General features: G+C 43.9%; 1 protein-coding gene across 3 annotated transcripts; it reads right to left on the bottom strand.

The window, feature by feature from the left end:
• Window positions 1-4,966: 4,966 nt before the first annotated feature.
• NFYC (nuclear transcription factor Y subunit gamma) lies at window positions 4,967-60,078 on the bottom strand. 3 transcript variants are annotated; one of them, XM_081200066.1, is made up of 11 exons: window positions 59,927-60,076; window positions 58,415-58,480; window positions 28,150-28,262; window positions 22,734-22,805; window positions 21,351-21,464; window positions 19,788-19,883; window positions 12,474-12,647; window positions 11,257-11,415; window positions 8,302-8,409; window positions 6,786-6,845; window positions 4,967-5,951 (listed from the first exon to the last, which is right to left on the bottom strand). In XM_081200066.1, exons 2-11 carry the CDS (start codon window positions 58,425-58,427, stop codon window positions 5,835-5,837), a joined length of 1,026 nt encoding a protein of 341 aa, XP_081056192.1. In that variant the 5' UTR covers window positions 58,428-58,480; window positions 59,927-60,076; the 3' UTR covers window positions 4,967-5,834. The 3 variants fall into 3 exon arrangements, with proteins under 3 accessions (XP_081056192.1, XP_081056193.1, XP_081056194.1); XM_081200067.1 differs by lacking the exon at window positions 58,415-58,480 and having other exon boundaries at window positions 59,927-60,078; XM_081200068.1 differs by lacking the exons at window positions 58,415-58,480; window positions 59,927-60,076 and adding an exon at window positions 47,352-47,594.
• Between the last annotated feature and the right edge of the window lie 426 nt (window positions 60,079-60,504).

The raw sequence follows: 60,504 nt of genomic DNA, 5'->3' as shown, positions 1-60,504 counted from the left end.
ATGAAACTGTGGGTTTAAAGGAGAGATTTGAAGGGAAAGGAAGACCTGAGGGAGTTCTGTGCAGGGCAGCCAGAGAGAATTGGCAGAGTTGCATCAGAAAGCAGTGAGGCCTCTGAGCAGTGATGGTGGTAGCGTTATTTGTTTGTTATTTGAATTTATATACCCCCCTATACCTGGAGGTCTCTGTGTTGGAGTAGCAAATGCCACAAGCAGGTTTTCCTGTCTGAAAAATGGATTGAGTACAGCACAGCCACTGAGGGATGGCACCCAGGTGACCTCCCACAGTAACAGTATCCCAAGTTTTCTGCTGAGTGGAGACACTCGCTTCCTTTTAGCAGAGCTTAAAAAATCCTGCCCTTGCGTGCGTCAGAACGTCCCCTTGATCTCAGCTGAGAAGCGGAGACACCTCCGTCCCCGTACAACTGAAACATCATTCCACTTGGCAACATCTTCCGTCATCTTGCTTCCGCCAAACTCGTCCTTTCGATAGGATATAATTTCACATGGCAAGGGAGGCACATTCAGCAAGGGGTGCTCTAGGAGACGGCCTGCCGCTTGGGCATCTTAGCAGAGGGCCCTTGATTTATCGTTTGGAGCTGTGACATCCACAGGGCTGCCCATTCCCACGGTGGGCTTGGTCCGTCTTCCCTCAGAGGTTGTCGCTCCTGAGTCCAGACTATTTTTAGCAGCCTCTGCTTCCTGGCAATATAAATACACCCGGCATCACTTTACCTTTGTGCTGGTTCCCAAATTTACCTCCCCCCCCCCGCCCTCTCATGGGCAAAGGAAAAACATAAACATGAACAAAATGGAATTTCTTTATTGCCTTTGGCTGTCAGCTGACCAGGGGAAAAGGATTATTTTATTTTAGCCAGGACCAGAATTATAAGCAGCAAGACTGTACACTCATCTTCCCCATCCTCTGTCTTTTGCTTTGTTTCTAGACATCCACCTTATTTGACAAAATACTCCAAAGTCTCTTGAGTAATCTTAGCAGTCATGGAGTAAGAGGAGAGGTCCTCTTGTGGATCAGTAACTGGTTAAGTAACAGGAAGCATTGGTTAGGAATAGTGAATAGTTTTCACGATGGAGGGAGGTAGAAAGTAAAATCCCACAAGGATAGTTACTGGAACTTAAGATTTTAAACTTATTCATAAGCAAGTTAGGGAGGGGCAGTGAGGTGGCCAAGTTTGCAGATGACACTAAGTTGTTAGGGTTATTTTTTAAAAAAACAAAAAAACAAGGATTCTGAAGATCTCCAGAAGGGACCTTTCCAACCTGAGGGAATGGGCCCTAAGATGGCAAACACAATTCTACATAAACAAGTATATAGAGTGATAAACATGAGGGCAAAATAATATTTATTTCACATGTATACTTGTGGGGTCTGAACTGGCGGTGACTAACCAGGAAGGAGACCTTGGGGTTTTTAGTGGATAGCTTGATCAACCCAATTTTTGACAGTTGTGAGGGGGTGGGGGTGGGAAGGCAAATTCTATGCTGTAGATAGTATGGAAAGGAACTGAAAATAAAAGTACCAATCTCGTAATAATACAAATATGCAGTGTGAATCTTGTGTACAGTTCTGGTTGCCCTTACCTCAAAAAGGATATTCTAGAGTTGGAAAAGGCGAACCAAAATGATCCAGGGGGTGGAGCAACTCCTGTCTGAGGAAAGGTTGCAGGGCTTGGGCCTTTTTAGTTTAGAGAAAAGGAGAGTAAAACATGCTGGAAGTTTATTAAACGATGCATGGCATGGAGAAAGTGGATAGAGAACAGTTTTCTCCCTCATAACTCCAGAATTTGGGAACATCCAATGAAGCTGAATGAGGATTCAAGACAGACAGAAGGGTAAAATCTTCCACCCATTCAGATTGAATGAAGATACAGCTGTCCCCTGCATGTTTATCTGACAGAGCTCAGACATATAACTATGTACTGCAATGTTTAACCAGCCATCTTTAAAGTGGGCAATTCAACGCTACTGTCTCCAGATGAATAAAAAAATTAAAATGAGTCCTGTGCCCTCTAGTGACCAGAAGAGGGATAAAATTTGTACATTCTGGGGTCGACCAGCTGCTACAATTGCAAAAGACAGAGGCCTCCACTTTCATCTTTTCAGTTCTCAAGCAGGTCTTGCCAGTATAGCAATGCCCCTGCGAGATCTCAGAAACCAGAGTGGGGTTGGGGATGAGACTCTGGTGCTCCAGTAGAACTTGAGACTGACAGAACAGAAGTCTTTAACTACACATTAAGGGTGCAAACTTAAATTTTAAAGAGACAAAAGGTGCTCCCTAACCAATCAGGTTATGTATGTTATTGTTAAAGCTTTTTTAGGTTCAAAGGACTTCTGAAAGTTGCAGATAGCACTTCAGACATTGTCTCAGAGCCAGGCATTCTCCCATCACTCTCCTAAGTTGATGCTGTGATGTGCATGTGTTTTGAAGCACCTTCAAAGCACCTCAATTTAGTCCGCAGCAAACTTAGGGAGGTTTAATTTAGAAGACCTTATTTTATTAGATGGTATAAGACATGGATGGCTCAGGGGCTGAATGAAGCCCCCCAGGTCTCTCCGTCTGGCCTTTGGGGAATTTCACCAGTCATCAGCTGTGCTTCACACTCTTCCGGGTGTAATGGGACTTTGTATTCCATTCTTGATCACTTGGGCAGTGTGTGAGAGTGTGTAGAAACTAGCCAAGTGGTACAAAGGCAACATTTTCATTCATTACTCTGCCTGGTTTTGCCTCAGGCCCTGCCCACCACTGATATTCCCCCCCCCCAAAAAAAAAAGATTGCCCAGAGGGGAATTTGGCCCTTGTTGTACAGTTCCCCACATTTGGCTTCAAACTTTATTCACTGGATGGAAGACATATTGGTCATGGAATGATTGGCAGTGGTGTCCAAACTTTTTTCAAAGAGGGCCAGATTTGAAGTGGTTAAGCTTTTTTGATTATTTTTTTAAGGATTCACCCGGATTAGGCCCCCAAAATGGACTTTGGACATGCCTGGATTAAAGGAAATGTATCCTGCCCAATTGCATGTTGTTAGGTCTGAGGGCGCATTTTCCTTTTTTGGGAGAAGCAGCGAGAGCTAAATTTTCAGCACCTGCAGCAACATGTCCCAGACTGTGTGGTGTGTGAGTGTGCCAGGGGTAAAACTGCTACAGTATGCTGAGAAAGCAAGCAATTAAATAATGACTGCCTCCTGTAAATCCAGCATATGCACCCACTGGAGAGGCTGCCTGCTGTGTCTCTGCTTGATTTGTTGCTCTGGTCCTGCTTCCATCAATTCAGCTTGCTTGGCAGGGATGGGAAGCTTAACGTTGCGTTCCTGCCCAGGTCACTCTTCCTTCCAATTAGGAAGCAACCATCGTTCTCACTGGAGCACAAAGACAGGGACTCCACTGAAGCGGGGTGAGTGGGTTATTTTAAATCTTTACACAGGCTAGCACATAACCTTTTTTAGGCGTAAGAGCCAACTGAGCTCCCAAAGACTGGGACACCCAATCGTAATGAGCACGCAGGTCAGAAAGGTGCTCCTTCAGATAACTGTAGGATTTCTGATGGTATTTTCACTGCTTCTTCTATGTCTTGAATTTTATTGTATTACAGTTTGGAATTCAGAGAATTGTAAGTGGCATTGCTTAGACATGCCATGGACCACCTGAAAGAATCCCTCAGGCCACTGGTGGTCCGCAGAGCACAGTTTGAGAACACTTGCTGCAGGGTAGCTTTAGCTGCTGCATTTTACACTCCAGACCAGCTGTAAGGGCAGCCTCCCGAAGAACACATTACAGTAGTCCAATCTTCAGATCCAGAGCATCAGCATCTTAGCCATACTAGATTTAGCAGAGAAAATCTTCCTTTTCACTCTATAAATATCCAGGGATTTGGAAAGTGTGAATTTAAAGACCGTAACAAATTAATTCTTTGGGCAGCTTTCAAGACTATTCAAGTGCACAAACTGACCACTAAGCAGACATTTTCTCTCTTTCTGGAACTGGCTCCCTCTGGACTAGCCAGATGCCCACAAAGGCAATGTTAATCGTGAAAGACTTTGCTTTCTTGACTTGTGTCCCCCCCCCCCAAAAAAACCTGGAGACTGTGAGGGGGAAACCGCCACTGTCATCTTAACTTTGGAGTAGCACCATCTCAGAGATGCTTTGAGGTGTGGTTTCAATTTTGAAATGAAAAGTGAAGGTTTTCACACCTAGGCCATGCAGAGGGGGGAGACATTTCATCCAGAATGTTACAACCAAGGAAGATCTAAGTTCAGCTCTCTGCTAAACCGTAATCCCAGCTGTGTGATCATGGCACAATCACCAACACCCAGCCTAAACCAGCCTTCCCTGCTGCTCTCTCAGTGTTTTGAACTATAACTCCCATGCCCGACATTGGCAATGCTGGCAATCATAATCCAGAACATCTGGAGGGCAGTAGGTTGGGGAGTGATGACCCAACCAATTCCAGAATGAAGTCTGCTATATACAGCTCAGTTTCTCCCGGGAGGAAAGCCTGGATACAAATGTGTTAATAGCCACAAACAATGTCTGCCTGTAGTGACAAAACCAACTCCAGCCTACTTTGCACTCTTGAGAAATGCCATCAAGTCTACCAATTTTGAATTCCTTTCCTAATAATACTGAACTTGGGTGCTGAATTGTACCAGTCAGGTAGGTAATCTCAGCATTCTTGGGGGAAGGGGAACCATGAAGTTTGTGGGGAAGAGGAACACTATGGCAGATATCAGCCTTCCTTTTAGGGCAAGGCCAAGCCTTCCAGTGTTGTAGGACAGGGCAGCAACCTTGCCTCAAGCAGTGGATTCTAGGGCAGCCTTGAAATTTGTCACTTTACCACCACAGGGGAAGATGCCAGTTATATCTTCTGCCACTGGGCCCAAGTTGTCTTGGACCATCCAGTGGGGGCTGTTGGGCTGCTGATTTGAGAGAAGACACACGGCTCTTGAACTATCATAGAAAACAAGTTTATTGCATTTCATGCAGCTTTATTTTACACATGCATTGACTGAGACTTCATACAGTTAACCAATAACTCATTATCTGTGCATCCAAACCGAAAGTATTTCAAAAAATAGTTCAAGGCCAATATTAAAGCCTATGGGGCAACGTGATTCCCCACCCGCAATGGCCTATCAGCCCCAGCCAGTTGTAGTCCAGAACGTCTGGAGGGTGCCACACGTTGGGGAAAGCTGCCTTCAAAAACAGGTTTAATACAGAATTGCTGGGGCTGGTTTACTCCCCTCCCTGCCCCCTCCCTCAGAAGCTGAAGTTAACAATACTTAGATTTGGGACATTAAAAAAAAGAGAAACCTCTCACACACATACACCTACACGCAGGCTCGCACACTTCCTGACTGAAATATGAAGATGGGGATATGTCCACCTTATGCAGCCAACGCAGGGTTGTTGCAGGATGAAAGTCCTGGAAGATGAAGTTTACTGGACGGGGGAAGTGGGAGGGACAAGGATGCTGCACCAATGAAGAAACAGGGAAACAGATACACTGCTTTTGACAGAGCCCTATAAAAATTTATCAGTTATATACAAAGCAGAATTGCTGAGCAATGTAGAATTTGCCATTTTCTTTTAAAAAAAGAAAAGAAAAATATTGCAACATTTTCAGTTTGTGGGGTTTCCTTGTCTGCCACCAGATTGAAGCAGTTCATAGAATACAACGTAGATTGCTGCCCTTGGCAGGTTTATATCAAATGCAGATATACATTGGGGAAGGGATGGAGGAGAAGAGCTGGTTGGCAGTACAGCAATCAAGATGGTGTATCTTCCATAACATCCCACAGCCCTCTGGCTGGACCAACTCAGTCTCCTGTAACTTGTGGGGCCTGTCCATCTGTTGTCTGATTGGTGGACTGGATGAACATGGGCTGGGTGATGTCCTGGCCGGCAGGCATGGTCACTTGCTGGATCTGGTAGAGCTGTTGGAAGAGAACAAGCAAGGAGACCCACTGAGGTTCCCTCTTCAATGGATACATTCAAATACAGAATCGCAGCATCTTGGAACAACCGTTACATAGGCAAAAGTGAGACCCACTATGCCAGGTCAAGCAGTTTAAACACACTGTTGATGCAGCGTACCCCACACCATCCATGGTCATGTATGATACTCAAGGAGTCCCTACGTCACTGAAAATGAAGAATTAACACCGCCATTCACATCCCTAACAACATCATTGCTCATCCCAAAGTCCCATCTAGTCTAGCATCCTGCTCTCACAGTGGCCATCTAGTTGCCCATTATGGGGAACCTGCCAGCAGGACCCGACCGCAACAGCCCTCTTCCCACTTGTGATTCTCAGCAATTGGTACTGAGAAATACTGCCTCTCCAGTTTCCCTGTCTCCTACTGTAAGTTTGAAATAATCAAATGGAGACACAGACTTAACTTTGCAGAAGCCATGAACTTCCCAAGCTTTTCATTTCCTTAATGAAAATAAGAGGCAGGAAGATGGCCAAATAGGAGCTAGATCAAGCTAGACTGTATAACGTAAGAGCCCTACTGGATCAGCCCAATGACCCATCTAGTCTAGCATCCTGTTCTCAGTGGACAACGATATGCTTATGAGAAGCCCACAAGCGGGACCTGAGCACATCAGCATACTCCCCACTTCTGATTCCAAGCAACTAGCATTCAGAGGCATGCTGCCTCCAGCTGGTGGAGGGAGAACATAGTAGCATCATGGCTAGTAGCCACTGTCTGATCCTCTTTTAATCCAACTCAATGGCTGTCACCATGGGTTCTGAAGCTCATACCTGTCCATCTGTAAACTGGCTGAATTGCTGCTGTCCCTGCTGAACCTCCGTCTGTGCAATCTACAAAATAGATGATTGATTTATTGACATTTGCAGCTCCACCATGTAAAAACAAAAAAGGAGGTCAGAGCCCACTTGCCTTAACTGCACCCCCACACAGAGAGACCATTTTAATTTTAAAGACATGCTTGTCCCACCAGGCGGCTCTTCTCTTCGGCTGGCATCAGAGCCCTTTGGTTCACAAATCCACCTCCTTGCCCCCATATAAAGGAACAAGGCAAAAAGAAAGGAATAGAAATGTTCTGTGGAAGTATCTTCAACATACAAAAACACAGCAATTTGCAAAACGAATTTTCTTCATCAGATTAGAGAGAATAAAACCACATACGCCTGGAGTGAGGACAAAAGGATGATTGAGGCTGCTTTGTTATGCATGCTAGATTTTTAGATTATTTTGCTCGTGTGGCTTATTTGACCAAAAAATGCCATGGTGCCTATTGAGATTGGATGGATGGATGTATTTCACAGGAGGAAGTGGTAGAGACACCTGGGGGTGGAAGTGATATTGAAAGCCTCAAGACAAGCCTTTGCTATAGGCCAGGCATAGGCAAACTCGGCCCTCCAGATGTTTTGGGACGACAACTCCCATGATCCCTAGCTAACAGGACCAGTGGTCAGGGATGATGGGAATCGTAGTCCCAAAACATCTGGCGGGCTGAGTTTGCCTATGCCTGCTATAGGCCATTCACACAGCCAGCTGAGAGAAGGAAGCTGTGTGCATGGAGTAGGAGGGGAAAGGCACATGTTTTTTTTAAAAAACTGAGTGTGTTGCTAGGCTGTACATAAAGATGCATCCCAGACCTGAAAGAGAAGGAATGCTGTTATATAGGACGTAAAAGTAAAGGATGCTTTTAACGAATGTATTAACAGTGACTAAAAATGGTTCTTGCAAAGCACTGGAAATCAGATATGGTGGCTGAACAGAAATAATGGCTGTGTTAAATCTGGCAGGTGGCCAGAACAGAAAAGCTGACCTATACAAGAAAGGTGGGAGTGGGAAGAAAAGGGAAGGAATAGCATTTAGCTGAATTTGCCAAACACTGGAGGAGGCCTGTGCCAAACAACAGCCAGGTTTTTGTATTCCAGCATGTGTTCCAGGACAGGTTGTATCCAGGACAGGTTTTGTATCTTGCAGTTTTCTCTGGTGCATGACAGGTATTTCCTGAAAGTGCACGTTAACTGTAATTTGTTTTCTGGGAGTTGTCTTTTGATGGAAATTCTGATGATCAAGCCTCAGGACCTTGCTTGAAAAATGAAGGGGTGGGGTATTATGGAGTAGGTCCAAAACAGGTTTCTGTACTTTTTAACATGGAAAAAGGCAGGCAGCAGAAAAAAGACCAAGGAAACTACTGCCACTCCCTTGCCTTAGTGACCAAGTTCAGGAAAATCCACTTCATTTCAACAGACTAGGTACATTTTAACAGCTATTAACAAGCCACTGGACCTCAGTTTATACCTGTTGTGTGTTGGCTGCAAGTGTCTGGATTTGGCCCTGGACCACCTGGGCACCAGAAACGGGCTGAGTTAAGCGGATATACTGCAGCTGACCAGCATTGAGATGTACCTAGAAACAGTAGGAGATGGCATATAGTTGGTAACCTGAAACATGCAGGCTTTACACCCTTGTTTCCGAAAGAGACAGAGATATTACTAAATAAAGCCAGGGCTGAAACGTGACCACATGTCCCCCCTTTTACATTATCCCCCTTGACAGCAAAACAATAGGAGCGTGAAAGGAATCAGGCAGAAATATAGGTATCAACATGCTGCTCTTCAGTGAAGTTTTATCAAATGTTAAAGGGGAACATGCAACCTAGCATTTCTGATTGTGCTATAAGCTACCATGTTATGTTCTGAATTATTACTATTACCTATGTCAGTAATTGTACACAAAAAAGTCTCAAAGCAACTTAACAATACAAAATACAAAAACAAAGAAAAATTAAGAGCCTTTTTAAAAAAAATCAATGTATAACACAATAAGGAGGTTAAGTCTTATCCCACTCCCCTAAAAGATGAGCACCTCAATATAGGCTACTTGACTACCAAAGGTCTGGGCAAACGGAAATATTAGCCTTGCACCTACAAACTGGCTGTCACGGGGCCAGTTGTGTTTCTCTGGGGACAGTATTCCAAATAGTCAACTTTCTGTCCTTTAACATTAGACACGTGTACTATACGTGGAAACCCCCCCTTTTTTCTTTTCTTTTTTTTAGGAGCAGGTGGGAGAAGATCTTCAGACAGGAAAAGTGTTTTAATACCTGTCACTGATGCCCAAACTATTTGGAGCAGAAACTAAGAAGCTTGCAGTTTGCCCCCTTGCTGATTTCTCCAGCATGCAATATTTTTCTGTAAAGGTCATCACCCTGTTACAGGCAAAGTATAGCCCCCTGTAGCAGATATGCTCTATGTGAGCACAGGCACCTCTATGCATTTGTCTTTCAGCAACGAAATTTGCCTTCAGGGGAAAACTATGTTTGCCATGAAAAGCCCCTAGTTAGATTTTAACTATAAGAGCTAACTCTGAAATGGACAAGGCAGACTTTCAGGGGTTTAACTATTATCCTACTGCTCACAACCAGAAAGCTTTTGTCACAGAGTTAAAGTTAAATCCCATTGCCTCAAGCTGTTTTGAGGTGCACCTGCAAAACCTTTTCCTAAGGTGGGCTGGGTATAGTTTGCAAACACTTGTGCAGCACTCACACAAAGGCTCTACTTGAACAGTTTATTATTTGAAAGCATTCATATATCTTTTCATGTGGTTTTAAGGACTGCAACCCATCCTGGTTGTACAAAGCAGGCAAATGAAGATTTCAGAGCTGAATGCAGCTTTGGTAACAAAAGTTGCAAGACAATGTGATCTTTGACTTAAGAGCACTATATATATATTGTCAAAGTGTGCTGTGCAGAACATACAAATGACAGCCAGTCCTACCCATAGGGCTTGCAGCCTATGCAACAATGAACAAGATATGTGCAAGATGGATGTTTGAATATGTGTGAGAGGCAAGGAGTTGACTTGGTGGAAAGAAGGGAAGGCTGTCAGAGGCATAAGGCATGCTCAAAAATTTAATGAATTCAGGTCCCACCCCCCAAAAAAATTTACTCTCAGAGCCTCACAACCCTCTGGCAGCCAAGCACGCAGTATGCTCTCACTTATCTACACGAATGTATGCAATTAGCTGCTGTATATAAGGATCTGTTGACTGAGATATGACGCCAACAGTGGCATCAGAAGAGCACGACCATGGCTCATCCAAGTCTTCCTCTTTAACCCATTCCACCAAGTGAAAAAGCAGGAAGGGAATGAGCTCACTGGAGCCAGGAGCTCCCACCTGTACCTCACCCATCTCTGTATCTTTCATGGTAAGCACAGCTGCTCTGGTGGCAAAAAGTCTCTGGCTCTGCCTGCTGGAGGATCCTCTCTCACTCCCTGAAACTTTGGACCCTTCCTCCCAGTATTATGCACAGTTTTAGAGCCACTGGCGTAAGTCAGCAAGAGAGGAAGAAATGGAGGCAGAAGAAGTTTAGAAGAGGAGCATGAATAAGAAAAAGGAGGACATTTAGGCATAAGGTAGACTGCTGTGAAATTAACAGAAGGACCTTGAAGCTCACAGAGAAGAGAAACAGTATGGATTTGAGAGCAAGTGAGAGTCAAGTGTCCAAAAAGCACTCCAATATGTGCTGGTGGCAAGGATGACCCCCCTCCCGAATGCTCCCACACATCAAAGAATGCTGTGCAATTGAAAAATATCATGTCAGCGTGTCAGGCTCTATCCTAATCTTCTTCCTGATTAGTTAGCTTTTACAGAAAATTGTGGTTTATGTCAAAAGAGTTATAATTATTTCCGTGATTATTTGCAACATGCAAACACTTAGCTGGATTACAGAAGTGTTCAGACTTAAGAGCACTGCACCACATATGCTTTTTCTGAACTTCTGAAATGATGGCAGGAAGGAGGGGCACAGATGGTTTGCAAGTGTGTGTGGGTTGGTGGGTATTTGAAAGTGCAGCACAGCAGAAGGCAGAAGTGGGAGAAACACACAGAAGGGAGCTACTGGGTTCTTTATTGTAGCACAATGTTCTTTAACCTTGGGGCCCCAGATTTTGTTGGACTACAACTCCCATAATCTCTGAGCAATGGCTAAGTTGGCTGAGGAGCTGCAGTCCAACAGTTTCTGGAAACCCAAAGTTGAAGATTGAAACCCACTCAAAGCAGAGAGAAGCAAACAGAAGTCCCTAAAGCAGAAGCACAGTGCCATTTTTGCATTCTGAGTTGTCTTAAAAGCAGATCATTGTCAACAACAACAACAACAACAACAACCTGCAGAGAGAAGACCCTCTTGAGAACAAGGGTCACAAGAAGACAGCCTGAGTACAAAGAATAAGATTAGTTGGATGCCTCCTTACCGGTATTTGCTGAATTTCTCCAGTATTGGTGATGATCTGCTGCATGACCTGCATGGTCTGCCCAGTCCCACTCTGTGCTGGCTGAGCCTGCCCCTGTGGCTGAGCCTGGACAATCTGAACCTGCTGTCCTTCTCCAACCTGCATAGTCACAGGGGTGGTCTGAAAGAACAGAGCGCAAGAGAAGCATCCTGAGCCTTGAGGTATCCCAAATATACCTGAAGCCTGGCTGGTTCCCTGCAACAGCCAGACTGAAAAGAAAAGAGAAAAAAACCCCACAGACCCTCAACTTTTTCCAAGCAATGTCCCAATCTGCCAGAATTTCTCTGCTGACTACCTTCAAGGAGGTGCAATGGGTAAGATTCTGATTTACACATTTTGTGGTAAAAACAATCCAAAAGCAGAAGTGACCAGTACCTCCACCCCCAGAGGAAAGTGAAAGTCGGTTAGAATCAGGACACATCTATGCAGCTCAGTTGCTTTCTACCTGAAAAAAAGACTGCATTTTTAGGTGTTGCTATTGTTAAAACTATTATTGGTCCAAAACCCCATGTCAATGTACTTCAAGACATCTGCCAGTCCATACTCTAAGGTGCCCAATTTAAGCTTCTCCACTAGTCTTAGTACTTCCAAAGAACTGTCCATCCAGCAGCCAAAGGATCTTGCCACGTTTCTGGGTGCTGGCATTTTTCACTAGGAAGTGGAATGGGCTGCGGTATTATCTAGGACGTTTGTGGTTTCTGCTGCTGTCAGAGCTAGGGAAATTCAGGCTCAGGGACCAAATATGGTCCTCCAGACCAGGCCTTTTTTCAAGCAGAAACTCATTGGAACTCAGTTCCAGCACCTCTCAGGTGGGCGCCACTGCCATTTTAAGAAAACGAGAGGTGTTCATGGTGAGTTCTGGCACCTCTTTTTCTGGCAAAATAGCACTGCTCCAGACCTTTCCATCTGGCCCTCAGAAGTCTCCCTTTGTTACGCCCATTTGCTGACCACATTCCTTGTTAGCTGTGCTCTGTCCTCCTTGGGCACTTTCACCTGGCTGGAATTTATCACTTTACTGTGATAATGCCTCTTGCTTGCCTGTATAGAGGATGGAAAGGGGTGCGTGTGGTGAAGCCGATTTCGCATGGCCAGAACGTACCAAGGTAAGTCACACACGTTGCATTCTTCAGCCCACCTCTAACGCAGAGCACAAGCCCTCTGGAATGCCATTTACCAACCTGCCCTTGCTGAGGCTGTGCTATGATGATCTGCCCTGGCTGGATGGTCGTGGTGGACGTGGTCGTCTGCTGCCCTTGCTGCTGCCCCTGCACCTGGACAGCTGCAGGCTGCTGAGCAAGTGTGAAGTAGTACTGGACAGGCTCTGCCGGGGTCACAGCCTGGCGCACCTCCTCCTGTGCCAAAGGAAAAAAAGGGGATGAAAAAGCAGAGTTCATCAGTTGAAGTCCTCTTTGTGATATCCAGTACTGCAGCCTGTGCAGTGCTTCGGAATGGGATATTCAGATCCTAAGTAATGTGCAGCAAGTCTATGCCTGCTGACCTGAAAATGATGGGCTTCAATGGACTCAGATAACAATGCCTGTCTCTCCACTGTCAGAAACCTTATGGTGTGCGTCCCCCAATTTTTTTATTGATTTTTTGTTATATGCAAAAACATGACACCAAAACAAACAAACAAACCCAGATACCTTATGTTTGATTGGTTTTGTGCATCTATCAGCCACTTTGCTCAGCATTCAGTCCAGCTTTCTGCCCAAGCACATTGTAATTTGAATTATTTAAAGGAAGCCACAAGAGGTTAATGTGTGCTGCATACATGGGACATCCCTCAAGGGTTTGGTCTTAGCAGAAAGTAGGCCAAAAACATCTGGAGGGCCGAGTTTCAGGAAGCCTGTCCTAGAAGGTCACTACAAGCAGTGGAGAAAATGGCAGTCCTCTAGCTGAAAATCTAGGGTGCTACAGCCAGTAGCATGTGACCTGGAAACGGGAACACCAGGGTTCAAATCGTTGCTCATCTATGAAGTTCATTGGGCAAATCTTGCCTTGCCAGCTCTCCATCTAATCTACCTAGGTGTGGGTGAAATGGGACAACCTCTCATATGCCACTCTGAGCTTCCTGAAGCAAGGGTGGGGTGTTAAATGAACTCCAGAAGGAGAAAAATCACTCCCATTCTGAATTCTCCAAGCTGGATTTGGAGAGCAGAAATACCTCCGTGATCATAACCACTGCAGGCTGGATGAAAACTTCTCTGTAACTCAAATGTCTGAGTGTGTATGGTGTAGGTGGGTGGGTTGCCCTTTCCGGAAGCATGTGGCCGAGAAAATTATTTGTACCATCTGGACTAGTGTTGCTGCCCCTTGCAGATATGGGCAGCGTTGGGTAATAAACAGCGTAACCTTTGGGCAGGAAGCTTTCATAGACTGCTTTTGGGCCCCTATTAAAGCTGTGAGTTAATTATAATGAATTATGGTGATAACCTAGGGCTGAAAACCTGGCACAGGTTGTTTTTTTGTGTAAGAACAGCATTCTCTTCCCCACTTTGAATCAGCCTGTAAGAGATGATTTGGAAGTAGAAGAAGATGTTTGAAGATGAACAATCCATGGCAGAAGGCGTAAACAACCTTCTCCCAGCCACCACAAAGTCACAGCTGAGAGTGTAGGATGTTTACACATGCTGCTGCATGGGAAATTCTGGTTCTATGTAGAGCACACGCCACAAAGTGCTTGCAAATCAGTTCCTTTTGCCTTCCTTCCTATCCTTGAAGGTAGAGAAAGAAACAGGGTATGGACCCTCATCTTTCAACTGCCAACTTGAGCGCCAGTTCTGCAAAGCTGTTACACAACTACCTTCTGGTTCAATGGCAGCACACCAAACATCCAGTTCCTAGTACACAGACATGCATATGAAGCTGAAAAGTCTGTAAGTTAGTTACAAGTATGTTGAAATCCCTTTTTGGAAGCGTTGGTTGCATCTGAGGGTTAGAAGTCATTCATTACTCTTTTTCGTTCAACCACAGTTGGCTTCAATGTGCTCTCCCCCCTCCCCAGCATGGAGTAAATTTTCTCCATGTAGGAAAAAGGAAGGTGTGAAGATGTCCTCACCTTCCAGTGTTCAAAACTGTAGATCCTGTGGGTTATTCTGGCTAACTTTACATCTTAAGCTTATCAGAGACAAACAGGTTACACAAAGCAATTCTCCTCATACATAATTGGGGGGGATAGTTCATTGTTTCTGAAACATTTTTGGATGCACGGTGATTGGATTTTAATGACTTAGGCTTCTGAACTGCAGTCACAGTCACCCAACTCTCCTGCCAGTAGTCTTGTAGATTAGTGGAGGCCAAGAGACAAGACCGCCAAGAATGGCTGGAATGGATTCCATCAACATAATGTAAGGATCTCTTGTGCAAACTTATTGGTCTGTCCCACTCTGTAGGGTTGATTGCTTTAAGGGGAGGAAAAATCTCTTTACAACGCAAGTACTGGATAATGCTTTGCCAGAAGAATGCATGCCTGCAACTCACCCAGCCCCGCTTTTCTGAAGGACACACTAGATATCAACCCCAAATAATGCTGTTAAACAAATCTATGGTACAGCCATATTCGGAATACTGTGTACAATTCTGGTCACCTCATCTCAAGGGTAGAGTTGGAAGAGATTAAAAAAAATAAAAACAAGAATGATCAAAAGGCCAGAGCAACTCCGAGTATGAGGGAAAGTAACAGTATTGGGCCTTTTTTTAATTTAGAGAAAAGGCGAGTAAGAGATGACATGATAGAAGTTTATAAAATTATGCATGGCATGAGGAAGGTGGATCGAGAAAAGCTCTTTCCCCTCTCATATAATACTAGGAACTGTGGACATCCAATGAAGCTGAATGTTGGAAGATTCAGGACCAACAAAAGAAAGCACTTCTTCATGCAGCACATGGTTTAACTACGGAATTCAATTAAACTACGTTCTCATGTTCTTAAAGGGCAAGTGTCAGAACCATTCCTGTTTTCCCTGCTGTGCCATATAGCACAAGAGGGCGGAGGAGCAGGGCTGGCTGTCAGTCCCAAAACTAGGCAAGTTTTAGCTATACAGGAGGAGTTGGGGGCTGAAGGGTGAAAAAGCTAAAGATCCATTTTCTTTTCCTACAGCAACCCTTTATAGTGAAGGGAGGAAAGTCTTTTTTATAACCCAAGGGTAAATATCTCCCTAACCCTAATCCCTCCTCCTCCTCCAGGATCATTACTATAAACTGCTAAGAGCTTGAGCAGGTCAATTCCCTCTTCTTCCCACACACCTAGTTTCTTCTCCCTCCCCTTCTAATGACACCAGCTTTTATTACATGGTGAAAGTTATTGTGAGGCTGTTTTGGTTGTTTTTTTTTATAAAATGAAACAAAAAATCTTTTAATTTGCAAACTTATGTACCAAGAGAGCCCGCCAAATACGTACAAACCACTATCTTACTTCTAGGTGGTCCTGGTTTGCTTTCAAACCAATGACAAACACGAGGTGGTTAAGTGCCTAGTAGACAGACTGAAAACAAGCATCTCCCAGCAGGATGTGGCCCAACTCAAACTGGGGTAGATGTAAAGCCATTTCTGCCTGGAACACTGCAAAATATTAACTAGGAATGCAAGCTATTAAGATGCTGAGGGTGACTTCATTCTAGACAAAATCTCCATGGAATCTAAAGTGTTGCAATCCTTGGATCGCAATAGGGAGAAAGAGCTGCAGCTTTCCCCACACTTGGCCTCCTGAGGCACCTAACTTACTCTATGTTTGCAGTGAAGGCTCAGCTGAAACAAAGTCTGCTTTGGGATTCACCTGGGAAAGACAGAAAGTAGAAAAATCTTCAGAGTGTTGCAGCCCAACCAGCTAGAACCGGGGCTGCTGATTAAGCTAGCGTTTGCTCTGATGCTCAGCAGCTTCCTTGGAATCTCTCTGCAGCTAAGCAAGCTCACCCTCCCACCACACCTGCTTTCTTTATGGATAGAAAACCAAGGGCTGCCCTGCAATCTGGCACCTGGCTGAGTGGAAGTGAAGCCTTTGGTCCAGACTACCTGTCCGGCATTTCCAGTTGTGTTTCCAACATGCACATTCTCCCCAGCACACTGAGATATTGGAATAGAATTTGGTATGTGCTGTGGACCACAAGTTCCGGGGTTCAGAAGTGAGTGCCAATTCTTACGTACCCAAAAGGACACAGTCACAATGCAAGAGGGGAGGTATCAGTAGGGTATCTTGTGGTTTGCATAAGAACAAAAAATCTTTTTACCAAAACAGCCCAATGAGAACATCTGGAAATGGTGCCCCTGCTAGAGTTATCAATTGTGCTGGAGATAATATCCATCATATTCTGAAGTGCGGGGGGGGGGGGGGGTTTAAAACCACAGAAAGCAGGTGATAGTTCCAATATTACTGTATGTTTATTCTATAGCAGCTTTCAAAATTCCAGGCATATACATGCTGTACTAGCAGGAATGGAATTTAGAAACAGGCACTCCCTGTGGTTGTCAGATGACAGAAACAGAGGCTGCTGTATTGATGAGAGATTGAATTTCAAAGACAGCAGGCCGTCCTTACAGCAATCCTGGAGAGTCAGCTTCCTCAGAGCTGAGGAATCAAGGCTATCTTAAGCTTCCCAGTAAAAGCTCTTAGATAATCTTGGAGCTCCCCAGTGACAGCCTTGCCCAAATAGGACGCTTTCCCTTCTGCAGTGACTAAAGGCAGATTCTCACACACTCCATATCAAGCCCATTTGTGTGCCTGCAACCAAGAAGTACCAGAGTCAATGGACCACATTCTCTTGTCCTTTACATAGCAGACCTCGCCAACTGATGCTGAGTAAAATGTTGGATTTCCGGCCCACAACTCCGAGAAGAAATCAAATGAGTCAGATCAGAACAAAGATACCACTGCTCTAGTAGCTTCCTTTTTAGCCACAATTTTACCCAAAAGGGTTCCCAACGAACCACCCCCTTGGGAAATAGACTGGGTGTAGCAGAACATTTAAGTGCACACGACCACAGTGTGACCCTATAACCCTTGACAGCTTCACCCTTGTCCTTTTAATTATCCCAGTGATTTGAAATGTTTTATATTGTGATGTATTTTATATTGTGAGGTATTTGATTTGATTTGGAAGCAGCTGTCCCCAGAATCTCCCTGGATCCAAGGTGTTTAACAGAAAGGAACAGCATTTTGCATCCCTGAAGGAAAAAGCTAAATTGTGATTTCTTGCATTCCTGCATGGGGAAATTAGCAACTGCCATCTATTAACTCCACTTGAACTGCACATTAATATTCCCACACAGTAGAAGACCATCAGCTTGATGTTCTCCAGATGTTTGGACTCCAACTCCCATCAGTCCCAGGTAACACAGCCAGTGGTCAAGGATGATGGGAGTTGCAGCCCAGCAACCAATTCCCCACTCCTGAATAAAGGGTTGATGACAACATTGCTATTAAGAATACTTAAAGGTCTGTGGTTCATGTAACCCAGCCTAATTATGTGTAGCTTCATTTGCTTCAGCCTTTCCTTTCCTCCCACTCCTGTTGCCTCCTGAACTGTCAAAATTTAGTTTATAATTTTCTGTGGAGCCAGGGACCTGTCTTTTTTGCTCATGAAACTGCAAATGTCCCATGTACAGTGATGGCTACATTACTGCAAACTTCTCTCTGAAGGTCTTCCAAAGACATTGTCTCTACTATAAGACAGGCACAATAAGGCACCACCTTCAGCATTTTTCAGGAACAGTGGGATACAAAAACAGTGGGATACAAAAATACAAAATGCTCTTAGTATTCAATTAAATAAAATTATATAGCAACATCTGTACAGAAATGCAGGTCTATTTATGAGTAAAGAAAGATGGTAACATAGTTGTAGGCGTTATATATATATATATTCTCTAAGGGTGGTTTAATGTAAAGCTGTGACCTACGTGTTGATCCTTAACCTGCTCTAACACCGCAGTTGCCTCCAACCCCAAATGTCGCCTCACAGTGACTCTTCAATACAAACCTGTTATGTTTCAGGAGAACTGCAGCAGCCTGCCGCTGTAAACATCCGACTGAAAGCCCCTTCAAGCACCATACAGCTTCCAGTCAAGGATGTTTACAGGAGCAACAACTGCCGAGAAAGATTCGGGATGTGACGTTCCTGGGGTGGCTCAATCCTTCTGGCAGGGAGGACATGGGCCCTCAATGTGGCCTGGTTGGTGCTCTGTACGGCTTCTTGGAGGAACTGGAGTCTTCTGGAAGACGGTGGTTCTTCTAAATTAGCATAATTATCTCTGACTGTTGCCCTAGGAAGTCCATGTTTGAACTATTTGACCAGCACACTTACAAGGTGTTTTGACCAGTCATATGTCAGCACCTTAATGAAAGTTCCAGATGGCTGTGAGGAGAGTGTCATAAACCTGTATGTATCCAATCTCTAAGCACCTGGCATAAACCGAGGGCATTGTGCACAGGTTATTGCTTATGTAATGGGAGCCTGCTGTGCAGCTAATCAAGTGCCCAATTGTGCATCTGTGGAAGGGTGCATGTGTGTGTGCGCTCAGCACTTCAAATCAACACTCATGCTGCTTTTCACAATTTCTAAAACATTCGATTATTCTTCTCAAAAGGCGCCAGCAATACCATTTGTCACTCCAACAAGACAGAAAAGGTAAGGGTTTTGAGAATAAGCCTCATTTAATATAGGCTGGCAGTCTAACTATACCCAGTTTAAATATATATGCAAAAAGTGGAGTGTTGCAGCTGAGTGAATAGCTCCTTCCCACCCCCACTAAAGGAGAAGATGTGAACTCTGGCGGCCATCAGGTCAGCTGAACTTTGTTCATATATAACAGTCTAAAATCCGGTTCTGTATGACATCCACTGTCTGGATCTTGTGTCTTACCCATTCATTCAAGTCACTATCCCTATTTCTTCCCCTAACCCTTTGTGCATCACCTCCAGGTATCTCCAGGTATCTGCCTGCCCCAAAGGCATGTTCCAAGGGCAATGTTTCAGGTGTACCCAGTATTTTGTGCCTGGTCTTCCATAGCCTCTGACCATGGAGCTTGGCCACTCAGGAGAGAGGGCAGCAATGGCTCTACTGGAAGTTGCTTCCACTGCACCATTTGGATCCCCAGACCATGCTCTTGTTGTTTAAAATTGATTTTCTTTATGCAATTGTATCAATTGTTTTTATATCTGTAATTGTTTTCTATAGGTTATATTGTAAATCACTTCAGGTGTTGCGTAGGAAGCAATACATAAATGAAATAAAATCACCACCATCTTATCAACATCACAAGAGATTTGGATGTGTGCCCTGATGTTTTGGGGGGCAAACACAGCTAGTTTAGAATCAATGCAGTGCTTCCAGACTAGTCACATCTTAATCCTAGGCAAGCGCTTTTGTCTGTTGTATCATGGGGGAAGGAATCAGCACAGGTAAAAATACTGGCAAACCCTCCCCCCAACCCCGCTCTGCCCAAAACTTTAGAGACCACAAACACAAACAGGGCACACACTGTTTCACGCTCACCTGGCGCTTGGGAGGTTTAAGTTCATCCCTCGGAACAATGTCAATGAGAAAGTCAAACTGATCAAACTTAGTGATGGCCATGGCAATGTCGTTTCTCTGTAACAAGGAGAAGGTGGTGGTTACATTAAGCCTTGCCCACCTGTACACTGCTGGAATTGACCAGGCTCAGATTAACAAGCAACAGCATCTCATAGATGTTAAAGTAGCCTTTTCTCAATCTTGGGTACCAAGATGTTGTTGGACTACAACTCCCATCACCCCTAACAAGCAGGACCAGTGGTCAGGGAAGATGAGAGTTGTACTTCAACAACATCTGGGGATCCAAGGTTGAGAAAGGCTGCGTTAGAGATGCTTGGCAATGAAGAAGCGAATCCTTAGCAGTGGGAAGCTATCAGAAGAACTGGAAGGAAAGGTTATTCTCAAACTTCATAGCCTTGTGGAAAGTCAATCAATAAGAGATATCTTGAATTTTGCTAGTTTACTCAACGCATGCACTGCTTATTTAATATTATGTGGATGTGATTCAAAACTACCTAAGGCTACTCTACAGCAGCTGGTTAAGGTCACAAGTCTTGTATGCTTCACACAAAGGAGCAACATCATTTAGTACTACCAGCCAACTACTTTATAATGAGTCATGGGTGGTCCACTTGCCCATAACTGACCCTCAAATTGGGTGGAGAATTCTGGATCCTGAGATCTGATCATGGAACTTTCAGCATCATGTCTATTTTGGTCCTTAGTGCAGCTTGCATGAAATCCATGATTATATTGGATTACTACTAGAATTCAGCCCCATGCATTTTGCTCAGGAACCTCTAGAAAGGCGAACCACTAGTGCAGCCAACCAGTTATTACATTATTAACTGAAAGCAGAAGCAGAGGAGCACTTCAGAAGGGGGACTTCCCCCCTCCCAGAAGTTAGGGATTCTTTTTGCCTTCAAATTGTTTCCAGGTATCAAACCAGTGTGGCAGCCATCAACAAAAGTCTGAGCTGCACTTCTAAAGGAAATGACACTGGTGAGGTTGAACAGAGCAGCCTTCGCCAACCTGGTGCCCTCCAAATGTTTTGGACTACAACTCCCATCAGTCCCAGCCAGCCCTGCTGCTGTAGTAATCTGAAACATTTGGAGGTGAAAGGTGACATGGAGGTTTGACAGAAGTTCTCAGGACACACATGTACTGAACACAGAAGTCAGAACTTCAAATTACTAGCCACCTCACATATGCAGACACCTCAGGGCCACTTTCTCCTTGCAACTCTGTCCCCACCCATTAGCACCATGGGGTTCTGACATATATCTTCAAAGGAAACAAAGTCTGGAAATGGGAGATGGGTTAAGTTCCTAAATGGTGCTTCTCCATTGAAAACTGCCTCCTCCTCCTCCTGACACCACTCTGCAGCAAAGGAGCTGCAACTTGGTTTTGCATGCCCAAGTCAAATAGTTCCAGTCTACTCTCCATTCCACTCCCCTGCCCCAGCCCCTACTGAAGAAATATTAAGAGAGCAGAAGGATATGCCATGGCACTTTTAAGGTAGCTGAGAAATAAGTCTTCCACTACCTGCAAGGTCCTGCGCTTGTTGTCCTCTGTGTGTATCCAGGCCCGTAGTGTCAGTTCTGTGATGAATATCTGAGCAGCCTTGGCAAACAGAACAGGCGCCTCTGCACTGATCATCTAATAAGGAAAGGGTGCATTTACTCTGATTATAGAAAAACATAACTAGATGCTAAAGTCTGTCCCCACACACCCTTAAGTTTTGCTGCTCAGACTCCAGAAAGAGGACTTCCTCATGTACAGGAAAGAGATGTCAAATCATTTTTGTATTATCACATTTGTATCATGCTCTACTCGAAGTGGCACATGTGAGTTACATGTAAAAGCACCTCATGGCCTCTTCAACCCAAGTTGATGCAAGGTCTCAAGGCCAGCAATGTCGCAGCAAGTGATAATATATCTACAGAAGAAGGGGTAGTTAGGTCTCTGTGTTCTTTACTCTAGTGGGGGGGGGGAGGGTGTACTTGTGTTGGTCACCCTTGTAGTTTAAGAGCAGCTATGACAATTCCCCAAGTCATCTGCAGAACAGACAAACTTCCTCTCTCACACAGGAAATGTCTCCTTTCACACTGTCAGTCTCAGTGCAACCCTCACCACTTCCAGATACAGTAAAAATAAAACTGTCAGTCAAAGAAGTATTAGCCAATCATGAGTTTACTCAGTTAAAATTGCTTATAAATAACATGTTCTGAAGTAAAAAAAATACCATTTAGGACACAAACACAACTACATGCACAATGCCAGAAGAGGCATTTCATCTTCTGTTTATTGAACCTCATTTAGCTAATATTGAGTCTACAAACAGGGGTTCAGAACTTCCATAGCCTCTCCTGATCCAAAAGACCAGGAGAAAGAGAGCTGCGTATTATCTGCACACTGATGACACTGCAAATCCCCAGATGACCTCAACCACCAGTTTCATATAGATGCGAAAAAGCAAGGACAAGGAGGACAAGCTCAAATGCCATGGGGTCAAGCAGGAATCCCTCAGTGCTATGTTCTGAAATTAATCCTGCAGATACGAGTGGACCCACCAAAATCACTGCGCCTCCCAAAAACAGAACCAATCCAACAAGATAACCATAATAAATGGTATCAGAAGATATTGAGAGATCAAGAACAAACTAAGCAGGAGTAAACTCCCAGCTCTTTCTTGACAGAGGTCATATTTCAGGGTGACCAAGGTTGTCTCTTTGCCAAACCCTGGCCTTTATCTGGACTGAAATGGGTCGGGTTAATCCAGAATATCCAATAGTGCCTGGAGTTGGCTTTGTTACCAATTTGGGAAGAGGTATCCAGCAGGGATGTGTTTTTTAATATTAAATATGCTCAGAACAAATTTATTGACTTGCAAATGTCAAAAGTCAACATTTTTGACAGGAATTTTACCTTTACATCTTCATCTAGTTTCATGATCTTCTTTATGCGTGCCAATGGAAGTTCCTGAACTCTGAAATCTTTCTGCAGAGATCAACAGAAAAGACAAGACTTTGTATCACTCTGGTACACACAATTCAGTATAGAAAAGGACATTCAAAGGCATCTACTAAAAAAAAAAAAAATTAGCTAACACAAGCTGGCTTACAAACATATTGTACAGGAGATTGTCTATTTTTCCTTTAGGCAGCCTTTTTCAACCTGGTGCCCTCCAGATGTTTTGGGCTACTACTGTACTGGCTGGGGCTGATGGGAGTTGCAGTCTAAAACGTCTGGAGGGCACCAGGTTGAAAAGGCTGCTCTGAGGGATGACAAATGTGGTCACTTAACATTTGGAGCTGCTCCTGCTCCCCATCATTGGAGCGCCATTGCTATGGTTATGCAAGTGACCCACAGATCTGAAAAGAGTTTGGCTTCTGAAAATCAAAATCTCCACAGGGATTGTCAGGAAAGGAACCTGACAATTACCCAATTCAAAAAAGCAAAAACAAAACAGGCTTAGCAGCAGCGAAGTCAACGCTTAGTTATCCTAAAAATGAATCCTGCTCTAATAAATTATGTTCTGTTATCTCCCCACCCCCAAGGTCAGCGTGGACAGGCATTTCTAAAGTTCAAGGAAAAATTTCTATAGCTTCAGGGTCACTAAAAAAGCACAAAAGAGATTCTGATTTATCTTCCAGCTGTTGTGACTGCTTATGAAGAGATGTTTCTAAGCAGAACCTCACCAGTAGATCTTAACAACCATCGGGATTAATATAGGGGGCACTTCCAGTTATGCAGGGTCCAGGGTGCAATATGATCTTTAAAGATCCAACACCTGTCCTCTGAAGTGGGCCTAGAATCTAAAAGGTCAGTACAGCTGCTACTGTATGTAGTATAGACACCCATGATTCTGCACCTTTCACAAGTGATGGCTTTTCACACCCATTGAAACTTCAAGATCATTTGAGAGGAACAGCCATCAAGTAGGCAGTCTGTGAAAAGAACTGAGTGGCAGGAGACCTCTTGACCTGGATGGACATTTATCTGCACTGGTCTTGGATTCAACTGTCAACCCTTGTGTGCACAAACAAAGCAAACACTGGTTCCAGAGAGAAGGAAGCTCCCAGATGCTTAGATCATACACACTGGCACCATCAGCATACAGGTGACACTGCATACCAAAGCTCAGGAAGATCTTGCCCAGCAGCGTCTTGCAGATGTTGAAATTACAGAGGTGACAATGTGAAACTTGGAGGAACTCAGCAGACTGGTAGCCGTGATGTACAACAGGCTGCATTCTGAGAGAAATTAGCACAGTAGTATGCTAGCTGCATGAGAATTATGTTGGCCTACTTCAGCAGGTTGTTAAAGGATGACCAAAATAATATGGGAAACACTTGGAAAAGTGCATTGCAAAAACTTTGTGTTACCATAATCTCCACTGTCTCCTACAAATAATGGAATTAACACCATGTCAAATACAGCCAAGAGGTTTAGGACAGTGGTTGCCCAAATGTATTTCAAGAAACACCAGGATTCCTTGGAACATCAACAACCATTCTTCAGTTAAAAGAGTAGACACGTTTCTCTGAAAACAGCTGCTTCCTGCAATACAAGGTGTGCTCCAGGATAGAGTGCTCAGTTGATGTGAGGGTCAACATGCCATGTGAAGTTAAGGATGTCTCAGAAGCCTCCACAACTTGCAGGCTAATGTGAATGGTTTTTTCCTACAGTCAAGTCAATGTGTAAGTAGTCTCCTTAAGCTAGAAAAATATGGGAGAAAGAAAGAAAGTTTTTCTTCTACTGATCTCTCAGAACAACCAAGAGGGATACCATCAGTAAGAGTTGTATCCAACTCAATTTGACTCGGTAGTCACACTGAAATTAAAGGACTGAACACTGTCATTTTCACTTATTTAAATGGGTCTACTCTGAGCAGGAATAGCATGAAATACAAACCAATGCCTCTGTCTCACACCCAGACCAGGCATATGACTGAAGTGGGACTTGGGCCCATTGATTGCATTGGATACATATAGCCCAACAACAGACACTGAGGTCACATCAAACAGCAGCAGAATCTGAACATTTTGTACACCTGCCAATTGCATAGTACAGGCAAATCAAGACCTCTATTTGCATAGAGGAACATTTAGTGGACTGGCTGTACAAGACGTAATTTCAGCAATGATTATAAACAGAGTATAGCTGTAGAGGGCTTTTTTGTAATTATCTTTCTTCCACAGCCCCTATTAAAATTTCCACTCAGGCAGAAGGGTTATAGCTTGACATTCACTGTTTTGTTCATTCACAGTGTAATAAATTGACTCATGTGTCCAGAGTACTAAAAAAACCCAAAAAACCTGCACCAAAAAACTGCCCCTTTTTGGAAAGCTGCAGAAGACTTTTTACCACTGAGCTGAAATCTCAGACTTGCAGCTCCTACATGTCAAAGCTATGTTTACTAAAGGAACAAAATTAATTCTGATTTTTATACATCAATATCTTTCCACTGGCCTCCAAAAATGCAGCTCTAAGCATCAGATCCAAATGGGAAATTTATCTTTAGCCTGCTGGTTCCAAGGTGGGCTCTAGGGTTTATTTACAGTTATATCAAGACTCTAATACTGATTAATCTCTAAGGTAAATTCTTCAACAAACAGGTCCAAACCTCTTCATAAATTTGTTGATTTAAAAAGAAGTGGGAGAAAGGTCTAAAAGATATTGTACTCCTGACTGGGAATCAAAGTATAGTTTTTACTTATCAGATTTGTAGAAGGAGGCATGGTAACTAACCATTCAAATTTAATTTTTTCTCAGAGATGTGTATGTTTCTGCAACTTATTATTTATGATGTGTCTTAATTTAAAATATTCAAAAAATTGAAAATTATATCCAATTTTTCTAACATGGTGGCGATGCAGGTCTCTAAAGGCGTCTTATTCATCTGTGAATCAACTATGTTGCGAGTTTAGTTCCTTCACAAATTTATAAAAGGCACTGGACCTCAGGCCAATGAGCCATATGAAAACCTTTCTGAATGCAAGAGTCCTGCTTGGTCCATCCACTGCAGCATGTAGATGCTCCAGAAAAGCCCTTCAGATTGTGCCCTCCTAACGGGTATTCAGAGGCTCACTGCCTCTCACTTTGGCGATTTCATTTGACCATCATGATTAACAGGCACTAAAAAACCTAACCTCTGCAAATTTGTCTACTCCTCTTTTCCAAGATTCCTCTGAACATGCATCACACCACTGACCTTCTATTAGAGAGATGTGATTTGTGAGGGCATGGGCCCCATTTATTTTCAGTGATCCCACACATACAGTGGTACCTCGCAAGACGAATGCCTCGCAAGACAAAAAACTCGCTAGACGAAAGGTTTTTCCGTTTTCGATTTGCCTCGCAAGACGAATTTCCCTATGGGCTTGTTTCGCAAGACGAAAACGTCTCGCGACTTTGTTTCCTTTGTCTAAAAACAAAGACATGTTTTGTTTATAAAGTTAATTTATTTTCCCTTCAATTTTTGAACTGCTCTTTACAGTATGTGTGACTTTAAAGAGCAGTTAATAAACTGTTGTTGTACCAAATTTGGCTTTGTTTGGACTTTTTTTGACCATAGGAACACATTAATTGATTTTCAATGCATTCCTATGGGATTTCGTGATTCACAAGACGAAAAATTCGCTAGACGACAAAACTTGCCGAACGAATTAATTTCGTCTTGCGGGGCACCACTGTATTGTGAAGCAGCCTCCCAAGAGAGACCTCTTCATTACTTGAAGCCCTTCAGAAAGCAAAGACCTTATTATTTGTAAATGCTTTTACCGTCTGATTTTAACAGGCTGATTTATTCCGGCATTTAAGCCTGTGCTTAGTCTGGGTGGCGATCAGATGGCAACTCCACCTAAGTGAGGCATGTACAACAATCACTTCTGTGGGACTGCAGGTAGCATGAAGGAATGGTGAATGACGGAAAACTGTACAGAAGACCAGATACCTGCCATCCACCTCAGCTGCACAACCCTACCCACCCACAAAGGCAAACAATACATTTTCTGACCTGAACAAATGTGTCTCTTGTAGTTCTATGGCAGGGGTCGGCAAGCTACAGTCCCCGGACAGGATCAGGCCCACCTGGGTCCTAAATCTGGCCCGTGCTGCAAAGCCAAAACCTGCGACTCCCGGTGATGGCAATGGGAGGAAGAGGCCGGGCGGCGATGGCTCTGCCAATCGAACACTGTGCCTGGTTTACCTCAGCAGCGTTTCACTGGCAGAGTCGCTGCTGCTCGGCCTCTTCCTCCCACCACCGCTGCCCTGGTGCTCCTGTGGGCCAGAGAGCGGAGTGGACAAGCTAGCTCTGCCTACCCACTTCACGAGAAGCGGCAGTGGCGGCAGCCCCTGGGAAGGTAAGCGCAGCACCTTCTTTCTCTAGGCAGGGAGGAAGCCTTTTTGTTGCCACCGCCATCAGCCCTTTGGCGAATGAGGCAGGCAGCAAACCAAGAAGGTGGCTGGGGCTGGATGGGGGTGGGGAGGAGGACTACTTGCCCCCCTCGCAGTGTGCATAGGAATTATAGTCCAGCCCTCCACAAGGTCTGAGGGACAGTGGACTGGCCCCCTGAGGAAGTTTGCTGACCCCGTTCTATGGGTAGGCATGGAGCTACGTTCTGTTACTGGACACACAAAAAACACTGCATTTCTTTGTGTTATGTTCAATAAGAGAACTGAGCAAATCATACCCCTGGAAAGGCAAATATTATAGACTTGCCCCTACACAGAATCCAACTCTACAGATGTGGTCCCTCGTAGAATCTTCTCTGTACTGCAAAGCTTTGCAAAAAGGCAGCACAGGAAGCAATTCTCTCTTGTGAAAGGGATGCTGCATGGAAGATGGAGCAAACTTGTTTTCTCCTGCTCCAGAGGGTTGGACCCAAACCAATGGCTTCAAGGCACAGGAAAGGAGGTTCTGACTAAACATCAGGAAGAACTTTCTGAAAGTAAGAGCTGTTTGACAGTGGAACAGACTCCCATGAGAGGTGGTGGCCTCTCCTCCATCAGACATTTTTAAGCAGAGGTTGGATGACCATCTGTCATGGATGCTTAGCTGACATTCTTGCATTGCCGGGGGTTGGACTAGGTGACCCTCGGGATCTCCTCTAACTCTACAGTTCTATGACCCCCTGCTTGTATTGCTGAGTTTATTGGAGATAAGGACACAGTTACCAACAAAATCAGAAATTCAATCTTTCCCCCCCCCCACACCCCTTGAGAAGGCAGCAATCCCTTGTAGATGAAACTAATCTGGTGGACAATAACTCCTCCTCAATAATGCCGCAAATATCACCTGAAAGTTCTGGGGTTGTTTTTTTTTAATGGAATAACTTACCACTGTTAGATTTCGAATCTCCTCCATGACCCGAGGCCAAAAAGACTGAAGGCATTGCTGGGCATCACTGTTCCCTCCTGAACCAAAGCCCCCATCTGTGGACATTTTGGAAGCTAGAAAGAAATTAAGAGACATGTTAGAAGCAGAACTGTCTTGAGGAGCTGCAGAGTTCACATTTAAAAGGTCCTCAGATGGCTTTGGGACATGAAGAGCAAATGCAAAGCCTTCAGTGTTATCCAATAATCTGGGGGTGCTTCCCACAATTCTCCTTCATTACTAAAATTTTCTTAAGAGTTTTGAGAAGACACAAAGGACTTCTCCACAGATTCTATTCTTATATACGGTAACTTTCAGAAATATCTTACGTTTTGCATTTGTGACCAAGCAGTATACTTTTGGGAGTTTATTAACCCACATGATTCTTCTGATTCCTTCATATTAGGAATGGTTGTTCTGGCTGGAGCTGATGGGAGTTTTAGTTAGCAGTATCTGAAGGGCTGGAGAAGGCTACATTAGAGCTTTCTCTGCCATAGCACCTACATTGTAAAACAGTCTCCCCAAAAGCCTACATTCCACTATTTTAATTCAGATATTTTTGTTCACCACGGCTGCAATCTCAGTACAGTACTCATACACATTTATTAAATTCTAGTGAGCCCTGTGGGTCTTTTGTCAGAGCAGATATGCCAGAAAAATAAATAACTAGATTGTTTGGCATTTAAGTTAACATTTCTTGGCCTGCAGACACTTGTTACGGCTGTATATTGTTATGCTTTCTCAATGTTGTTGTCAATTTAACATTTTTGATGATAAATTTACTGCTTTGTATGATGCTTTTTGAAAAAGTTTATAAATGATATATATGAACTTCAGATCACCTTAGCTTAGGTCTGGGTGGGAGGAAAAGGTTTCCAATGCATTGATGACCTTGAGAAATACTGCCTTAAGTATCTTTTGATAGCACGATGGCCACAGAAACAGAAGACATTCCTAAATGTAAAATGAGAATACAATTCACATTCTAGCTAGGAAACAAGAGTTCCCTAGCACTACCCCTTCAAAGACCTTTAATGAAATGGATGCAAAGAGGTGGCACATTTCTCCTAACTTCCTAAGGGCTGCTATCAGGCACAGAATTCTTTGGAATGGCAGTCTGGTAGGAACTTGAAGCTCCATGACTGCACTGCTCATAAGGTACCGTATTTTTCGCCCTATAGGACGCACCAGCCCATAGGAGGCACCTAGATTTTAGGGGGGGAAATAAAGGGGAAAAAATTATTTCCCCCTCCCCCAGGCGCGGGGCCCCCAGAACAGGACCCAGAGCGATGCCGAAGCTGCATGCAGCTCTGGCATGGCTCTGGGAGCTTGCGGGGCTGGAGGAGGGGGAAGCCCTCCGCCAGCCTTCTAAACAAGTCGGGGGACAGCGGGAAAGGCGCACTGCGCCTCCCGCTGTCCCCCAGTTTGCGGGGCTGGCGACGGGGAGGAGCAGGCTTCTCCCCCCCCCCCCGCCAGCCTTCTAACCAAGTCAGGGGACAGCAGGAAAGGCGTGCTGCGCCTCCCACTGTCCCCCAGTTTGCGGGGCTGGTGACGGGGAGGAGCAGGTTTCTCCCCCCCGCCAGCCTTCTAACCAAGTCGGGGGACAGCGGGAAAGGCACGCTGCGCCTCCCGCTGTCTCCCGAATTTGCAGGGCTGGCGACGGGGAGGAGCAGGCTTCTCCCCCCGCCAGCCTTCTAACCAAGTCGGGGGACAGCGGGAAAGGCGCACTTCGCCTCCCCACTGTCCCTGAGCTTGTGGGTCTGGCGGTGGGGCTCTCCTGAAGCCTGGAGAGCGAGAGAGGTCGATGCGCACGACCCCTCTCGCTCTCCAGGCTTCAGCGAAAGCCTGCATTCGCCCCATAGGACGCACACACATTTCCCCTTCATTTTTGGAGGGGAAAAAGTGCGTCCTATAGGGCGAAAAATACGGTAAGTACTTCCTCAACTACGACAGTTATGTCAGAAGGGAAGAAGAAAACAACAATTAAAAGGGGAAAATACAGAAATCAGCACTTTTTCAGAACAAATTGAGACCCAGCCTCACAGTCGCTAGGCAGAGCCTATCAGTGAGACTGAAGAGCCCTCCTGAGAAGCCAAACTTCAGCTGGCCCTGCCTCCTGTTTAGATGGAAGAGAATATCCCAAAGGAGAAGATATCTCTCTCTTGCCTTTCCGTGAGAAGTGATAAGAAACTCCAGGAGGAGATTGCATACTAGTTTTTTACAGGGGACAAAAGCCTGGATTGGCCAGAGAAAATTTAAGTTTGTAAGTAAGAAAATTTAAGAATGGGCAGAAGATAATTCCACAGCTGATTTTTTGAAATGACTGTGTTAAATATACCTTCCTAAGTTTGCACAGAGGGGAGAAGAAAACCAGAGGTTGTTTTTATCCAGACTTTTAAAGAAAGCAATCTTTCTGCATAGTGGCGTAATGGGAAATGGCTGGGGGCCAGGAACAATTCTAACATAAGTGGGTATGATTCCCACTGACTTATGATCTATTGTGTGTGGTGGGGTTTATTTTGGACTTTTACTCAGGCGGAGAAATGGAAGAGTGCTCCCCTCCCCAAAGAATGTTGAGAATGCCGTGGTCCTGGGTCAGCTAGCATCTGGACCCAGGCTTATGCTATGTAAAGCACCAACCTATTGCTTAAAAAATTACCAACCACAGTGCTAAATAATTCTATTGTGTAAAATTATTAGTACTTAAGTTTGCAGATGCAACTCCATGAAGAACAATAAATTCTGCTGGTATAAAAGAAAAGGGAAAATCAGAAGTTAGCTAGGACTGGTTAAGTTTTCCAAGACTGGATTTTGATGAATACTCCCTAATGGCACAGCATCTGCAATATCTTGAGAAAATAAAAGATTGCTCGCAGCTTCTTTAGAACATACTTATTTAAATGTAATCAATCCACTCAAATATGCAATTAGTTGACAACCCTAATAAGTTATGTTGCCACGTGTATGCAATTTCCATAATATATACCAAATAGATAATTCATGTGGAGCTGAAAAGACCAAGGCAATATGCAGCCTGATCCCGGGCAACAAAAGCAGGGCAAACCCCCACCAGCTGCGAGCACATTGTTTACTGATGCAATCTATATCACAGCAGGCCAGAGCAAGCTTGCAACAGAAAAGCACCTGCAGAGCAAACAGGTCCAAATGACAAGGCCACACCACCCAACATCTCATCTCATCTCACTGCAGAATCTAATTAGGCATCTGAGGACGGGAAATAACTTAATACATAGTCATATATGGTGGTGTGGATTGTGCTCCGACCCCAGTGGGCCACTTTGTGTATTCTGCCCCACCCTGGAGGATCCAAGACACTTCTGCACAGTGGTGGTACATGCAGAAGGCATGGCACTTGCATTGTGTTGTACTGAGCAGTCAACCTGCTCATGCAAGATACTGTACATGCACTTCCACCCCAGTGAAAACACCTTGTCCATGAGGTGGGGGAAGAAACCTTCAGGAATCATATAGACAATGACCCAAAATACACCTTCCAAAATTAACTTTAGTCCATCTTTAAGTTGGCATCATAGTTCTATTATGTTCTTGTGCTGTCCACAGTAGATTATTCCAGATTTTAACATCAGATTTCTAGCAGACATTTATATTTTATTTTCTAGCCTTTTATGTAAAGCAAGGGCTTATCTGGAACAAGAATGATGACCAAGCTTCCCAGAAAGCTTGCCCACCACTACCAGTTCCCCCAGTAAAATTAAACTGCATGGTATTTTACAGCACACACAGTTTTTGTGGGATGATGGCAAGAAATAATGGCTCAGGGGAACTGAGAACATCTTGTCCCAGCCCCAGAATGCTCAGCAACAGAGGGGTCATCAGCAAATAAGCTAGTATGTGGAAGTGTTCTCCTAAAGGGGGAAAAAGGGTTAAGAGACTGTTCCTTGACAAGAGCACACACAAACTGATTAAAATTTACTAGGGGGTTTATATCTCTTTTAACCATTAACATTGTTTGCCTTCAGATGCTTAGAAATGTTTAAGAACATCAGCGATTGAAAGGAGTGCCTATATGTTTTCCCTACATGAAGGCAAGTCTTGATTTAAGGACACACAAACTAATCCCCCCAGATCTGCTCTGTCCTGGCAGGAATCTCTTATGTAACTGATCTTTCAATGTTAGCACACTAGAACCAGGCAGGACTTTCTCCTTTCAAGCAGCAATATAATTCACTCAAAAAGCAAAATCAATATATGATCCCACCACCCTGCAATTTCCCCCTCTCTGTAGCTATTTTGCATACCAATCTATTTAACCTCTGCCTTGTGCTAAAGGGAGAGAACAAGAATAAAACATGCCAGTCACTTGAAAAAATGTTTGCTATCAGTTATACCACAATTTGGGTGTTTTTTATGGCACATCTCACACAAAATTAAAAGATCAAATTATTTTAAAGATACATCTGGGGCGGAAATCACATTCAGAAAAAAATAACAGAACAACAATGGAACAGAATCAGTTTAGGACTGAAGTAAAAGCATCTGGCACAAAATTTGTGGGGCAGGAGAAGAGAGGAAGAAGTTTGATTTCTTTTTCCCATAATCAGTCTAGGAAATATGGGGGGACATAAATCAAACCTTTTTATTCCTAGCTATTCTCCAACATAGTTGAAAATGTGTACTTGTTTTTCTAAGTTGCATATTGGCACAGAGTGTCCCTGAGACTAAAGTGCTTGGCAGGGGGTTGGACTCGATGGCCCTTGTGGTCTCTTCCAACTCTATGATTCTATGATTCTATTCTATGCTTCAATCCTCTCTTACTAGGTCAAGCAATAGGCTGACTAGAGCAGGGCAGGGCAGCTTTACTGATGCTCTTAAAGCACTTCACATACATTGCCTCCAGAATTGTTAACTCTAGCAAGATGCCATGCTCTCCTTGACATGGTGCTAGTGCCAGAAGTGGCAGACTCACTTCAAGTTTCTTTCCACCACACCCTCTCTGCAGAAGCTTAGCCACACTGCTTTGTGTAGTATATCATCATATGGTGCTATTCCCTAGCCTGCAACACTGGTTGCCACTGGCATGGAAACACATGAAATGAAAAAATCACTACCACACAAGGAAACAAGCCTAAATGTGAAAGAAGGGGAGAGAGAACTCAACAGAGCTGCCATTTTCAGAGGCAGCATTATGCTGAGTGTAAGGTGTCGTTCCATCTTAACACAAACCATTATCATTATCCCCTTATTGTTGTAGGAGGGGATTATGAAGGTTGACAAAAATCTGTGTCTTCCTGCATCACCTACATGCTGGCAAAAACTGTAAGTCAGGTAGCCAATGGCATACCTACAAAAGCAGCCACATTATTCTACTTCATGCTATTCTTTTAAAAAGTTTCCTGTTTTTACAGGATGCTTAAAAACCCAAACATCAGTGCTTCCTTTAAAAAGTATCAGGGAGAAGAAATGGAGCCCAGTTTAGTAAGCTGTCTGCAGAATGAAAAGTCTACTAGAAACTTTAAGGTGCTAACTTTCATTCAACAATCACAGAATAGCAAGAGATAGCAAAATAGCATTCCTGCCCCCATTGCTGCATCCTACATTTGGTTGAACGCTTTAACATATCGCACCTCTGCTCACAAAACTAAATTGCTTACAGTGGTTTTTCAAATTTTCCACCTTCAGAGAACATTTTCCACATCTTTGCTGAGGAACTTCAGCCTCGCCATCAGCCCACTTGAATTGTGACTGTGTCCGACTTCTGTAGGCGACAGACATTTCAGGGAGGATTTCCCAACATTACTGATTTTCTCATTCAGGAAACCCCCCCCCCCCCCCCGTTTCTCTGGGCAGAATTTCAAAAAACAATATCTCGAAGACTGCTAGGTACATATGCTCTTTAAGCCTATTTTTTTCATTTTCAATACCAGTAAGAAAAGTTTCTAGCTCTCAGTGCAAATGACAAAAGTTTGAGAACACATGGGGAAATGCTTAGTAAAGGTTGGGAGGGGACATAGCTGCCAGAAAGATTTCCAACATCATTAGATGGTGGTGGCAAGAATGCAACATACATACTTTATTTGCTTATATTAAAAATATTGGATTGCTTTGGAACTGCATATAAATGAGATCCCACTTCCCATTCTGCAGTTGTTGCATATATACGTAGATGCTTTTAAAGCGTGTATTAATTTTCCATGTTGAACTGTGCTATGCTATATTTATCTTACAAAAACAACACTGAAAACTGCTGCATATTCTCAGCAATAGTAGTTTCCAAAATATGGGCTCATTTTACATTCACTTTTCTTATACTGGTTTCTCTCCTCATCCCTAACACAAATAAACGGAAAAAACAACGGGAGGGGAATAATTTGAGCATACAATGACACATACACCAGTCCCAAGGATGTTTGCTTCAAGCTTTATACCACTCTGCAAAATTCACAAGCAATGTTTCTCTTTTTAGCATCTGACCTAATCAGTGAGAAACAGCAAGCAAAATGTGTACTTTTGTTATCAGATAACATTATTCAGTATCAATAACCATCTACATGACATATGATTCCCCCAAACTGAAGCTTAATTTTATTTCTTTTAAACAATAGCATGCTATAGCAGCAAAGCCAGGAAAAAGAACAACATTTGGTTCTTTAACAAGCTATTTGCTGAAAGGACAAGAGTTCCTCCATCCAGAGCTGCACAACAGTTGCTCAACTGTAGCCCAGCTGTTCAACTATGGCTCCCCCAATGCCTTCAGTGCAAGCCTGGCCTACAAGCTTCCTACAAGCCTGGCCACATTCCTGCTCACTTTCACAAGCAGCCTACACTGTTGTAGGCACGCTATGCCTACAAGATATTGTGCACGATATGCATGGGAGACAGAGCTAAACCATACAACCTGAACTCATTTGATACTATGGACTCTAGTCCCTATCACTCCTGACTACTGCCTGTGGCATATGGGAGTGCAATTTCAAAACATCTGGGAAGGCACCATGTTGTTGTTTCAGCCCTTACCTCTGGTAAAAGTATTTCTCAAACCCAGTTCACACATCACAGGAAGCCATGGTCAATGGCTGCCTGTGAGCAAGCAGGGTACATGGTGCCCAGTCACTCCGCTTGTTGCTCCTTTGGCACAAGAAGGAGTAACAAGCCATGAAGCCTGGATTGCTGTTATGTCCAAACTGGGATCATCATTTGTTTATTCCTAACAACCATGATCAGGAAGCCAAGAATAAACCATGATTTAATGATAACTGTTTGTCAGGGAGAACCAAACCATGACCTCCAATTTGGATGCAAGGGCAACCAACACAAATGCTATTGGAGAAGAGCAAAGTGGGAGCAATCAGGCAGTACATGCTAGCATGATGCTCATTCACAGTAAGCAATTAACTATGGCTTACCGTGATGTGTGAACTGGGCCATTGCCAATGTCAATCAGATTTCTCCCTCACCCCCCTTAAATTGCAGGAAACTGAACTGAAATAGTTCGGGCTTGCCAATATTTAAAAATGCAGAATACAACAAGAGACAATATGGTGTGTTGCTTTAACATTAATTTATTCAAAATTTAGATGCAGAAAGAATAAATGCACCTGCTTTTCTTTTAAAGAGATAGCACCGTATAATGGGATAACGGAACTTGGGTCTGGAAGACATAGTGTCCCAATCCCACATCAACCCCATGTATTTACTGGGAAGTCTCAGCTAGCTCCAACTGTTTCATTGTAGTTTCACATAAGTCAAAATGTGTAAACTCTATACATACCGTATTTTTCGTTCTATAGGACGCACATTTCCCCCTCCAAAAATTAAGGGGAAATGTGTGTGCGTCCTATGGGGCGAATGCAGGCTTTCGCTGAAGCCTGGAGAGCGAGAGGCGTCGGTGCACACCGACCCCTCTCGCTCTCCAGGCTTCAGGAAGCTATCTGCACGTCTTGCGCGCCTGGTGGGGACGGTGCCTTCACCCCGCTGTCCTGCAGAAGCTAGCAAGGCTGTTCCCAAGCCAGAACAGCGAGACAGAGGTCTCCGTCTCGCTGCTCTAACTTGGGGACGGCTGCGCGCAAACCTCTGCAGGGCAGCGGGGTGCCTTCACCCCGCTGACCTGCAGAAGCTAGCAAGGCTGTTCCCAAGCCAGAACAGCGAGACGGAGGGCTCCGTCTCGCTGCTCTAGCTTGGGGATGGCTGCGCGCAAACCTCTGCAGGGCAGTGGGGTGCTACGCTCCAAAGGCTTCAGGGATCTTTGAGGCTGGCGGTTGGGGAAAGCAGCACTTCCCCCCACCGCCAGCCCCACAAGCTCTGGTGAATGTATCTTGAACACACCTTGTTTTAGAGGGGGAGAACAAGAAAAATAAATTTTTCCCTGTTCTCCCCCTCCTATGGTCCGGTGCGTCCTATGGTCCGGTGCGTCCAATGGAGCAAAAAATACGGTACTTGCAGTGGCAGTGGAAAGAACCCATACAAGTCTGACATCTCATGTGAAGATGACACAGGGATCTATTTTTACATACTCAATGCAAGTGAACTTTCAAAATAAAGCTGATCTTCCCATTAGAGGCCAATTGTGTGTGTATGAATAGGGATATATAAATATGTAGCTCTGCATCGAAGGTTAGAAAGCGCCCAGGCTAAAAAGGGCTTGTGACAAATCCACCCAACTCTTAGGCTGAAGCTGACATCTAGAAAGTGAATTTATTCCAAATTTATATTCCACTCTTCCTTCCCAAAAGGAGACTATGGCAGCTCACAATAAAATTATGTAAAAGCAATTCAAAACTACACACCAGACAGATGTTAAAAGCAGTACTATCCTTCATAAAACTATTGGCCAAATAAGTATTTACATGTTTGCTGAATACAGGAAAGGGGTGGTGGGGATGGGGGGGGGGAGAGAACTGCCTGACTTCCCTTAGGATGGAGTTCCATGGCTGGACCTAAATTATTTCTTCCAACACTACTTGCACCTCTACAGCTACACAAACTGAAATTTTGTCCACAAAATTACTGGCTGGAAAGTCTACACACATAGTAGAGAATCACCTCACCCTCAAAAAGCAAGAGAGAAGGTTTATGTACACACATAAGAACATAGAAATAAGTATCGTGTCATTATGTGTTAAGGCAAGCATGCTTAGTCCTAGTTCCATTCCCCCATTGTGCATACAGTAAAATATGTGGTTATGGCCAGATGGCCTTAAAAAGGGACTAGGCAATTCATGGGGGATAGATCTATCAACAGTTACTGGTCACATTAGATAAATAAAACCTCCATATACCTCAAGTGATGGGTGGGGCAAGCAACAGGGAGGAGCCATTGCCTTCAGGCAAGTTTCCCAGAAGCACATGGCTGTCCACTCTTGGAAACAAAACACATGCCTACAGGAATCATTGGCTGGGTCTGGCCAAGTCCTTATCATCTAGCAAGAGACATTTTCTATTGGCAGTGAAGTGTGTATCCCATGCATCTACAAATGCACTGGGCAGCACAGTAATTGACTTCTTGACTCTTTCAACTTTTAAGATCGTTTTTAGTTCTCATGGCTGCACAAGGAAGTTGGAAAATAAGTCAGAGCAAAACAGCAAAAAGCCAGAGTAAACTTTTATAGGCAGCAACCAACTTCCCACCAGATGCATGAAGTAGACCAAGAAAGTGGGAACACAAGAGGGGTACTGAAAAAGGAACTTGTAACCAGCATGTTTATTCTGATCATAGAATCTCTCAAGGTGCAGACATGGCACTGCCTCTTAGAAGCATAACTGATTTGGTTCTATTGTGTTGGTTCTATAACCATCTCTTCTTAAATAGATACTTAAGTGCTAACATTTCCACATATATGAAAAAGAATCTGGGGCTCTTAACCTGGCTGTTAACTTGTGGAAAAGTTTGCTTTCACTAACTTATTTTTGTTAAGTGTTTATAATCCACACAATTAAGAGTAGCTAAGCACAAGTTGTGCCCACAAAATAAAGAATAAGAAGTTAAGTAAAGCCGCACCATACATAATCCAATTCATGTACTCAAAAACTTGAGACACTGGTGAAACACAGTTGCCTTGGCAGTTTCTTTCATGCAAGGTCGGAGGATTTTCAATTTACAAGCAGACGGAGGAATCACAAGTAGCTACAGAAACAGCATGCAGCAAAATTCCAGAAGAAAGGCAATAAGCTAAATGCTCACCAAGAGAAGAAATGACCTTTTGCTGGTGCCCCACCACAATCACAGTTCATTTGGAAAATGCTTCACTTGCTAGTTTTAAAAGGTAATGTATTAAGAGAAAAGCAAAACTCATTGGCATCGCTATTTCCATCTATTGTAGTTGTCTTTAAACAGAGCAGTTCAAGGACATAAATAAAAATGGTACTTCCAAGTTAAACATTTACTGGGTCTAGTTTATCAAACAGCTCATTATTTTACATTTCCTCACAACCATTCAGATTTTCCACGTTAGCAAGGTACTTTCCAAATGTGGAACCACCTTAGAAAAGATCAATTCAACATTGTAATTTAGATACGTTGTTAAATGTAAGTCTGAAAAGACTGAAACTCAGGGGTGAAACACTGCATGTCATGTACACAGGAGGTGTGGTTTGTCCTTTAAGTTTTGTGATTTGAGGGTGAACTCTGTGGTGTGCTCTCTTTTAAGCTGACAACATTCTGAAAAACAGGAGACCTCATGCTTAAGGCACACTGATCCCACCCTAATCTGCACCTGCTCCTGCCCATTCATCTTTCCAAAGTGTTAAGAGACTACCGTATTTTGCGCCCCATGCTGTTCCCCGAGCTTGTGGGGCTGGCTGTGGGGAGAAGTGCGCTGATCCCGGGACTGCAGGCAGCTCTGCGCGGCCATCCGGAGCTGGGCACAACTTCGCGCCCTGCTCCCGACGGCTGCGCAGAGCTGCGCTGATCCCGGGACTGAAGGCAGCTCTGTGCGGCCATCCGGAGCTGGGCGGGACTTCGCGCCCCGCTCCCAGTGGCAGCGCAGAGCTGCGCTGATCCCGGGACTGCAGGCAGCTCTGCGCAACCCTCGGAGCCGGTCTCCCGAGGGTTGTGCAGAGCTTCCTGAAGCCTGGAGAGCGAGAGGGGTCGGTGCGCACCAACCCCTCTCGCTCTCCAGGCTTCAGCGAAAGCCTGCATTCGCCCCATAGGACGCACACACATTTCCCCTTCATTTTTGGAGGGGAAAAAGTGCGTCCTATAGGGCGAAAAATACGGTAGTTTCTTGGACCCTAAGACACTGTTTAAAAACAGTAATCTTGAGCAGTATTTTATATACATTTTCCAAAAAAACTAAACAAAACACACACACACACATTTTAGAAATAGTTAAGATTTAACTTCCTATTGGGGAGAATGGCTGTAGCTCAGTAGGAGAGCACACATCCAGTATACAAGTTCCCATGTTCAGTCCCTGGCATCTCCTGATAGGGCTGGGAAGGACCCTTGTTTGAGACCCTGGAAAGCTGCTGCTAGTCAGTTCAAACCAGGGGTGGGGAACCTCCAGGCATAGCTGTCAACTTTCAGATTTGAAAATAAGGGATCAGCAGCCTCACCTGTCCTGGGGACAGTATACGGGATATCTAACAATCCAGGATAGCAGCGGGAAGCAACAGGAAACAGTGCTGGAATAAGGGAATTTCCTGCAAAAAAAAAGGGAAGGTTGACAGCTATGCCTCCAGGTCATGGACAAAATCTGGCCTGGAATAGATCACATGTGACATTAGGTGTGAGGCAGGTACCAATGTGGCTACTAAGGAAATATTATGGGCTTAATGAGTTCCCAATTGTTCCTTTGGTGGAGCAAGACCCTTTCCTGCCCCCATCAATAGCACAATTCAAAGTGTTGGTGCTGACCTTTAAAGCAGTGTTTCCCAACCACTGTTCCGCGGCACACTAGTGTGCCGTGAGATGTTGCCTGGTGTGCCGCGAGATGTTGCCTGGAGGGAGGCGGGCGAGTCGGGCGGCGAGAGGCGGGGCGGCGGCGGCGAGGAGAGGCCGCCCAGCGCGGGGCTCTCGCCGTCTGCCTGCCTGGCTGCCTGTGAGCTCGGCGGGCAGCGCCTCCGTCCGCAGCGCCCGCCTCGCGGCTCTCATTCCCTGCCCCTGCCAAAGCTCACCCAGCCAAGCCGCGCTCTCCTTCCTGCCTCGCTTTGCTGCCTCTTCCCCCCCCCCACCCCCAAAGCTTGGAGGTTCCCTGGCAAGGGGGAGGGAAAAAAATTGAAACTTACACTTTCGTGCGTCCCTCCTGGCGTGACGCTGCGCGCTGACATCACGGGGCTGTAATGGTGGTGTGCCTCGAGATTTTTTTCATCAAACAAGTGTGCCTTTGCCCAAAAAAGGTTGGGAAACACTGCTTTAAAGCCCTAAATGGCCTCGGTCCTGTATACCTGAAGGAGCATCTCCACCCCCATCGTTCAGCCCGGACACTGAGGTCGAGCACCGAAGACCTTCTGGTGGTTCCCTCACTACAAGAAGTGAAGCTACAGAGGGCCTTCTCAGTAGTGACGCCCGTCCTGTGGAATGCCGTCCCATCAGATGTCAAGGAAATAAGCAACTATCCTACTTTTAAAAGACATCTGAAGGTGGCCCTGTTTTGGGAAGTTTTTAATGTTTAATGCTGTATTGTGTTTTTAATTTTTGATTGGGAGCCATCCAGAGTAGATGGGGAAACCCAGCCAGATGGGTGGGATATAAATAAATTATTATTATTGTTATTCTTATCATCACAGCACAAAACAGTTTGTATTGAAACTGCTGCTAAAATCTAGCTTTTTTGTACAGAACTGACTTATGCAGCTGACACCTTCAGAAAACAGGTTTGAACCCAAAGCTGTTGCTAATACCTGACAACCAGCTGGCTGATGGACAACTCGGAAGCACTGCATAAGGACCTTAGACAGGTGAGTGGAACAAGTCACTTGTCAGGTATCTAATGTCATATTGGTCTGACTCAGTATAAGGCAGCTTCCTTTATGTCTTCTTGGTGGCCTCTTAAAAGAACATATTTACTGTATCATTTCAGGAAAACATGGGAGCTAGAATTTTCATCAAACCTCTGAGTGGACAATTAAAGAGTCAGTATACCTTCAGGAGCCAAATCTGGCCTCTGAGGCTCACAGTTGCTTATTCCTAGACACTTTGCCAAGTCATCTAAATTTAGTATGAGGTGCCACACATTTTCACAGACAATTGTGTACTGGCTGTACTGCAACAATGAGAGGGTCAGCTACATGTCTTGTGATCTACACTTTGGCCACCCTTGGCCATTGTGTGATCTGAGAATCTCGTAGGTGGTCTTTACCAACTCAATAAGTTGGCCCAGGTCAACATCAATGACCAGATTATAACAACTGAAAACATAAATGTTCTGAACCAGTTACTGAACCACAACTTCTGTTATTTTTCATTCCATGTTGCACTTAATGGCAGCTTTATGAAGTTCTAACTGTAGAGGGTACAGACTGCTTCCTCCATTCTCTGTAATTCATTCTCAGCCTCTGGGAGAATTATGTTTTCAAAACATATCTTAAGCACCACACTCAACAAATGTAGATTTTCTTGATTTTTACAAAGCTGGCTAAACATTATTTGTAATCCCTTATCCTTTAGGATTGCAGATGGTGTAAAATATTCTTTTTTTTTTTTTTAGCTTGTTATGGTATTGTATGCTGAAAAGTTCCAATCTTTCTTTTTTTTTGGAAAAAGTAATTATTCTAATTATTTTTCATTGGCTTGTGTTAAAAGGACTAAAGGATAGAATAACGTTTAGTGAAAGCACAAGCCAATTACAGTGTTAGAAACAGAGATATGAAAGCTAAGGGCTAAATGGCACCTTAAACCTAGGTTATGGGTGCCAAAACAGAATTTCTAGGCACACTTTTTTATAACAAGAATACAAAAAGCTGAAAATGAATGAACTGCAGCTAAAATATTGTGTTCATTTTCCACATAGTCCGGTCTTTTCCCTCCCCACCCCCCAATACTCTTAAGAGGGTCTCTTCTCCAGTCTTCAGAGAGTAGCTGGAGTGGGGAGGCAGAAAAGATCCCCCTTTCCTTCCACTCTGCAGTTTTAAACAGAAATCTTACGCGCAATACTGCGCCCTGAGCTCAGAAACTGCTCACACTAATGAAATTCCCTGTCGCAAAATGTGCCTAGAACAATGCAAGTTTTGAACATTGGCCAATTATTATTCCTTATAATTCATCCCTTCCTTTTATGGCCAAATTGCACATTTGCAATCTGGGAGTACTCTGTGGGTGGGTGGGTGGGTGGGTGGGTGGGTATGTGTGTTTTCGGGTGTCAGATTCTATGTGCACCACCTCCTACCACTACCGTAGTCCTCTTGAACTTACAGCATTGTGTGTAATGCCCAAGTTCTGCAATCCTCCTCCATCCAAACACACAGACACAAGGATAATGGAAATCAGGGTATTAAATACATATGTATATGCGTACCTATGTCTCAAACATTACACTGCTAGTGAGAGTCTGCTATATGTACAATATTTCCAGATCATAGATTAGTTGTCAATTTTCTATTTAATTTATCTATAAGATTCTCTCAAAGTGACATACAAAACATTTAATCTGCAGGGTGTGGGGTATCAGTTTAATACAAATTGTTATAGGGTGTGTTTAGAATTGGCTGGAAGCCATTAAACACAATTTCCATTTGTATGTACTGTAATGGGAAACTAAGGCTACGTGCAGTTTCCTGGTTTGTTTTGCCACCCATGCAAAGGGAGGAGCAACGGAACTGCATACTAAGTAATAATAAACCAGGACATGATCATGTGAACACAGTCACAGTCTTAAAACTGATTCATTTCCACCTATCAAACATTGTGTTAAAATTTGTTTTTTCTATGTAAACGAGAATTACTGGAGGGGATATCTAACTACTTAGGTTAATTATTATAACATGCAGTTATAACAAATGCTATATACCGTACATGTGGATTTCCTACTGGACTCAGGGACTAGCAACCAGGAATTGCACATCCAACAACTTGAACTGTGCAACATGTATAGTTCTCCATAAATGCTTATGACTCTACTCAGCGTTTGAAATTGAAAATTGAAATTTAGCACCTGGCTATTGACCACTTGTGACCAAGAGAAGATGCCTGGGCACCAGTATGGTGCCTTACATCTCCACCGTCTGGAGGTGCATGCCTGGGGATCCTTGGATCTTGACTGTTTTCACACATTAGCAACACATCCCGTAGAATTCAATCTGCTATATTTAACTGCACAATCAGAATGAATTTCAGGAACCAAAAGGTTGTATTGAAAAATACGGCTTTCGAGCTGTCGGGCCCCAAAATGGCAACTAGACATTCCATTTTGGCGACTATAACCCTGGTTTAAGGAGCCATTTGGCACCTAGCTTATATATCTAAGTTTCTAACACTGATTCTACTAAGCAAAAGCATGGACATTAAAAGTTTGCATCACGTGGGGATGCTTTTTTTGCCTGGTAACTCCTAGTCTGTACTTTTGGAACAGTTACAACTCAATCTTATGAATGCTTACTTGAAAGAAGTACCACTGTATTCAAACAGGACTTAGTCGAAAAAATGGGCATGGAATTGCAGCCTCAGCCTTCATGTAAGTGATCTTGCTTAGCATCCTTACAAAGAAAGTCAACAGAAATATGTTCCTTAGCTCTAAGCAGCAGTAATTCTGCAATATAAAAGGCACATAAGTTGAATGATGAAAGGCATTCTAAAATGCTGCTACACTGAAGGCTCTATATAGCTGCAAACAAGTATGTTTAATAGTTATAGCAACTATTTAGTATGCATGCTTCCAAATGCTTCCACAAGGTTGAAGAGATACAAGACGTTATTGATATTATAAGACCTGACAATGCCCACACATAAATGTTCCATAAGCTATTTATCAGAAACCATAGCCTGGAGTGCATTTACAAAACATGGTCTATGCCAGCTATGTGTTAGCATACATAAACAAACCATATTGGAGGTAATAGAACAATAATATCAGAGGTTACTACACCATCGAAAAAAGCTGAGTGCATGGGAAATGAAAGCAGACAGGCTCCTTTAAGAGAGGTTTGCCTAGTGCTTTGGGGAAGCTCAAACCATGGCTTGGGTTCTAAACTATGGTTAGCACAAACCACTGAGGGAGGAAAATGGCAGTAGTGAGCAAGATACCCTGAAAATGAGCTTGTCCGCCATTATTAGTCTTCTCATTATAGAACACCTAAAAAGATGCAAGGATCCCCAAGGTTCTGTAGAATGCATGTCTGAAAAGCATCAAGCAGCCTAAAAATCATGGTAAACAGTACTGATGTTCCATCATTCTTTTCCATGTAGCCTTTCTCTAAACATGTCCTCCTCATAGTCAAGACTCCTACTTCCTTCAGACTTCCCTCAAAAATGCACTTCAATAACCTCATCTTCTCCAAATCCTCTATAACAACCTAATGACAGCCTAAATTTTGTCAAACAGAAGTGAAGACCTCAGTCAAGGCCCTGAATAAGCCTGAACAGAGCAATACTCTTGTTAATGTCACTAAAATGGCAATCACATTTTGAGTGACATCATCAATCCTTTACATGGAGATCTACTGCTATCCTCTATTTGCCAGTTGGTTCAATGACTTGAATAAAGGGACAGGAGGCATGCTTTCATTTTATCTAGGACACAGAACTGCAAGCTTTAGCGAAAACAGGGTCAATCTTGAGAAACTGGGGTGCTAGGATAAAAGCAAAACAATGCCTGGTTTATGATTCATAAAAAGGCCAGTTCTGCAGTTTCCTAACACACCTTTATACGTGCAAAGCAGAGTCTATGCATTTAAGGATGGTGGTGACCAATAGGCTTGGCTTGAATCTTATCAGACCCTTCCATGAGGAGCTAATACTGGGGCAATACAGAAGCTAGTTGGAAGAAATAAGTGTAGCAATGTACACAGAATATGCCAGTGGCATAGTCCACAAGGAAGCTCTACTGTACAAGCTCCACTGATGTTGCTATTCATTTCAGGAATGTGCCCTAAGTTCTTAACTACAGCAGAAACAAGGATGCATAGACATTTGCAAAACTTCTGTGCCAGCTGGGGGGGGGGGGATGGGAGACCTGAGGACATCCATGAAATGGGATATCTTGCTTTTGCAGTTAAGTGAGAGCTGCTACTGGGCAACCAGAGCATCTGTTTGGGAGATCTATGTCCAGCAAGGGGTTGCTGCTTGCAAATGGGGACAAATGAAGTTAGAGGTAGCTGGAGACAGCAGCAATCTCACAATCTCTCTCTCTCTCCCTCACACAAACACACACACATGCCAGCAGCATACATGGGGTCAGGGCAGTGGAGGAGGAGAAACAAGCTTCCTGTCCCCTTCAGCAACTCAAGACACCAGGGCCAATTTTGAGCCAACAAGGCTAATGGGTGGCTGGATGCTTGCCACCCTCATTCATGAACAGCTGATTCTTGAAGGGTGGTGTAAAATCCATCCTTAGAAACTGACACTTGGTAAAGTTTATTTCCAAGAGACACTCTTATGTTAACACTATGTTTAATGTTGATGCAAAATTAGGTTGTGCCCCTGCTCATCACCCCATTACATTGGGGGGGGGTGGCAACCTGCTTTGAACGCTCAAAATTTAACTTCCAAAGCCAGTGGAGAAAGGTTAGGCAGGATATAAGGACAGAAAACAACATTCCTTATCTTCTTAAATATCACAATCCCTTGGAAACTTTGGAACTGAGGCAAAGGGGGGGGAGGGAGAACAATTTCAAGGATTTTTGTTTAAATGGCTTCAGTTTCAGTCTTCCACTTACTTATACCAACTATGGTTTTGCTCAGGTATTACAAATAACTCTTCAGCCTCCTCCTAATCCAGATGCTTCTTGATAGCTAAGAACAGCATAAACAAACTTTGTCCTTCAATCGTTAAAACTCAGAGAAGCAGTGCTTCAAGGTCACTCTTGTTAGCAAAGGAAGGCCTTGCTCCAGCAACTTTTACTGCAACACCATTCCAACTATGAGGGAGAAATGTAAAAAATAAAAAAGCCATGAGTGTCAGTCTTTACTCAATGCAAACAGGTAACCCATTCCAGAGTGCACTTGTTCCCCTTCTTCCAGTAAAGGATGACTGATCTCAGTGGTAGGAACATCCCAGTGACCTTCATCATCTACTTACAACTAAGAAGAAAAGCAAAAGCCTTCTAATACTTGTCAAAAGAAAGCAGAAGTCTGCAAAAGAGATGCAAGTCTTTTGGTACCCACAGCAAAGTCTTTAGTAGCCTGTGACCAAAGGAAAAACTTGTCTCACTTAACCTAGATAAGAGGCAGAAACTACAAGGGCAGGAGATTAAACCCTTCTCCGTCCCCTTTACTTCCCCACATCAACAAAATGTGGTTGCTGCAAAGGTTTTCAGATCACAGCACATGGAAACTGACTTTATGATACATGCAATACAATACAGAATGACAGCTGCCGTTCAGAACGATGGTGATTTAAGCAAGTAATACACCCCCCTCGCTGAAGCTTTATAAGCACTGGGGGGCAGGGGGGGGGGAGATGACAGGTGAAAAAATGTTGCCAAGATTTACAAATGCATGGCACCTACATTAACGCTAATATGTACAGAGTAATGTATCAGTTTAAGGCCTCAGCTACTAAAGACTGAATGGTATATAGCAAGGGAGCAGGTTAATGCTAACTCTCCTCCCGACACCCCCACTCCTCCAAATGTGTTGCCAATGTTCTTTGTATTTCCCAAAATCAAAAGGGCATTTGAAGAACAACTCCCTTATGTTTTTCTCCTTCTATGAAAGCTTCAGTGCATTTGAACAAAGACAAATTATCAGAAGGGGAAAGGGGGGGGGAGAGAAAGAGTTCCAGGTTTTCAACCCAGATCTTGCACAAAAGATTAGGCATCTCTGCACAAATTAATCTCTTTCCTCACACATCTCCTTTTACAGCTACAGAAGTGGGGGCAAGCGGGGGGTGGGTGGGGGGAGGACAGGGAGCCAGCTAAAGGGCATGCACAAGCCAAGGAGAGCAAGGTAAGGTAGGTGCTCCTCCGTAAGGTATGCAAGGAATGCAAAGGGGCCATTTTCTGAGACAGTTTCAACTTATCTGCACTCTTGGATTCTTGGTTACAGCTAGGATCGCTACATAGAAAACAAAACAAAAACAATTAAAAAAACTTACCAGGGATTGCGTTTATTTTATGTGCAGTTAATTGTGCTTCCTCTGACAGAGCTAATTAAGTCATTCCTAGCCCTTCTCCACACAAACACACACAAAACCAGAGGTGGAGGAAGAGGAAACAAAGGCAGCAGGAGATGCAGGAAAAGGTCTCTGGAGTGTCCACTGTGGTACAAAACTGAACAGCTGCCCTCCCAACAAACTATTCGCCATTTTTCTTTGTCTTTCAGCTGACCCCTGCCTCAGTGAAAAACTCCCAGAGACTCCAATGAAACACTGTGCAGCCTCCTTCCACTTTAACAGTCAAAGACATTCAATCTAGCATGCTATTTGACACCAAACCTCGCCTCCGCCTGCATCTCATTGGCTAAGCCCCTTTATCTAGGAAGATCACAGAGGCTGGATTGGCTGCTCCAGTCATCACTAACCTCCTTTGTACACTTCCTGTTTTAAAGTTACCTTGAGATGCAGAACAGGGGTCAGACACGGAGACTTCAAGCTAGAAACAACTTACATAAAAGGAATTTCTGGCAAAGACACACTTTTAGCAATGAGAATAGGAAATCGTGAAAAAGAAAGGCAAGCCTCCCCCTTTTTGTCTGTACCCAGCACAGTAACATCTACATTTCTGGCCCTTTCCTTCACATTATATTAATAAAAACTTGGCTCTGCTAATCATAGGATTTTAAAAAACCTGGTAATTAAAAAAAAATCTTTTTTTAAAAAAAGCTGTAATTTTCACAGCATGCCTATTGGCCCCAGAGGCTGTCCATATACAGTATAGCTTCACAGGCATTGAAATACAGAGCAACAGCAAGCACCTGGGGTTGCTCAGAAGTAAAGGGGAGAAGAGAAACAGTGGGCACATATCATTATTAGAGTACACAGGCACCCTTATGGCAGCAGGACTCATCAGCAGACTTGAGGCTTAGGAGCGCTGGTTCTCTTCCCACCCACCCCTCTTGGTAAAGTGGTCTTCTGGCAAAACTAGCTGCTCATCAAGGGATTCCCTTACTGCACACAGTCATCACAAACGCTTCCCACACATCAGCAGTTACACATCAATTGCCAGAAATGCGGCAGGTTTCCATGCCCGCAACTGAGCTCAGCTTCCTGCAGCTGCCAAAGACATTGCCAATATAATAATTCAAAAGGCAGGTGAAATCATTTTATGCACCTACACCTGCATGCTTTTCATGAGAACATTCAGATACTGCATAAGAACCTTGTGGCACCTTCCCTAACACAGCACAAGCTGCCATGGACTAAAGCCTACTTTGTCAGATGCATTTGTCTATCTACTGAATGACCCGCAACGCCTCTTTCTTCCTAGGTTCCTTCTTCTCCCTGACACCTCTCCCTCTCTCTAACCAAAACCCTCCTTTCCTAATACTGCCTACTTGTCTTGGGCTGCTGCCCTCTCAGGCCTGTTTTCCTAAGTTTTCCCTCTTTCTCTCTTTTTTCATGTCCTTCTCCTGCCTCCCTTGATCTCTGAGTAGCTCAGACCATGGCAACAAAGCTGCGCTTCCTCCACAACCACCATGACATTAAGAGCAGGCATATGCAAACTCTTTCCTCCAGATGTTTTGCGACTACAACTCCCATCATCCCTAGCTAACATGACCAGTGGTCAGGGATGATGGAAGTTGTAGTCCCAAAACATCTGAAGTTTGCCTATGCCTGCATTAGAGTAACTCAACTAAACAATGTTAAGACCAACACCACCATAATCTCTTGCAACATTACAATGTTTTACCTGAATTGTAATAAAACACAGTATTTCACTGAACAAATGTACGTGGAAAGTGGATAACCTAACAGGCAAACCTTACTTCTGTTTTGCGAACCTGGAACTGCGACCAAGTACTAAATTAACTGTGTACAGCAGTTTTCAATCCAGAGGCAAAAAACAGAAGTGCTATGGTGCTTGCATTGCACAAATCCCTTCTTCCCCAAAGCCCAAGCTCTTGGATCAGGAGAACACACTGCATATGTTTAGGCAAGCCTTGCAACTGGTCTTTGGGAAGAGTAAATGATTCCTTGTAATACAATATAGCAATATAATAATGCCATCCCAACTCACAGGCAAATGTGCACAACCTGTTGTGCAAGCAAGCCAATTATTCTGTGCATATATGAAAGGCTGAATTCTTTTGCTTCTAATATCTTCTTTTGCTTCTAAAAGGGGTGGTGGGAGAAGCAGCAGCCATGAATGGATTGGCAGAAGAGAATCTTTGCTGTTCCATTCTCTTCTGCCAATCTAGATATGAACTTGAGGCATTTACACAATCTGATATACAAAATGCCAAGCAGCCCCAGGCCCCAAACACAAATGTGAATGGGTTTAAAAAACAACAACATTGAAAAATAAAATAATCTTCTATATCTTTTGGAAACAGTTTAGCCTATCTGTCTGTTCTCTGAGTTTGGCACTTCTTGAGATATCATTGCCAAAGTTGGCACAAGGGTTCCCAAGGTAAGGGTGGAAGACTTAGTTGATGCCAGGCACCATTTTGAATTAAGATGGCAGACCAAAACATCATTTTGGCATGACTTTGCCTATTTTTTGGCATAGGTTTGGCCATCTCTTGAGATTACGTCACCAAACCTGGCACAAGGGTTCCTTCAGTGATATTTGTAAAAGTTGGGTGCCAGGTGCCATTTTCATATTCTCTACTTTCATTACCTTCTTTCCATGAGCTCCTCCTCCTCCCATCTCTTGTATCTTGATTAATAATTGTCACAGCAAATCCTTTCCATAATTCATAATATTCTGTCATTACATTACCTTACTCTATTTTCATCTTATCTTATATAAAACCTTAAAACTTAAAACTTAAATCTTATTTTTACCAGCTTCTCATAACCATTACCTTTTTACCTAATTCTTTAAACATTTTTACAAGAGCCAAGTAGTTTCATTTCAACATTTTTCCAACGTTCATTAAACATTTCTAATGATAAAAAAGAGAGAAAAAACAATCCAATCTTCTTCCAGCGTCCCCTCCCCCGGTCCCAGGATTGTCAGTCCTTTTTATCCCATTAGTCTGGCACATTAACCTGGTGATCTTATGTCCGAGGCCTTCAAATCTCTTCCATGTCCCTTCCGCAGCTCTTCTTCATATTTTCCTTTCACTCGTGGGAACTCCAGCTTGGTAGTGTTTTTGACCCTTTTCAACAAATCAACCCCTTTCCCATAGTCCAGACTAGACTCCATGTAGTATTTTAAAACATGCTTCAAATTCCCTCCAAAATTGGAAGTCCCAACAACTCCAAACCTCTGACGGCCCATTGCCAGACTCGGAAAGTCCAAACATCCCTGCATAGGGGGGGGGTCAAGCAGGTGAGGTGGCCTTTAAGGCATTCTGGTCCCAAGCTGTTTTAAGGCTTTATGCAGCATAACTAGCACCCTGACCTTAGTACAATAAATCATCAATTTAAATCCTCTTGGTTTAAATCAATCTACCTGCTACTATATTCCTGTCAGTGCAGCTACCAACATGCACAAATCTTCACAGCTAGAAGGAACATGTATAGAAGCATAATTTTTAAATGATCTTGTGCAATTCTTCAGAACCAAGTTGCATCTCGGAAGTCAGCCAGATCAAAACAAAAACTCAATGGAAGCCTGAAAAAGTACATTCTCCTGTTCATAATAAGGGTACTAAACAGTCTGACAATGCGATTTTGTCTTTGCTCTGTTTGCTTATATGAACAATGCTCATTTTTCTTAAGAAGCTAGTTTCCAAGTTGTTTTTTAAAGTGGATGTTTTCAACTTGAAATATAAAATGTTAGAAAAGAATAGGGGCTCCTCACCATTCAGACAGGAAGAACATTTCCCATCCCTGACAAGGGTGTTGAGAAAAAGAAGTTTCTTGGAAGCAGAGAGTTCCAGCCTAAAAAAGGAAAAGAGGGAGTAGAACTGTGGCACATAAGGTTTAGTACAGGCATAGGCAAACTCCAGCCCTCCAGATGTTTGGGGACTACAGTTCCCATCATCCCTGACCACTGGTCCTGTTAGCTAGGGGTGATGGGAATTGTAGTCCCACACATCTGGAGGAACGGAGTTTGCCTATGCCTGGTTTAGTAGGAAGCTATACATGGAAGGAAGTTTATGAAGAGTAGGGAGGTACTTTATCACACCTGTTAATCCTAATAATTGGCATAACCCTCCACCAGAATGGACTGATTTAAATCAGAAAAGGAAGCCAATGATTCTTCATATATTTCCTAAACAAAGTTGCCCATCTGATCACTAAATTATGTTAATTTACAAGTAAACAAAATATTGTTTTCCTCTTAGGGCAGCTATATAAACTGTGTAGATTGGAAAGGGCAGTGTCATTATTAATACAGTTCCCTCAAGAGCACAGGGAGACACAAGCGATCAGTATTTTATATTCCATACTGCATAGTATTTTATGTTCTATAGCAGAAGGGTGAGAGGAAATGTAACAATGATATAGCCATATTACCTTGCAACATCCAAGGGTTAGGAGGGAGGGAATGTATGGCTAAGCTGTCCAAGCAGGCAATGCCTTACTGTTATTAGTGAACTTGTGTGGTTGGTGAAGATACACAGAATGGACCCTTGGCCAACATTGGTTCTTTGAGTGGAATGCAAACACGTAGATTTGTTTATTTGTAGCTTTTCATTTACTTGATTAAAATAATTTGTATGTCGCCTTTCATTTCAACGATATACCTGCTTTAGTGGGGGGAAGTCCGCTGCTTTAGTGGAAAAAGTCCACATATGGAAATAACTCGCACAAAGTGGCTGCTTGCACAGATAAAAACCATGCTGGCTACTGTGCATTATCACACTGTTTACAGATAAAAAGGGTATTTAAGGCTCATAACTCTCTGTGAAACACTGTGATGTTAAGTTGATAATAGCAGCAGGGAAGGAAGAATAAACTTTTTAAACTTCTGTTCATGGGTCCAAAGTACAGATTAAAATCATTGGCAATAACCACTGAAATTGCTCCGGCAATAGGAACCTAAGAAGGTACCTTACACAGGGTCAGACCACTGGCCCTTTCAGCTTAGTATTATCTTGACTGGCAGCAGCTCTCCAGAGTTACAGACAGAGGACATTCCCAACTCTTCTCGGAGATGCCAGGGATTGATCCCAGGACATTCTGTATATGCATGGTAGATGCTCTCCCACTGAGCTATGGCCCTTCCCCATGTTCAAAGGTAGCATACCTTTAAGCATAGGTGGCTGCTATGAAGTATTATTTACTTCTACTGCTTTCACAGCTCACATCTAACTAAATTGTGTGGCTTGCTCAAGAGGCAAAGCAGGAGCTTCAGACTGCAGTGGAGAAGCAAACTTGCCCCTAATTTCTAGAGAAGAAAAATGGACCAAATCAGGAGAAGAAAGGGGAGTGGGGAAGGTCAGAGTGTAAGAAACAGTAAAGAAAAAGACCAAAAGGGAACAAAAAACTCAGAGGAAATAAGGCACGTTTTGGAGGAGAGCAAGGCACACATACATACTCTCCAAGTGGAACCTCTACAGGGACTGACAGAAAAAGCAGAGTAAGCAATAGGAAATATGGGTTTAGTAGAAAAAGCAAACCCTAGTTATGAAAGAGGGATAGCTTCAGGCCAAGTCTGCCCACCAGTGTTAGAAACTGAGATATGAAAGCTAGGAACTAAATGGCACCTTAAATCTAGATTATGGGTGCAACAACAGAATGTCTAGACACGCTTTAAAAAAAGAAAGAACACAAAGCTGAAAATGAATGAACTGCAGCTAAAATATTATGTTCATTTTGCACATGATCTAGTCCTTCCCCTGCCCACCTCCCTAATAATCTTAAGAGGGTCTCTTCGCCAGTCTTCAGAGAGTAGCTGGAATTGGGGAGGCAGAAAAAGGTCCTCCTTTCCTCCCACTGAAATTTTAGGTGCAGTACTGCACCCAGAGCTCAGAAATTGCTTGAGCTAATGAAATTCCCTGTTGCCAAATGCACCTAGAACAATGGGAGTTCCGAACACTGTTGCCCAAAAGATCCACTTTGGAGGAGAATGGACCTCCAGGGCCATTAGAAAGCATCACTGTGTTTGACTCTGGTTTTGATCCTTGCCTCATAGTGTGAAGCACATCCAGCACAAAGTATTAGCCCAATAACTGTATGAAATTCCTTTCAAAGCAGGGCATCCAGATATGTAGCTGACCCTGCCACAAGAAAAGAAGAAGAACAGAGAGCCACTATTATGACATCTTGAGGCAAGACAATCATATGACCAAGAAAATCAGAAGTTCCTGCAGGAGAAATAATTTGAGGCAGGCTGAGGCTGAAAATAAATCAATATAGTGGAGTAATAAAGATCTCCAAAGACAATCTGGAAATCTCAGAAGCTGAAAAAGGAGTCCTACAACAGAAAATCCAAGATCAAGAATAGGAGGCCTCTGAGGCCTATACTTCAAAAACTGATGCCGAGATGTTCAACAAGATCAGGAGAATAAACCAAGTAGAGACGGTGAAGAAGAAGATTACTCTGAACAACCTGGGGCAAAAATTTAGGGCTAAGACACAACTGCATGATGATTTGGAAATAGAAAACGAAAAAACCCATAATCCATACCTCCAAGGCAGAAACTGTTATCAACAAAGAATAAGAGTCAAACAGGGCCATGATCCCGATATTAAAAACATGGGATGGAATCCAACTATACAGCTTCGCTAGCACAATAACTTTTAATTGCATAATGGAACTTTCCTGCCTGCTTCCTCTCCTCTAAACCTGTTCCAGGAGTTCCTTCAACCCTACAGAGCAGATTTACAGGCACGCAGGAGGTACACAGGGAAAGGAAAGTTCTATTGCATCACTGGAAGTCCTTGTGCTAGTCAAACTGTTTAGACGGATAATGTTCATGGTTGTGACAGATGTTGAAAACGAGCTTTTATAAGATGAAACATTGCATGTTCTCTTCCTGCTCCAGAATCAATAGTTTGTTTGCATGGCCTAACAGTACAAAAAACTCTTAAGACAGCTATGATGGTGTCGGATTACATTAGAGCTAGAGTGAGGAAGCTGGTGGCCCCCAGATGTTGTTGGACTCCAACTCCCATCAGCCACTGTCAACATGGACAATGTTACAGATAGGTAGCCGTGTTGGTCTGCCGTAGTCAAAATAAAAAAAATCCTTCCAGTAGCACCTTAAAGACCAACTAAGTTAGTTCTTGGTATGAGCTTTCGTGTGCATGCACACTTCTTCAGATACACTGAAACAGAAGTTGCCAGATCCTTCTATATAGTGAGAAGGTGGGGAGGGGTATTACTCAGAAGGGTGGTGGGAATGGGAGATTGGCAGATAGCTGAGATGAGCCTGTTGACGACTCTTAACGACTGTAATAGGTCTTACAGGAAAAGGCAAGGGGTGAGAAGGTGAGAAATGGCTTAGTCATATATAATGAGATAAGAATCCAATGTCTCTGTTCAGACCAGGTCTCTCCATGGTTTTAAGTTTGGTAATGAGTTGCAATTCAGCAGCTTCTCTTTCCAGTCTATTTCTGAAATTCCTTTGTAGTAAAACAGCTACTTTGAGATCTTGTATAGAATGTCCTGGGAGATTGAAGTGTTCTCCTACTGGTTTCTCTGTTTTGTGATTCTTGATGTCAGATTTATGTCCGTTTATTCTTTGGCGTAAGGTTTGGCCTGTTTGTCCAATATAGAGAGCTGAAGGACACTGTTGGCATTTGGACAATGTCAGGGATAATAGGAACTGCAAACCAGCATAGGAAGCTGCCCTATACAGAGTCAGATATTGTTCCATCTAGGTCCATATTATCTAAACACTGGCTGCCAGTTTGTTTCTGGGCCCAATTGAAGGTGCTCATGCTACTATTTAAAATTGTAAACAACTGATGCCCCAAATATCAGAGGTATTTCCCTAAAGACCCTTTCATGTCTTAAGAGCAGCCAAGGTAACTCTGCTACCCTCAGAAGTTTCAGGTGGTGGCAGCCTGAGCGACAGCATTTTCTGTGGCAGCACCTAAGATGTGGAACTCCATCCCCATAGAGCTGAATCTCCCAACCCACCACACAGCTTTTGATGAATGCTAAAGATGCACATCTTTACACTGGCTATTGACAATATGTGTTTCCTGTGATTTGTTTTAACTGTTTTTAACACTGAATTTCAAGCTGCTGTAATCTACCCCAGAACCTGCTGGTGAAGGGTGAGTAATCCATTTCATTCATTCATTCATTCATTCATTCATTCATTCATTATCTGACTGGCAGCAGCTCTCTGGGTTTCAAATGAGGAACAGTCCCAGTCCTATTTGAAGATTCTGGGGACTGAATCAGGGACCATTTGTATGCAAGGCTCTACCAGTGAGTTATCTGAAAGGCCACAGGTTCTCCACCTCTGCATCAGAGTAGTAGGCAAATTGAATGGGATGAACTGCAAAAATCATATGCATGCTTATTAGTAAGTCCGTTCCACTGATTTCAGGGGGATTCACGCCATAGCGCACCGAAGTGTACTACACAGTATAACACAACTTTCAAATGGAAATTAGAATAGAAAACAAGGAAAGAGATAGGTAGGATGGAATTTGTTATTTCTTTCAAACAAATTTGAGAGGATTCAATATCAGCTTAGTGTGAGAAATAATGATGTGTCAGAGAAATCAGTTTATGGCCATTTCACAGTTCAATCCTGTGTCTATCTATTCAAAAATAAGTTTTATTGAGTCCACTGAGATTTATGAGGTAAGTTTATATTGCTGGGGTGGGGAATCTTTTGGACTTGGCAGGCCAAATCTTGGAGATGGGGAGAGATACAAGGGCCAACTGTGAAAGATCCAGTTTGGGGAAATTGCCTGGTAGGTCAAATGAGGAGGTCTAAGCAAGCTAAATTTGGCACATGGGTCAGAGGTTCCTTTGTGTGTGTGTGTGTGTGTGTGTGTGTGTGTGTGGAAAAAATGCATTTGGAAACAAAAACATATCCAATGGGGCTTATGCAGCAATATTGCTGCAAGAATGCCTTGCAGCTCAGAGGTTCATAGCATACACAGGTCCCCTTCCCATTGGCTCTAATGCAACTGAACTGCCTCAATTTACACCAGGGTGTCGGCAACCTAAGGCCCATGGGCCACAAGCGGCCCATGGGGGTCGTTTAACCAGCCCATGGACCCCCACCGCTCGCTCGGCTCCTGTGCGCCGTGCTAAACCGGCGTGGAGTAGAGTGGCTGGCTCCCATTGGCTGAAGGAAGCTCCTGCAGCCAATAGGAAGCTGGGCACGCTTCCTCCGCAATGGAAATAGCATTTGTGCATGCATGTGTGCGCACTCCGGCCCACTGTGGCGTCTGCGGGACCATGAACCGGCCCAAGCCACAAAAACTTTGCCAACCCCTGATTTACACCCACCTGCATTCCTAGCATATGCTCATTTTAACTAGACAATACTACCTGCTGAGAATAGAGCAGTGTTGTGTAGGGAAGGACAAGGACACAGAAATCACAAGCAAAGTCACTATGAGTCAAATATAGCCCTGGGCTGCCTAGTTAATGCCAGGACATTAAAGGAAGATAATAGCAGTCAAGCTGGAAACTTGCTTGACAGAATACTTCAAGGTGTAGTAATGTTTCCCTTAACATAAAATCTGGAGTTTCAAGTTTAGTGTTTTCTCCCACATAGTGCATGTACTGTTTTTAGAAAACAGCCACTTAGTTCTACATGTTTATAGCTGAAGTGTTGTAATTTATCACTATTTATCCTACTTATTTACTTTAATTGTACAAAAGACTTTATATGAATGGTATTATTACATGCTTTTCCAAAAACATCTTCATAAAGAACTTAATATTAAAGGGCCATTATACAGGTTTTAAGGGAAGGCAAATAATTATACATAGTACAGTAGCATCTCGGCTTACATTACCCTCGGGTAACGTAAACTTCGGGTTGCAAAAGCAGCAAACCTGGAAGTGTTTCGCCGCGCACGCATGTGCAGAAACACTCTACCGTGCTGCATGCATGCACAGAAGCAGTCCCTCCGGTTGCAGAAACCTCAGGATCCGACCAGAGCTCCAGATCGGATCCCGTCCACAACCAGCAGTACCACTGTATTTCAATTCCCAGTGTCATGTTACTTGCCGCAAGAGCAGCTATAACATGCCAAATGTTTCACCTATTTGCTAATATCTCTAAGTACAGTCATACCTCGGGTTACAGACGCTTCAGGTTGCGCTTTTCCGAGTTACGGATGTGCCGAAACCCGGAAATACCAGAACGGGTTACTTCCAGGTTTCGGCAATCGCGCTTTGCGCAGAAGCGCCGAATCGCAACCCGCGCGTGCGCAGACGTGGTGCTACGGGTTGCGAACGTGCCTCCCACATGGATCACGTTCGCAACCCGAGCGTCCACTGGAGTAGTAACCTCCAAAACGACATTTACTCAAAAACGACATTTAAACGTAGCTGACTATATTCATAGTCACACAGGATTAAAAGCTTAATGGCGAAAATGTGGAATGTTGCAAGGCAGTTGCAACTGCTCCTCCATCTCTCTCCTCCAATGCATTACAGCAGAGCTTTCCAAACTGTGTCGTGACACTGTCGGCTGCAAGCTCCTCCTGGGGTTAGCTTAACCTCTGGTTTGCTAGGAAAACTGTTGTAAAATATGTTCCTATTAAGATACCTTTACTTGCTCCCATGCAAATATGCTCCCATTTCTATGCCTTTTTATCAGACAGCATATTCAAAGCCACTTACAACAAGAGGATTAAATCAAGTTATGAGGAAGCAAGGAAAGTTGTTTGGGTGAAGCTTGGGAAGTATACAGGGGTACCTTGGAGATATTATGGGTTCAGTTCCAGACCACCACAGTAAAGCAAATATTGCAATAGAGTGATTCACACCCTTTTTGGTTCTGTTCCCCAGTGATATAAAATTAATATTTACACTATACTGTAGTCTATTAAGCTAGCCTCCCCCCCCCCCCCGGCTGCAGGGGCAGGAGAGGAAAAACCTTGCCCTAGCCCCAGCCAGCTTCACTCAAGTTGCCCAAAGAGGGGTGGCATAATAATAAAAATTTATTATTATGCACCACAGGGCTTCATTCCCCTGGAAGCAGCAAAGCTGCCTGCAACTGCATCCTCGTAAGAAACAGTATCTGTGAAGTGCAATAAAGTGAAGTGCGATAAAATGAGATATGCCTGCACAATAAATGTTTTATCAAAGTTAAACAAGCAATACACAAATGAAAAAATGAAGTGTCACAAAATCTATCAGAGCAGCAAAGGGAGGGAAATCACAAAAGCAGTTGAACATAACTTCCTTGGGTCTTAAAATATAATAAAAGCTTCTATGCAGAGTTTGCTTATTTTCTTCCTTTCCTCCTCAAACCCTTTTCCATGTGCATCATTAATGTTTTATAGATTATAAACCTGTATTGCTTCTTATTGGCCTGTATGCCTATCTAGGAATCTTTTCAGCTGAATAGCAAGGTATAAAGATGCTTTAAATAAAATCAGGTCAAAAACAAAGTCAAGGCTTGGATGAATGGAAAAGGATGAATGCAATGTCTGAGGCAGCGTCGTTCTTTATTTAAATATCACAATAGCCCTCCAATGAGCTCAGGGCAATATACATGGCCCTTTACTACCCCTCTCCCCATCCTCACAACAACCTGGTTCATTTATTCTTTAGTAAATTTATATCTCATCCTTCCTCCACCTAGCTCACATTAGCATACATGGATCTCCCCCACTCTATTTTATCCCAGCAACAGCACTGTGAGGCAGGTGAGACTGAGAGACAGTGAGTGGCCCAAAGCTACCTAGCGAGCTTCATGGCTGCATAGGAATTAGGGTTCTAGTCTAATAATCTACCCACTATACCACACTGGATCTAAGAGATAGGTAAGGCTGAGAGGAGAACACATAGCTCAAGGTCACACACTGAGCTTCATGGCTGACAGATGTGAGCTACTCTAACTACTGTGCCCACTGCCTCTTTCTCAGGATTCTAGGTCCTGCAACCCTATAACATGCTTACTCTGAAGTCCCACTTGGCTCCTTCTGTCCAACCACCTTAAGCGTGCACAGGATGTTGATGCCTCAAGGTCTACTGAAACCCCAAAGCCTGAACCCCCCAGATCACTTCTCTGATCACCTTGCCCTCGGCCCCACTCCGACAACTTCTCCTTCTCTCCCACCCTCTATCCTGGTTACTTCCATAAACTTCCAAGCATTCCCTTTCAGACGCACGCGCTCGCTCTCAGCCCCGCCCCAATACCGTTGGGCGCTTAAGGGCATCAGAAAGGGGCGGGGGCGGGGGAAACATGCGATTTCCGTTGCATCCTGCTCTCTCCACGGTCCGCTGGCGGCACTCACCCAATCGCCGAGCTGGAGTTCCGGGCGGCCGCCTTACCCCGCTGCCAGCCAATCAGACACAACACCGGAGGGCCCATCCAACCAATCAGAAGCGGGGAGGGAGGGAATGGCGGCACCGAGAGAGGGGGAGGGGGAAAACAGAGTCCAACTGCTGCTACTCCTCTCTACGAGATCTACCCCTCCCCCACCAACCAACAAACAAAAAAGATCCATCCCAGACTCACCAAGCTAATCAAGAGTCCGTGGTTTCCGCTGCGCTCCGGTGGCGGGTGCGAGTGCTAGTGCGTCAACCGCAGCCCGCGCGCTCCCGGACGCAACGAGGAAGGGGGGCGGGGATGTGACGGACGGAGCGAGCGCAAAGTGGCGGTGAAACAAGATGGCGGCGGGGCTGGGACTGAGGAGGGTAAGCCCCGCCCCTTCTCTACGTTTGTTACTTCGTCCACTTACTGCGCAGGCGCAAATTTCTTTTCCCCCCCCTCCACGTTCCTCGTAGTCGTTCGGTATCGCGATATTTTTTTTGCCATACGCGAGCGACGCGCGTTCTTTCCGCGTGGGAGCCTGGGAGTTGTAGTTTTTGTTCTACCTCCCCAGAAGGTAATAGTTGTATGTACCAAAGAAATAGAACCACGTTTCCCAAGGAGGAACAGAAGAAGTGAGCCAAGGAGGATTGTGGCACCCCGATACGATCCTGTGCACGCTTAGTTAGGCGTAGATCCCATTTCTTAGTTCAGTGGGATTAACTCCCGAATTGGTTTCCGCTGGCTATAGGGTATGGTAGTAGGAGGTGTCTCCCTCCGTCCTC

Source organism: Podarcis bocagei (assembly GCF_964188305.1).
Source record: "Podarcis bocagei genome assembly, chromosome: 7".
In the NCBI taxonomy this organism is placed as follows: domain Eukaryota; kingdom Metazoa; phylum Chordata; class Lepidosauria; order Squamata; family Lacertidae; genus Podarcis; species Podarcis bocagei.
This window is presented reverse-complemented; position numbering and strand designations above follow the sequence as displayed.

Bases quoted from the DNA above. Each gene is read 5' to 3' on its own strand.
- NFYC (XM_081200066.1), bottom strand. The intron at 11,416-12,473 runs GTTGGTAAATGG...CTGTTCTTTCAG, and splicing joins CACAGCCTCAGCAAGGGCAG to ACCACCCCTGTGACTATGCA. The intron at 8,410-11,256 runs GTAAGGAGGCAT...TACTGTTTCTAG, and splicing joins GAGAAATTCAGCAAATACCG to GTACATCTCAATGCTGGTCA.